General features: G+C 32.7%; 6 protein-coding genes across 10 annotated transcripts; 3 read left to right on the top strand and 3 right to left on the bottom strand.

The window, feature by feature from the left end:
* Positions 1–7,076: 7,076 nt before the first annotated feature.
* LOC114375529 (squamosa promoter-binding protein 1-like) lies at positions 7,077–9,093 on the top strand. The gene is made up of 2 exons (XM_028333320.1): positions 7,077–7,454; positions 8,812–9,093. The coding sequence occupies exons 1-2, from the start codon at positions 7,147–7,149 to the stop codon at positions 8,918–8,920; spliced, it is 417 nt and encodes a 138-aa protein (XP_028189121.1). The 5' UTR covers positions 7,077–7,146; the 3' UTR covers positions 8,921–9,093.
* A 5,781-nt stretch (positions 9,094–14,874) lies between these two features.
* On the bottom strand, positions 14,875–21,848 carry LOC114376273 (glyoxysomal processing protease, glyoxysomal-like). Of its 3 annotated transcripts, none has more exons than XM_028334299.1 (13): positions 21,724–21,848; positions 21,592–21,638; positions 21,309–21,492; positions 20,816–20,926; positions 20,184–20,333; positions 18,951–19,043; positions 18,691–18,794; positions 18,339–18,424; positions 18,162–18,256; positions 17,336–18,077; positions 16,161–16,365; positions 15,644–15,735; positions 14,875–15,404 (listed from the first exon to the last, which is right to left on the bottom strand). In XM_028334299.1, the coding sequence occupies exons 1-13, from the start codon at positions 21,823–21,825 to the stop codon at positions 15,157–15,159; spliced, it is 2,259 nt and encodes a 752-aa protein (XP_028190100.1). In that variant the 5' UTR covers positions 21,826–21,848; the 3' UTR covers positions 14,875–15,156. The 3 variants fall into 3 exon arrangements, with proteins under 3 accessions (XP_028190100.1, XP_028190101.1, XP_028190102.1); XM_028334300.1 differs by having other exon boundaries at positions 21,309–21,483; XM_028334301.1 differs by having other exon boundaries at positions 21,309–21,460.
* Positions 21,849–25,270: 3,422 nt separating this feature from the next.
* LOC114375867 lies at positions 25,271–26,313 on the top strand. Its single transcript, XM_028333733.1, has 2 exons — positions 25,271–25,612; positions 25,684–26,313. Exons 1-2 carry the CDS (start codon positions 25,566–25,568, stop codon positions 26,081–26,083), a joined length of 447 nt encoding a protein of 148 aa, XP_028189534.1. The 5' UTR covers positions 25,271–25,565; the 3' UTR covers positions 26,084–26,313.
* Positions 26,314–28,207: 1,894 nt separating this feature from the next.
* LOC114377097 (dormancy-associated protein 1-like) lies at positions 28,208–29,412 on the bottom strand. Of its 2 annotated transcripts, none has more exons than XM_028335492.1 (3): positions 29,196–29,412; positions 28,884–29,103; positions 28,208–28,565 (listed from the first exon to the last, which is right to left on the bottom strand). In XM_028335492.1, the coding sequence occupies exons 1-3, from the start codon at positions 29,290–29,292 to the stop codon at positions 28,529–28,531; spliced, it is 354 nt and encodes a 117-aa protein (XP_028191293.1). In that variant the 5' UTR covers positions 29,293–29,412; the 3' UTR covers positions 28,208–28,528. The 2 variants fall into 2 exon arrangements, with proteins under 2 accessions (XP_028191293.1, XP_028191294.1); XM_028335493.1 differs by having other exon boundaries at positions 28,215–28,565; positions 28,884–29,122; positions 29,196–29,349.
* A 2,378-nt stretch (positions 29,413–31,790) lies between these two features.
* Positions 31,791–33,250, top strand: LOC114374450. Its single transcript, XM_028332087.1, has one exon. The coding sequence runs from the start codon at positions 32,443–32,445 to the stop codon at positions 33,001–33,003; it is 561 nt and encodes a 186-aa protein (XP_028187888.1). The 5' UTR covers positions 31,791–32,442; the 3' UTR covers positions 33,004–33,250.
* An 8,900-nt stretch (positions 33,251–42,150) lies between these two features.
* LOC114375144 (stress response protein NST1-like) lies at positions 42,151–56,446 on the bottom strand. 2 transcript variants are annotated; one of them, XR_003658719.1, is made up of 7 exons: positions 55,493–56,446; positions 51,746–52,274; positions 51,365–51,570; positions 51,249–51,280; positions 49,908–51,161; positions 49,666–49,791; positions 42,151–42,373 (listed from the first exon to the last, which is right to left on the bottom strand). XR_003658719.1 is itself a non-coding variant. In XM_028332896.1 (6 exons), exons 1-6 carry the CDS (start codon positions 56,196–56,198, stop codon positions 49,762–49,764), a joined length of 2,757 nt encoding a protein of 918 aa, XP_028188697.1. In that variant the 5' UTR covers positions 56,199–56,446; the 3' UTR covers positions 49,478–49,761. The 2 variants fall into 2 exon arrangements, 1 of the variants encoding a protein (XP_028188697.1); XM_028332896.1 differs by lacking the exon at positions 42,151–42,373 and having other exon boundaries at positions 49,478–49,791.
* Positions 56,447–60,948: the final 4,502 nt, after the last annotated feature.

Here is a 60,948-nt window from a genome sequence, read left to right as displayed (position 1 = left end):
TAAATGTACATTAGAAAGTTTAGTGTTATATATAACAACATTATTTATTTTATAACATAATTGATATATTAACTTAGTTGATTAGAGTATCGTGCTAATAACGTGAAAGTCACATATTCATATCTCTTTTATAGAAGGACAAAACGGAAAAATCATACAATTACATAGTATACCACTAATTTTACTGGGTGCATGTAGCAATGTGCAGTGATTGATTTATCCATTCCGAACAAAACGAAAAGATCCATTTATTGTAAATGATGCATTAGTTCATTTATTGTGCTTTACGGATTGTTAGGTATTCCGAACAAAACGAAAAGATCAATTTATACTAACTTTACTTTTAATTTCTTTATAATTTAAGTTGTTATTTGTATTTCTTATCTAGTTAAAAAAATAAGCACTTTAAGTTATTATAATAGGCTCATTAATGTTAATATGTCATACTTAAACATTTATTTAACATAAATTTATGAATATAACACATTAGAAGAAAAAAATTATTTTTTTAACTTTTTATTAACATGTCATTTTAATTTGAATTAAAAGAGACATAACAAGAAAACAATTCAACTCATTATGAAAATAAAAAAATAATATAATTTTTACTATACAATTATAAATATTTTTTTAAAATCTTTTGGACCTCTTTTAGCCATGAATTCTAGACCGTCAAACTTTTGAACTATGTCTAGGGTCGGCTCCGAGTGAAATTTTTTTATTAGAAATGATTAGTTAGATTTTTCGACAAAAACTAATTATTTAATAAATATTTTACACTAATATTATAGTGATAATATAAGTTACGTTAATATTTTGCTTACAAGTTAATAAATGTTAAATTGCTAGATTAATTTGTTTAAAATAAAATAGAAATGATAGTTTGCATAGTTTTAAGAAAATAATAACCAGACTTAGTTCAGGAGTAATCTTATGTCCTTATTGAAGAGAATTAAGAAGATGGCGACAAATTAATAAATGTTGATTTAGTTGGTAAGAGATATATAAGTATCAATGTAAGTATTTAGTGAACTTTGAGACACATTATAATCCTGATTAATTCTGATATCCAACTCACTTAAAATTTTAGTAAAAAAATGGCAACAAAATAAATCAAATGCAACTAAAAAAATAGAAAAATATTAAATGTGATAAAAGGCAAGTAGTAAAGACAATAAACTTTTAACTTATATCAAATTAGGCAGGTGTAAGATTCTATAAACTTTTAGTTTTCACTCTTTTAGATGTCAGATGCTAAAATTTGGAATAAAATCATATGGAATATTAATAAAGTGTCTTTAAGATGATTTAACTTATTTAAAGTGAGAAAGTAAAATTTTATTTATAATTAGTTTAAAAGGTCACAGTGCTCCTTTAGTTGGATTGATTGACTAATATACTATAAATTCTTCATTTTGCATAAAAATATTTATATATATCATAATTAAGTTTACTTAATATTTATGTTTTGAAATAATTAAAAACATCAAACAAAATAAATTAAATACTATTAAACAAAATTCTAAATAATCCATGAGATTGATACCATAGGGTAAAATTTCGTTACATTTACAAGTAAAAAATAATTTATTTATAAGAAAAATTCGTGTTCAATTATTTTCATATATAAAATTTATTTAAGCTCACACAATTACACACTACAAGGCATTTCTCATCCAATGAATTGATGAACATGCATGACTCCGACTTAGGAAGAAAAAAAAAAAAGGAATTCCCTGACAAAACATATTAGCCTTGAGGTTTAAGTGCTCCCTCACATGTGACGATTCCACTGGGTTTTGAATCCACGTTATCTTTGGTGGCGAACATATTCTGTGTCCATTCCATTGATGATACCGCAGAAGCAAAACAAACAATAATGTCGGTCATCAAATGGTTCTTGGTTCACATCTATATTCGTTCATGTGATCGAATTCAAAGTTTTAGAGAATTTGATTCGCCATTACATCGCTATTGGATGCAAATACATGAACTCTGCATTGTTTTGTCAGCAACCGGCTCAATTTATCTGTCATCTATTCTATTGTATTCCGTTTAATTAATAATAATAATAGATTTATCACATGTTTGATAAAGATTAACTAAAAAAACATTTTTTTTAAAAACATGGTGAATGCATCATTATCATTATATTCCACATTCTGGAGGTGAAACACCCATGCTAACGTCTCTATACACACGATTTTGAAGAAAATAAAAAACAACAAGATATTAGTTGATATGAAGGTTATAGTATAATATGAAGTGGTACAATAATGTTTTTGACTTTTTCATTGGTAACTAATAATATCATACACCAATGAAATATATTAATTTACTTTATTAATAAAATTATTTGTTTTTTTAACAAAAGAATTATTATTATTATTGTTATTGTTATTATTTGTTAATATAATATATATTATAGTATTGGTATAAGTCTAAATTTATAACTTAATTTTCATTAAGATTAGGTTATGGTTTTTAAGTCATTTAAGTTAGTTTTTAATTTTTTTTATTAGTTGAAAAATTTATTTAACTGTTTAGTAAATAATTTATTTAAAATAATTTTTAACATTTTTTAGTAATTTCTATATTTTTTGAATGAAACATTACTTAAAGTGACGTTTTCTAAAACATTAATTTTTAATTTTTATATTTTATTATATTTTTATCCTTAAAATATTTATTCTATTTTTTTATTATCCTTTTTAAGTTTATCATTTTACATTTTTTAAGTAATTTCAATAGTTAATTTTATCAATCACGTGTGATTTAACAAACTAGCTTAAAAGTTTTCAGTCAAATTTTAGTTAGAAGTTCGGTTTTCAACTTTATTTTTTAGTTAATTTTATTAAACATAACCTTAGTATATACAAATGAGTAAATCTCTACTTTAGTCTTTGGATTTAACCCATAGGATTATCACATGTGGGAGAATTATTTATTTAGTGAGAAAACAATTTATTTAATGAAAAAATATGTATTTTATTTTTTATGTACAAAATTTATTTGAGTCAATCACTCAGCAATAACTATACATTATGAGTGAGATTAATCTCTAAACCAATGAATTAGAAGAGCCGTGATCTTTGTCTCAGAAAAATAATCCCTAAATTTATTAGCTGCTAACATAATAATTTATGAAATTAAAAAAAAATGTCAAATGAGTTCTGAAATTGAAATTGCTATTATTACAATCCATAAATTTCATTACTATTATTATAATGCATTAGTTTACAATTTATTATCATTGTAGTTAGTAACATAACTAAATGACTTATAGATTTTAATTTCAGATTTTTTTTTTACATTTTTTGGAGGGGGGTTACTCTTATACAAACGAATATGAGATAAATTAATCTAGCAGATTTTTTTCAGTAGTATATGAAATTTTACTTTGTAATGTAGTTTAATCCCAAAATTGATTTACTTTTTAAAAGCGTCTTAGGTTCTCAATTTATAGAATCCACTATCTCACTTTAATCCGTTAACTTGCTATAAATTCATGTATTTAAGGATTATCGCATGTATATACGTAAAATGTGTAGGAAAAATATGTTCTTTTATCTCTTAAAATAACTCAAAATTCAATTTGAATCCCTATAAAAAAATTCAACATATTTTATTCTTCATATTTACTAAAAGTGATGATGCAGTTTTAATCCTTCTTTAAGAACTAAAAACATTGCTATAAAAAAAAGACTAAGAACTTATTTTTCTATTAAAATGCATGACTAAAAAACTATTAAATTTTTATGAGAACTAATAAAAAACATTTAGGATTAAATTATATGTAGAAGAGTGGGCTAAATTTCGTACTCACTCCTCCATAAAAATTAAAAACATTGGAATTTCAACGTGCATTTGAATTGAGATAAACCTAGTTCACTTTTGAAACAGTGAGTAAATATACCGAAATTATGGTCCAGTAGGACACAGAGACTGAAACTACCTTAGAGAGAGAGAGAGAGAGAGAGAGGGGGCTAGCTTTACACGATAATAACTTGATGAAAACTTCTTCCACTGCCTCCTCTATAGTATACCTGTGTGCCTCTCTTCCTTTCTCGACGTAGAGTCTAGCTATAGGTAAAGAATTTTATGACATGGTTGAATTGAATCATCTCATGAATGGTTAACTTGAGTGGGAATTAATAGGTCGAGTTTGAAAATTCAAAGGAGAGTAGCCATTGGCATTGAATATTCTATAAAAAACAAACAAAATAGTTCACTTTCAGAGATGTTTCCCTCGTACCAGTGGGGACCAATACACAATAAACGATAATAATGAATAAAAAGTGGTCCTAGCTAGCGAGAAGATAATGGAAACAATAAGGACGGTAACCCAGGTGAGGTGAGAGTATAGCTGGCCAATTTGTTGCACTGTAGTTGGCTCTGCACCAAAATCATGTAAATTGTAAAGTGGGAACAAACTAAGCAAGAGATCCAAAAACCAAAAGATCCAATCCAACACACACCATGCAATAGTTGCTATTCGTACGTAGTCAGATAGGCCAAAACTTGTTAAATCAATTCGCCGTATCTTCTCCCTTTCCTTTCAATAATTCAGATGCACGCTTCGCTTCACCAACGAATCGTCCCCCACACCCCCTCCTCATCTTGTCCACGATAAGGACTATCATTCATTTTATTAGTGTATGTTACATCCAGAATATTACTATTTCTCTCACATTTCTAATCTTTTTATTTATGCTATTTTTTTAGAAATCACATGTATAGTTGAAGGGAGGTAATATGCTTGAGTCAAATAGAATTATTAGGAATATGATTTTTTTTTTTAATATTTAATGCATCTTTATATTTAGAAACTCAAATTTAAAATTATTAACATGTGTGAGTTGATTCGCATCTTTAATGATTTTTAATTTAGACCATCTATCTATGCACCTTTATTTTTATGATAAAAATACGAAAACTAAATTTAATTAAGTTTCTGTCTCTCTCTCTCTCTTTTTTGTTTTTTAACCGTGAAAAAAGGAATGTAAAAATGGAATAAGAAATTAAGAACGTAAAAATATCATTACTAGATCATCAAATATGTATAGCACTTGAAAGAGAGGGAGAGAGGGGGCCCCACTTTCTTTTCTTCAAAAATTTGAGCACAGACTTCTGTTGTCTTCTAATAATTACCACTGCTTTGTAGCTAGAAGACAGAAAAAAATTTGTCCATGCAGACGACAAGATACTTAAACCATGCACTGATATTGGTGTTCTATTTTCTTATATTTACTATTATTTTCGTGTTGGATTTTATCTCTTGAACGTGATTGGATGATCCGTACCAATAAAAAGGAACGTGAGTGGATTTACCTGGCAGAGCCGCGCCATAAAAGGCACAAAGTTTTCACTTAGGACATGATATTTGAACACCCATTATTTTTTAACTTCTGACTAAATTTTATTTATTTTTTCCTATCATATTGTAGTACTTTAATCTCAATTAGGTATGATATTTAAATACTCATTTCTTTTAAACTATATACCTATAATATTAATATTTTTGTCTCTTACTAAGTGTTATTTATTTGGCATTTTAAGTAGCCATATATTATTTTTCCTTTTCAATTTGTAATAATAATTTTATCAGAAAAATATTATTAAAAAATAGAGTATAAAGGTAGTATAATTCATAAACAAAAGTATTACGAAACAAATAATAATCATTAATTTTGATTTATTCTTTTCTATAATATTTTACATAACTTAAACTTTTTTTAATCTCTCTTTAATTTACTTTAGTCTACTTTTTTCTCTCTTTATTTTCTAACTACAAAAAAATATGAGTAAAAATAAAATTTCTCATTGATTTTTCATGGATTAATTATTTATTGAATTCATGAACTTGATTAAATTAAGAATTCCTTGATCTTCGTTTTTTTTTTCTTCAGTTTTTTTTCCCGTTCTTGAACGTTGACTGTAATTAATTGCAAGGTGCCAAATAAGGATATTAAAGAACCCAGGCGCGGATGGCTGAGAGCCACTAAAATGGAAACGAGTTCTTATCAAATTAAAAGGAATCAATATAGTCTATGTAGATTCTCTTACTAAGCTATCGCCTATCAGCAAGTATTATCTAGATAAAATTCTTGTGAAACAAAAATCCAAGCGTAGCAGAGGGAGAATAAATGGTTTTGTAGTCTTTGCTAGGTCTCCTTGCACTTTAGTTGGCTAGCTAGTTGCAACCTTCCACTTTAAGAAATTTTTTTTTTTCACACTGTCCTTATAGTGGTGACATGCATGCTTTTGTTTGTATCAGAATTAAAATGGAGAGGAAAAAAAATAAGATGCCAGGAAAGAAGTAAAAATGATAGAAAGATAGTAAAAAAGAATTAAAGAAAATTATTTTTACTTGTTTGGATGAGTGAAAACAAAATAAAAACAAATAAAAAAAATATTTTTATTCTAAAAAATGTTTAATTAAATTTATTTATTATTTTTCAAAAAGTTTTATTTTAAAAAATGTTTAATTCTTCATAAATTGTAACAAAAAATAAAAAAAGGAGATCATGTTCATCCTATTTCATGCTAATTTGAGGAAAAAGTGTTTCCAGGTTAGCTCTGTAGAAATAATTAGATCTTCTTATTTTCCCTTCAAGGGTGACAAATTATTATTTCTATTTTTTCTTCTTTTTTTTCATTTCCTTTCACTCTATTTTTTTACCTAACCAAACAAGTAGTAAAAGAGAATACAGAGAAGTGAAGGGGAAAAAAGAAGAAGAGAAATTATGGATATTTTTTCATTTATTTTAAAACTAATAGCTTATTTCTTTTAATTTTATGATTTTTTTATAAAAGAAATAATTATTTCTTTACATTTAAACTAAAGCAATATGTTAAAAATATGATATGTAAGTACGAGTGGTGTAATTAAAATAGATGAGTCATAAACACATGTGTAAAATTATTAAATGAAAAAAGTATGATGAGAAAATGTTCAATGTTATTTCACTATTACCCTCTCAAGGTGGCAACCAATAAATGAAGACCCTATGTGGTCCACACTCATTCTCTCATTCTATTTACCTTTCTAGTTTTTCTATTTATATGTGGACAACTCCTTGACTTCTATGTAACTTTTTCTAGCTAGCTAGATCATCAATCTCTCTTTCAGTTTTCCTTGAACCTATGGACGGAAGTTGGAGTGAGGGAAAAAGGAGCATGAGTTACAAGGAGGAGGATGAGTACGAAGAAGAGGAAGAGGAGGAGGTGAGTGAGTATGGAGATGATGGTAAGAAAAAGAGGGTGGTGAGTAATAAGAGAGGGTCCAAAGCTGGAGGCTCAGTGCCACCTTCATGTCAAGTTGATGGTTGCAACGCTGATCTAAGTGAAGCTAAGCCCTACCATAGGCGTCACAAGGTTTGTGAGTACCATGCCAAGGCTCCTGCTGTAGTCATTGGAGATCAGCACCAACGGTTTTGCCAACAATGTAGTAGGTAGGTTGAGAACCTTAATCTATTTGAAGTATTTAAACGACTCCTTTTTCTTTGTGTGTGTGTGTGTGTGAATCCATCTTTATAGTGTGTGTGTGAAGAGGTTTGTTTAGAATTGTGTCTTATATACCTTTTGCCCTTTGCAATCAACCCTAGCCAGAGACAACTATTAGGGTATACCTTGTTGAAATGTCAACTATCAACTATATGAAATGTGTCTAATTAAGCTTGTTTGGTGTTTAAAATTTTGTTAATTTTATTCACTTTGAAATGTGTCTAATCTTATCTTGTGCTCTCTCTCTTTTTTTTAGTAAAGCTTGTTCTGTGCTTAAAATTTCGTGAATTTTATTATTCACTTTCATTTCAGTTCTACCTAGCACAGATTGGTAAACTAATACCTGTGACAACGTGTTCCTAAAATTTTTTTACTGCTTCCCAAATGGAAAAAAATAAAAATAATCTTAACTACAGTATTATTGATACACTACCATGATTATGCATTAAGGTGCACTTTATATTTATATATACAACTCATGAGCATATTTAAAAACTATTTATGGAATGTGCTCAAATTTGATCCTATTACCCCCAACATTCTATACAAAGGTACGATATATTCTAGATGACTAACTATTTTGTGTTAAAACAGGGATATTGGTCTGCATTGAAGGATAACATAGAATCATTCTAAATGGCATTTTAATACACCAAATATATATAGCATTTTCACTTTAGTGACCATTTATAAATTTTGGAATCATGCTTTTAACCCATGAAGTTGACAAAACAAAAGGTGTTCACGTTTTAATCCATGAAGTTGGAGAATCTTCCATGGAGATGGAAAATCATCATCAGGATGATTTCGTATCATCTGATTGTCAACAATTTTGATTTAGGCATATGATTTTGGTTAATTAATACACACTCATCAATAAATGGCACATTCTTCCATTTAAAAAGACAATTTGAACAATAGCAATTATGAACCAACTATTTTGAAATTTCAAGCTAACTACTTGAATTCACAAAGGGTTTTAGAATCAAATTTTTAATTCTTTTAGGTAGCCTCTTCACTATTTTTTACAGAAAAAGAAAAGACTCTCGTCAAAATTCTACAAAAATTAAAATACTTAAGCCAATTTTAATTTTTGAAATAAGTTTAATTCATTTACTCTTTTATTTTCTTTTTCTAGAAGTACATATTTTAAAAGAAAACATATCCTAATAGAACCTAAATGAAATGAGTTGCACCTGTGAACTTGTACTTGTACAAACTAATTAATGTTCTTTGTGAACAGGAACAAAATTCTCTGTCTACAAATTTCCAATGACTTCACTCTTGAATAATTTCAATTTCCAGGTTTCATGAGCTATCAGAATTCGATGACTCAAAAAGGAGTTGCAGAAGACGTTTGGCTGGACATAATGAGAGGCGTCGCAAAAATGCATCTGAGTATCACGGACTTTGATGAGATGGACAACAATAAATATTTGTGCAAGATAATATAACAATAACAACAACAAAAAGAAAGCCTTTTGTCTTAGGTGAGCAAGGCAAGACAAGCAGCAACAAATAATTTAAATAATGTCTCCCATAATATATGTTATTGGCCTATATATGAGAAAAAGCTCTATCTTCAAATTTTTTTCACATATATATATATATATATATATATATATATATATATGCTAAAATTGCTGTGGGGTAATTAATTATATCCAAGAGAATATTATAAAAAAAATTGCTTCCCATTAATATATATATTTGCGTGCTTGTTCATTCTTTTTAGCATAAATTTCTCTGTTATATTGTACTTTAAAGAGTAACGATCAGTGTCCTAAAACTAGAACAAAAAATATTGCCCAAAAGATGAATGTAAGATTTCAGCCCTACCTTGTTTAAGGAAAATTCAGTTCTTTGTCACTCTTGAACAAACAAATATCTGTGGGTGGCATTCTAATTCTAAGTTAATATTGCTACATGTTATTTAAAAAAAAATATTGAACCAAAATTATTTACAGTCTTCAGTTTGCTCGTAAAAAAGATCATTTATAGTCAAAGATTATTTTGCTATTGTTCTTCCCTTCTTCGACATTTATTGCAATATTTTGAAACACAAACATACATGGCACACCATTTAGGCAATTATTTACATAAGAAGTTTGAAAATTGTTTACATATATGGTTCCTTTTGGTTTGGGGTTGCTTACCAAAGCATAAAAATGTATTTTGGCTTGATCCTAGTTTAGCATGTGGATTTTATATAGAAGCTTAAGTCATTAGTTACAATCTTAATTCTTAGCATATCTTATTTCTTTTTTTTTTGGTGGATCATTTCTTCTTTCTAAGATTAAGAAATAAGATATGTAAAAATAAAGATATGGTTAAGATATACTTTATATTTTTGACAAATAACTGGGCAAAAATAAGATATAATAGAAAATAGAAAGGCAAAACGCATAATCCTTTTATATTTAGCACTAAGAATATGTCGTCCGTTTTAGACCCATCCCGGTATATCGGGTCAATCCAAGAAAGATTAGAGGGTACATAAATGAAGCATGTGTCTACTATTTTATCATCTTAATTACATTCTCAACTTTCAACTTAGAGATCACATTCCAGTTGAGTAATTTTTTGTGTGTAGAAATTAAACATAATATTAAAAAATTTACAACACTCACACATAAAATTCAATTAATTAAATTAGATCCCATTAATTTTCCATTGAGACATCTAAATTATTATTTTTTTAAATTGACAACATATATATATATATATAACCTCCAATGGAAAAGCCCAAAAACATAAAATGATATTATTATTTTTATTAAACCTATTTTTTTGTTAAGTTTGAGTATTTATCATAATTTTAAAATCAACATCTTTACATAATATTAGCATCACATTTTTTAAGTTTAAAAAAATCTTATACTTGGATATTTAATCAGCCAAAAAATACATGCACTTGGAGTACCAATGACAAGTAAAACTCAACCAAAACATTGAAGTTCTACACTGAGCTTCAGTTAGAAAATTATTAAAATACTTAACGTATTTAATTAATAACTTATTTATAATTAATCATAAATTTGAATGAAAATGTTCAAAATTATTTATTAATAATAACTAAGTTATTAATTTATCTATAATTAATTCAATTTATGCCTCACTTGTTTATCTACAATTGTATCCACCATTTGGAGGAGGAAAAAAGAAACTCCTTTAGTTTTTTTAAGCTATATATTAGCAAAAAGGTTAATTAAGTTGTAGTAAGAAGTAAGAACAATGTTAACCAAACACATATCTAAACAGTTGAAACAGATCAACGTGTGCTCAACTGGACTCAATCATCACTTTCTCTTATAGTATTTAATTATTTTATCTTCTTTAAGCAATTTGTTCTAGCATTATACATGCATATGAATCTATAGGCATGTACATTACCTTAGTTTTCTGTACAAAATATTGTATATTGCGTTTGACATAATATACAAATTGTTTTTGACGTCTCTATGTTTACCTAAAAATAAAAATTCAGACAAGCACAGTGTTTATCTTTCCACTCATCTAAGTAAAGGAAATTTGAGTTTTTTTTTTATAAAGAGGATATTTGAGTTTTATATATAATAAAACATAGCATAATCATATAAAAATGAAAGCAAATATTAAAGAGAATACAAATAAAAAGAAAATTCAACATTTTTTGTGAAAATCTTAAAAAATTAACAAACTTATATATCGTGTCTCAAGTAAATTAAGAAGAATGACTTCGATTGGGTAGGGAAATAAAAAATAGTATATATGTTGGAGTGAAAGGGAAAAAAAATTAGTTAAAACTAATCTTAACTGAAGGGGGAGGGAGGAAGATGAAGTAAATGGCATCCAACTACACCTAATCTCACCAGAATTATACTCGAGTTACGTATGCAACGGAGTATACTCAATGAATACATGTATCCTCCTTAAAAAAAAAAACAAAAATGAGTACATTTATCCAGTTCATACCCAATATGAGTATGACATGACTAATCAATGCTTGAGAAGAGATGATAGTAAATTCTTTCTTATTTCCTTCCTTTGAAGCACTTCATAGATTAATTACAAAATACGAGTTTTTGAATTTCTAATTATCTTATCAATTATTCTGTCAAACAAAATTATGTTATCAATTATTCATTATCACATCCAAGTATCCAACTATTTGGAGAAGTTGATTGTAAAGTGGCAGTATGAGAGAAACAAGCGAATTGGAAACCATAACTATATTATTATTCCTAAAAAATGTAAATTATGATCCATAACTTTTGTAACTAAGCCTAAAACTTAGCACTTGCTTATTCTGAAAATGACTTAACTTTGTCATGAAGCTTGTTAAGTAATACTTACAAATTCCTACAATTCCTTTCACAACTCCTTAGAATCTACATTTAAAAGTTTAAATTCAGTGTACATAACTAGATTCTTAACTACTCAATCAATCATGAATATATGACAAAACTTTTAACACCACACTTTAAGTGTCTTGGTAGTTGGTATAACTGGAAATGGAGAAAAAGTTCAGCAAACAAATGCAAACACTTGCCTAGAACTAGTGCTTAGTAAGTAAATGGTTGAAATTAGATGCCCCTGATGTTAATTTTCTGTCCTCTCTAGTCTCTATCAGAGCATTAAGCAGTTGAAATTTTAAAAAAATGAAACAAAATCTCCATCTTCACTCTGCTTTCAAATTTCCTCAACAGTCGTTGTGTAGCACAGTAGCAGAGCAGAATTCAAAGAATAATTATCAAATAATAATGAAAAAAATGAGTGGATAAAAATTGAATTGTGCATGTGCTCATATTACTCATGTGAATAATCTGTCCTTGAGTGAATCATTTGTATTGAACATCCAAGTAACTTGTCCGAATCGGACCTTATTAAATGTATTTATTTATAGGTTTAAATACTAGGCCTTACAGTTTAATATTTTTTTTATTATTATAAAATTATTTTTTATTTTTTCTTGATAAATTATGTTTTTTTTATTTTTTATCATTAAAATGCTTTAGATAATACTTCTAAAAAATATTATTTAAAACGTTATAAAAACGAAAAACAAAATAAATATAATTTACAAAGATCAAAAATTAAAAAATAATTTTACAAGAACCAAAAAGTGAAAAACAGGAAAATACTAAATTACAAATACTAAAAAAGATACTTAAGCCTTATTTATATTTTCATAAAATTGATTCAAACAAAATTAATTTGCGTTTGAAAAATATATTATAAAATGATTTTAAAAGAATTATGAATTAATTATATTTTTAATAAAATTAGTTTAATCCTATTAAAAAATTAAAACTCGTAAAATAGAAATAGGATTTACAAAATTTAATAAGCCTTACATAAAGTTAACACAATAATAAAACATGTTATACAATATGTTATAAACATTTCTTGTAACATTGACACAAATAATAGTAATTTGTATCCTCTAATCAAGTGGTTCAGAATTTGAATCTCGATTGATCCTTGAATATAAAATAAATCGTGTTAGAAGAAGAATATCTATCTTGAGTAATTCATAATTTTTGATAAAAATTAATCACTACTGTTTTTTTACTAAATGCAAACTTATTGAGTCCCAACAAGAAATGAGACTTAATTTTATAAAACTGTTTTGATTAAAATTGAGTTTAAAATAAAATAATTTATATTTTAAACCTTTATCTTAAAAATAATTTTATCATAAAATTTAAGTATAAAATTTGTAACAGAAGATAAAAACTGTTTATTCTTTAACCAAACACACTTCTAACCAATAGTTAATCAGTTCAAATATATTACATGCATGATTCTCCCGTGCAAGGTCTCAAATTTAAGTTATGCATGAAATAAATAACAAAAAAATTCCTACGAGATAGTTTCAACAAAAATTCCTCTTATATATAGAAAATACATATTGTTGTCTTAAAAAATGCTTTAAAAAAAAAACAAAAATTGTTACACCTTAAACACGTTTGGGTACATAATTGCCTCTCCCAATCATGTTGTTAGTGGTGAATTTTGATTTTACAAAAACAAGTATTGCGTAATCAGAGTGATTTCTTAACAAAACTGCATACATAACCAAGATACAAATCAGAACTAAGGAGCACAGTTGAAATTTTAGATTTAGAAAAAAAATCATTAGTTAAGATGAATCATCAAATATATAACGATTTAAAACCAATTGTTTTCCCTTGTAATAGCAACCATTGAATCCCATATGCTCCAGAATCATACGATATAAAACTAAAAATGTCTTCCTGGCCTTACTAGAATAATTAATTTATAGGAATGTCAATGCCTAATAATATGATAAACATGAATTGTGTAACTCAATTGGAATATGTGAATGTTATAAACGTGTTGATACGATGTTTAATTTTTACGAATAAAAAAAATAAAATAACCACGAATCAGCCGCCTAACAACCTCTGGCATGCATTTTTATTTCCTCAACAATTTTTAAGGGAAACGACTGATGCGACATACCATTATCATCTACATTTTTTTTTGCTGGTATCCATTGTCATTTTACATACATAGAGCATGACAAGAACAGTAAAAGCACTTTAAAAAGTAAGATGGTTGATATCAAATTAAATTTGGAAAGTTGAAGTAACTCTTGACAAAATTGCTCTGATCAACAACTCTTTTGTATATATCAAATTTCAATAATCCAATTGCTAAATTAAAAATTGTTTTAGAGTGTGTTTGGATGGAGGAATTTAAAATTATAAGAAATTTTAAATTCTAAGAATTTCAAATACTTCAATTGAAATTCTTTTATTTTCAAAATTGTGTTTGGATAAAAAAAAAGTTAAAATTATGAGGGTGAAAAAAAATGAATGAAAAAAAAGAAAAGATATGATTGGTGTGCTAATTATACGTGTTCCTCTATGTTTTCAGGTCTAATCAATGTTTCACGGTATTTTTTGAAGAAGACGCTAAGAAGAGAATTTCAATTTCTCACCTTTTAGAAGGAAATTAAAATTTCAGATTTTTAGTTGTTTAAAATTCTGTTTTAAAATTCCGAAATTTTAAATTATTCACAAAAAAACATCCAAACAATAAATTCTAGATTACAGAAATTCAAATTCTCCGATAAATTACTTTCGTTAAAAATTCTGTATCCAAACATACTCTTAAGTAAATCAGATATACAAAAGTTTATAAATTTTAAAACTATTTGATATTTTACTAAATATAATCAACTTAACAAATAATATTTTTTTAAATAAAAGTAAATGTCGAATATTAAATTACCTAAATATAAAGTTTAGTTTATCTAAAATTTGATGTGCACCATCGTTGAGATAATATCAAAATATTTTAATGGTTGGATTATTGAATATATATATATATATATATATACACAAAAGTTGAACAAAGTAACTCTATCAAGAGTTTCTCCTATAATTACTTAATCTCAACCAAAGTACAAAACAAAAGTAACTGTCTTATGTAAAATCAGTTTTAAACTTTAATTAAGTACTAGTATAATCGTTTAGAGATTCTAGAAAATTTATTTCCTTGATTTTCTTTGGCTAACAATCTAGGGCAGAAGATTTCAGTCCAAAGATTTTAATCAACGGAAGTGTAGTCATTGACAAGTTGTATGTTGGCAAAGCTTTGCCATGGTCATTTAGGTAAACTTTGTCACTTCATCAGAGATCATAACTTACTAGCAATAACTTCCTTAGAAATCACTCCACTCTTTCCAGCATTGAAAATGTCCTTTCTTTCAGCAATAAACTTAGCAAACCGAGAACCCTTCTCTTTACTTTTATTGTCTGTAACCGACTGAGGTGGATCATGCATAGGATGGGGATTAGGATATGATGGCCGCATCAATGCCCATACAGATGAAAGGTATTCGTTCGGTTCGTCTAGAATCCGTAGAAGTGATAAATCCTCCATGGCTGCAGCGGAAAAAGCCACATCATCAGATGTCAACATACCATGGGTACAAAGTAGAAAAATAATTTGTATATTTGCCTCCTATTATAACCAGTTTTCCTAGATTTCTGATTTCTAATGTTACTAATTATTGTCATTTAGTGTTGTGTTCCTTTTGGTACTTGTTAGACAAGGAGAGGTGAGATGGGAACACCATGGATAATATTCATTTTGGGACTAAACAATTGGTTAAAAAGCAAACCTTTTGAGAAGTTGACGATGGGTGCCAAAGCAGCAGATGGAATGCTAAAATTAAGTTGAGGTATTATTGCTCCTCCACTATGCCTTGCATTGCTGTGTCAAAAACATCTAATTAATGATGGAAATTTAATCTACAACCATTCAGGAACAATCAATAAAGAAAATTAAAATCACAAAAGCTTATATTACACAGATAAACAATTGGACCAGACAGAGCAGGCTGAGCTCCTATGAGTAAATTAGGATCAAGAAAAGACAGCATCATGCTGCACAGACAGAAAGTCTCAAAGCTAAAGAATTTCATCCAAAAAGATCATTATTGTCTTCAAAACATGAATTCAGTAAAAAAGGCAAGGCAAATTTTGAATTGAAGATTATAGGCTGTCTCGGAACAATATCTGCTGGCAATCTAACACACAAGGAAATCAAATCAAACAATAGACCACCTACTTATATTCTTATTTCAAAACAGGAATAGGATAAGGTGGTAACATTATATTTCAAGTTGGTGGCATTACCTTGTAACCAGGCCAATCATGTGACCATCTGAATTGATAATAGCACCACCACTAGCACCAGGATGAATAGCAGCTGTTGTTTCAAGCATTGCTGGGAAGTGCTCATGGTTGTGGAGATGTTCTGGCTGAACGGACAGATAAGATTGAGGAGTCTTTGCCTCAACCACTTTTGCTACCACACCAGAGCAAACAGATGGGAAGAATCCTAAAGAAAATAGATAACTTCCAAGGTTAGACAAAGAAATAGAAAGAAAACCCACAGCAATTAAATTGGTTCTTTATAAAATCGGATACAACTCATCAGACTGATCACCCCAACAACAAATTATCATATATAGAAACATATGTCATAGCCAAAAGAATTCAAGAACATCATGGAATGTATCCCATTTCATAGAAATATCATTTGCATTGATGCATAAGATCCTTGATGGTTTTAAAAACAAGCTTGTTTCACTTTGTTTTGAAAGGTAAGAATAATACATACAACAATAGAATAAAAAAAGCAAAAGCCTAAAGATTAAAATACTCAAGTATTTTTGTCTAGTTTTGATTGTGGGGTTGATCATAATGTTTAGGGCACTATGACTTCAGTTAACTATATACTTTTAATCCTTGTCTAGGGTTGTACTTAAACTTATATTTTAAACTATCATCTAAGCATTATTGAGGGGTTTATAATATAATAGTAGGAACTAGGAAATCTCAATCCTTATGATTTCATCACCCAATATTCTTTAGACAAGTTTGTCAAGGACGAGCAATCCAAACAATTCCAAAAATGGTTTTTTGAAGCATTCTTCGGCTGATATGCTAAATGATGTATAAGAGGGAACCGGCAGCATTAGAAGAGCATAGAATTTTATGCTGACAAATCCTAAACACATCCAGAAAAAGTATTCGTGCAACCAGATAAGCCATTCACATAAGCAATCGTTCATTTTTGGCACAACTCTGTTGCTGAGGAAGACTCTTTGTTGTAGTTCCCAATAAATATAGTTGGAACTGCTGAAGCAGGAATTCCAAACACAAAATCAAATAAACATGAGGAATAATAAAAATTTTATTGGAAGTTCAGCATGGCAGATATGTGATTATGAGCAACATTACCCTTCACTTTATAGCAGGACATCTAACCAGAAAGAAACTGATCAACTGGATCAGCAAGGACATACCGTGCTTTGGGCCAAATAATCCATGGCCAATGACAAATGCCTGTGATCCTGTGGATGGCCTAGAAAAATTCATTGTTATAGGCAAAAGATCATCTGGAACAGATTCAAGCTGCAGTAAGGCAACATCCCATGGTCCTTTACAAACATACACTACTTTTGCATCACACCAAACCCAAGATTTGATATGATCAAGACGTACACGTATGTTTCTATGGTTGTCATAAGTTGGACTCGACTTATATCCCCCCTGCTCATTCGCAGCGAAAGGATAAAGAATTGGCATCTTCAACGGTGAAGTTTGACTAACTTGATTGCTCTCAACTCTGTTAACAACATATGCAGTTCCCTCCAACATGGAAGAAATCTTTTCTGAATTAGTTCCATATCCTCCTCCATTTACATGTTCTTTCCCGAATCTCCATGGTTCCAACAGATGAGCATTTGTAAGTATGAGACCTTGACTATTTAGTAAAACACCAGATGCCCATACTCCATCACCAATAGTAACAAGACAGACAGAAGTCATTGCCTTCTCAATTGGTAATGGTGACGAGCTACCAAAATATAAATGCTCGTGTTTATTCCTAGAGCAAACATCTAATTTGTCAGTGTCAGAAAAAGGTACACTTCCTGCAGCATAAAGGTTGCCCTCCTGATTACATAAACCTTTCTGTGTGTTCTGAGGCCTCTTGTGCAGCAAGCCACTAGAAGCAGTCACAATGGCATCCCATGGAATCACCAGCTGTAACCAAATACTAGCGTTTTGCATGATGTGTTAAATTGGAGGATTAGATAATGTTGACCAAGGAGAATGCAATCATGGTACCTGGATTTCCGCTCCATACGCCTTCTGTCTGAATGGTCTGATCAGGACACCAATAAGACATGCATGCTCACTGAAAACTGGACTGCCTTCCATTCCTGGTAGATAGAGTGTCAAAATAGAGCCAGAACCACTTCCATAAATGACCAATGGATTATGCAACAGAGAAATGGCTCACACCAGGAAGACAGCGTATGTCAGCCATCAGCAACGATCCATCAGATGAATGAGGAGGATAGCAGTTTGCAATGCATCCTACAGAGATGCTGATTCAAGCAAGCAACCATATCAAAGAACTGAATGACATAAAATTTGTCAAACATTGCAATCCAATTCACTGCACTGACTGCAGTTATAGAGACAAAATAACTGCTTGTACAACTCAACACATAGGTGATCCCAACAGCTCATGGAAATAGTTTGACATAAAGTGACAAAGAACAAGTGAGAAGAGTTTGACAATTTTTGAAGTAACTGCCAGATTTTGTTATTGTATTTTTTTTCTTTTATCCAAACAATATAATAATAATACCTGTTAAAAAAGTGCATAGGTGACAGGACTCCAAAAGGAGATCCAACTGCCAGAAGAAAATCACCTCTTTTATTCATGGCAGATACTTTACTATCCAGCAAGTCCTAATAAAACCACCAACCAGTTATTTTCACTAGTCTTGATGGGCCAACAAAGAATACCAATAGAAAAATCATTTCGCATGTAATTATCATGTTACAATAACGGTTTGTAAAAGGAATCCAAGTAGAGAAAATAAGATAAATAAAAACAAAAAATACCCTGAAAGATAAAGAAACACTAAGAATTGCCATTCGAGTAAGTGATTTGTACACAAGACTTGCACTGCCAGATCCTCCCGCAGCCAATCTTTCCTGAAATTTCATTAAGATTTATCATTCTTCATCTGAAAATATTAAGTTTCCTTTTACACATCATGATCATGGAGATGTTATTCCAAAGGCAGTTTACACCATCAAGAAGAATGATACTTTAATAAGTAGAAGAACACAAGAGTATAGAAACCAATTTTAAGATGAGGTGCAAATCCATTAACAAATGAACAATATGATATTTTGCAGTTGAACCAATAAATTTGATTACAAAAATATACAAACATAATAACAATTAAGGTTTTTCGAGAAACAACTTTCCCAAAAGCGTGAATCATTAGGTAAAGACCCATGAATAGTAGCTTTATAAATAGCATGCCCCCTGACCCCTCACAGAAACTCCCTTTGCACTTGAAGCATGAACAACGCATAGGCCCACTTTGCCTTGTGCTCTCAATTCAACTTTTAGTTAGAAGAATGAAGCTAACAAGGATCACTCTCTACTAGACTACTAGGTCTTAAAAGGTATGATACCATGTTGAGAAAAACAGATAGAGAGAAAAGAGGAGCTTAAGCTAAAAATGTGAATTTCAAGTTTCAACTAGATGTATCCCATAACACAATATTTAATTAATAAATATCATAAATACAAGGTACAATTTTCCTTCTATTTACATAATACAATGAACCAAGACATTTACATAATAATATACATTTTTGACAAAGGTGAATCCTAAATATCAGTGAATCTAATACAGAGATTATGAGTATTAACATTCAACCAAAAACATAATATGAATAACAAAAAATATTTATCAAGGCATAACTTTCTAAACTTTAAAAAACTTTTTCCATTATGTAATATCAGGTACATGGATGTTCCATCATAAATTATGTATATACATAAATTATTGACCTCTAAATTCTTCTTAGTGTTTTTCCTTATAGTTTTTCTGTCTCCCTCTTTCTCTAGCAATTGGGCTTCAATTCAACTGATTAACTCTGTTTACTGAGGCTTTTACAGGTCTTCTCCACACATCCAAATCACAAAAGGCAAGTTTCTGCCATCATACTTCCTATTTCATTACTCAACAGGGATATCTCTTCACGTACAAGTACAAATTTATAAACTAAACTAATTCATAGCAACAGGAGAAAGCACATTCATGAAGAACAACTAACCCGAGGATGAGTTTGAAAAAAATCTTTGGAAGGTTGAGAATCATTATTGTAAGATGCCAAAGACCAACCAACCTCCCATTCATGCTCTGGCAAGCCCAAAGACGCTTCAATAAGTGACTGGAGACAATTCGATGAAGCAGGAATATCAACCTGCATGATGCAGAAATATTATTAGCATTGAACCAACACATAATGGTTGAATAAAGTATATAAAGAAAGGGAAAAACAATCCTGGCATGTTAAGAAACCAATGTTACAAATTATAAATAAACCATCATACAGAAGTCAAACCACATGAACCCTAATATTAATTTTTTGTCCAAAAACAGATGATGCTATGAACCAAAAGTTCACCATCAACTTTTAAAGAAAATGAACAGATGTGTCAAAAACCTATGAAATCAAGAGAAAAATCAATATACAATCCAGATATAATGTCAGGAATTAAGATGACATCAGACTAACCTAGTCATATACATTAACGAGTCTCAACCTCTAAACTCATGTCATTCACAATGATAAGTATATTATAAAACTGAACCAGTCAATTAAAATTATAGTGTCAGGTGCACCACATCATTAACTGTTTAAATGACAGCATAATAAGGATCTAAAAGGTTCAAAATGCCTACTAATGACAAAAGCTGTGCCAAAAGCCAACAAGGAGTTCCCCGATTGGATTTTTCATTGGTTTCCTCGGTCATAACATCAATCTGAACACCGGCAATCAAGTCTGGCCTACCCTGAAAAGCACATGTTACACAATTTAAAATGCACACGCAGAAAACAAGTTTACTAAATATAAAACAAAGAAAGCTAGCCACTATCCAACTTTACCAATTACGAAGTGCATGCTTAGATAAATTTTTACATAAACACCTCTAAGAGAAGAAAATAAGAAACAAAAATGAAATAAGTTTCTCCATAAGCTAAAACTAGCTTATGCATAAGTTAAAAACCGTTTTTAAGAAAAGCTAATATGAGAGAACTTCTACAAATAAGCTTATGCATAAGCTAATTTTAGCTTATATAAAAGTTCATTTCATTTTTTCTTCTTATTTTCTTCTTCTAGAAGTGCTAATAGAGAAGTTTATCCAAACAGGTCCTAAATCTAGCAGCACCAACCTGAGGAATATTGTCTCTCTGTTGAGGTGACAGAAAAGGCTCAACAACTGAAGCAACCGTTACAACCAATACCCTATCCTCACAGTTATCACCATTAAGACGCGTAGCTACTTGAGAATCACAAAGAGTATCAGGTACAAGTACCCCCGAAGCTGAAAGGGTTGTTTCACCAGAACTACACATACTCAGAAGGAGAAAACCAAAACCCACCGCCATAAGTGCATAAAAAAACCAAACTTTGAGAAACGAAAAACAAAATAAGATTAAGGGTGGGGTTAGAAACCGGTATTGATGAAAAGCGTGATTTCTCATCTTCAACCCTTTTGGGTCCTGAAAAGTTAATTGCAAGCTGAGTGAGCGATGATAAATGATAATAGAGTATGAGGCGTTTGAGAAGAGAGAAAGAGAAACTCACAGGGCCACGAACTCTGACCATAACTGCGAAATTCCGAGCAAAATTAACGGCATCCGACAGAACCATTTTTCCTGGTTGGGACCTGGGAGGAATTTGGGACATCCAGTGACTATGATCAAGTTGAAGTTATAAGTTATTATTTTTTACGCTAAATTATAATTTTATTGTTTCTAGATTTTTAAATTTATGATTTGGGTCTTTGGACTTTTAATTATAATATTTGATTTTTTTAATTTTATAAATTCATCAGGATAAATTATTAATTAATAATTGTAATTATTAGATATATTAAATTAATTATAAATTAAATAAAAATTATTAATTATTATAAAATTTTAATAAAAGACTATTAACTTTATGCAACAGTGAGATTGAAAGGGGTGATTAAGGAAAGGAGGAACAACACCATATTTTGAAGAATTAAAATTATTAATAATTTTTATTATTTTTTAATAATTAATTATTTTAATTAATTTATAATTAATTTAATAACTTAATTAATTAAAATTAGTTGTTCATAATCTATTACGAAAACTAAAATTACCGATTTATAAAACTAAAGAGATTAAATTTTACAATTAAAATCCAAGAAGACTGAAATGATAAATTTAAAGGAAGCATGAATGCTCTTAGAGACCAATAACTTTTGCTTTTCTTGTATCAGAGTAAAAAGTTAATTTGATTGTATAAGCCTATTTGGTAGTTAATTTAAGAGCTAATTATATTTTCCATTATTTGTTAACAGCTATCCACATACTATTTTTACTCCGTCATGTGTTGTATTATAGTAATTTGAGTGAATAAGAATAATCTTTCACTATTTTTTTTCTCTAATTCTTTGAAATTTTTTCACAATAATAAATTTTTGATGTCATTCTTAAAAGATTATCATAGGAATACAACTCATTTGTAATGATGATCTAACGAACATAGGATCCAATCTTTGTGACTGATATTGAGACACTTCAATTGGTTTAAGAAGCGCAACTTGAGAAGAATTGTCACTTGTCTTTCAATTATGGTGAATGTTGTTAATGGACCACATTATAATAATTCACAAAACACCTTGCAATCACAATCTACTACCTAAAATCATGGTGGAATTCAATTCCCTAGTCCTTGAGGATGAAATTGTTGAGGTCACAATCACGGTTGCATTCGCAATCACAATCTTACTTCCTCGGTTTCCTTCTTTCAATAGTGGGTCTGTCTTGAACTTTTTGATCTGTCACGTGACTCACATAGACTTTGAGACCTTTTATGTATTTAATTAGATCATGTCTTGTATATAGGCTTTCAAGCTAGGCTAGGCCTTTGTGCAAGTTAGGCTTTGGCCTTAATAAATTATTTTTAACAGATAACAAGTCAGGCTTAGGCTTAATGATAGTGATGCGAGCCAGGCTTAGGTCCACCAAAGCCTAGCCTGACCTGACCTATTTTTACCCCTAACTACAACCTAGAGCTTCCACCACCAAATTCTATTTGCATATATTTTGTGATGCAGATTGGGAAAGTGATTTAGTTGATCACAAATCAACTTTTGATTTTGTGTTTTCTTTGGATTGACTTTGGCCTATGCCATTGTAGAGATCATATGAATTTAATCTTTGTTGATGGAACTTGGTATTTCATAGGACACTTTGTTGCTTTACTATGTCGACCTTTGTCAATGCAAAGATCAAATGGACTTAATAATCTTTGTTCAGGAACTTGAATTTTCATGACACTTTATTGCTTTACTATGTCAACCTTGGTGCTATTGTTCTATCTCATATGACACTTTATTGTTTTTTTGAAACAATATAAAAAATGATTTTTTACATCAATTGGTTCACTTCTTGCATCAGTTGTTTAACATTACATTGATTATTTAACAACTGATATAAGAAGCCTAACATGACATAACATAAACTTTCAATTAATTTACACCTAATTTAATTAATCTTGTTAAATATGTGAATTATTTATATTATCATTTTAAAATTATATTTTTCTTATCTCTCTATTCACTCAATTGTTTCTTATTAATGTTTAGAGAAAAAAAATAATTAAGGAATAATATGTAAAATAAAAATAATTAATGCATCTAAAAATTAGAAAATGATCTTATAAAGAGAGATAAAAAAATTTATAAAAAAAATCTTAGAAACCAAAAAAGTAATTTTTTACCCCGATGATTTTTCCTTTCTTAAAACAAAAACATTTTTCCTCAAAGTAAATTATAAAATATCCAAAACAGTCTCCACTCAAATTTGATGGACAACTAAAGAAAATCATATCAAAGTAATTTTTTTGTTTAATTACTCATTTGGTCCCTATAATTTTATCATTTGTACCTTTTAGTCCTTATAGTTTTAAAGTAATTTTTTTAGTATTTGTAATTTACATTTTAATTCTCTTTTAGTTCCTGTAGTTTGAAAGTAATATTTTTAGTCCTTATAATTTTCATTTTAATTCTCTTTTATCTCTATAATTTGAAAGTGATCTTTTTAATCTTTTTACTTTATATTTTAATTTTCTTTTAGTCCTTACCATTAAAATATAAGTAATATTATCAATTACAATTAACTACAAAAATATTGATAAATAATCTGTAATTAATTTATCGCAAGATAATTTATAATAAAAAATAGTTGATAATTTATAACTTATTTGTAACTAATTATTTTTATAAAAAAATTTGTGGTAAGGACTAAAAAGTAATTAAAATAAAAATTATAGGGACTAAAATATCATTTTCAAACTATAGAAACTAAAAGACAATTAAAATACAAACTATAAGAACTAAAAAAACTATTTTTAAACTATAAGGACTAAAAAAATCACTTTCAAACTATAACGATTAAAAAATACGAATCTAAAATAATAAGAATTAAATAAATAATTTAATCTTTTTTTACCTGCTCATTAAAAGTATCATATACATGCATTATATAAACAATATGTTTTTTTTTTCTCTTTTTAGTTTTTTTTTATCTTTGATTCATCACTAGAGATTAAACCCAACTGTATAAGAGTTTGTCTTCTCTGTATTAAAATCAAATATAATTTTATATAATAATTATTTATCTACTTGTATAAATAAATAATTATATATACTGACATATTCTAATTTAGACATTAATTTTATATATTATTTGATGTAAAATCCATAAGAATTGAATATAATACCAAAAAATTTATAATACTCACACACTTTATTTAACTAATTAAATTACCTTTCCTTGATAAAACAAATTACACTATTAACTAATTTAAAATAATTTTTAAGTAATTACTACAAAAATTAACAAATTTTGATTGTAGAATATCCTATAATTAAATGATAATGTAAAAAAATGTATTTATTTTAATTAAATTCTTAAATTTAATCTCATTTTAAAATTTATTTTTATCATAAATTTTGGTATGACAAGACGTGAAGATGCACAATTTTTTTTTAAATGAAGGGAAGATGCACAATACTTATATAAACCATTAAATAATTTATAGCATTAAACACTGTACAAGTTTGTTGTAAAGAAGCCGAGCTCATTATGATGGCCATATCTATCAGTTGTGTGCTATTAAGGCTCATCGATTTTTTTTCTTCACTAGCAATACTCCATTGAGTGCCACACCGCTCCTATTCATTAATCCATTGACATTTCATTTTCAATGCATTAATTCATCTAACAAATTCTCTCTATGCGCAATAAAACTCAAAGCCACATTGAGGCTCAGCTCATGCACTCTCTTCTCTTTTTATCTAGAATCACATATATAATTGATAAAGGGCATGCCCTTATTTCTCCTTAAGAATGAGACCAAAATGAAGAAAGACATCAGAAGTTGCTGCTACAATGAAGGGTCAACCTCCACTCACAACAAGCAAAATAATACTTGCAAGGTAAGCTCACTAGCACTGCAGGATCTCATGCTGCAATTTGAGTTAGAAGCTAAGCTTAGTGATGATTTCAGTGGAATAATGATGAACGACTCGAACATTTTGAGGTCTACAAGGAAAGCATTGAATCAGTATCCGAGGTTGTCACTTGATGGTGGTAGAGATGCTATGAACCGGTCAAGTTTTGGCAACATACAAGGAAGAAGATCAGTTTGCTGTGATAGAAGACTAAAGGGAGGGTTAATAGAAGAGAATAATGATTTAGGATCCAAGTTAAGGTTTGGTGAGGGTATGTCTTTGCCACATACTTTGGCAGGGGAGAGTGTGGTGTGGTGTAAACCAGGGGTTGTGGCCAGGTTAATGGGCCTAGAGGCTATACCATTGCCAGTGAGTAGCATAAGATCTGATAACAAGGAGAAGATCCTTTCTGTTTTTAGGATGCAAAACCCAAGGAGGAGATTTAGAGAGGCATGAATTTTGTGACATTTCTAGCAATGTTGAGTTATACTTAAATTAGAAGAAGCAATGCTGATATATTGTAGCTAGTTGAGGAAAAGTTTAATTGCACTGGGGGATAGTGTGTTCTAGCATTCTACTATTTTATTTGATACTGTTTCAATGATGCTTCACAAAATCACAAGTCATAGGACTAATGGTGACAAAATTTGATACCATTTTAATGATTTTCTGTTTTCAATTTATTCCTTTCACTTTTATTTGCTACTTTTGCAGTAGATAGTAGATACAGAGTCGAATCTTGATTTAAATTGATATGATTGTTATGGTATTTTGTTCCCTGGTTCGTAATTGTTTGGCAGGATTGTACATATTAACACGAAAGCAAACAATTCTTAGAGGATGGACGCGTTGAAGAATAATATAAGACTATTGAAATTCCTTTTTTTTTTTTTATAATGAAACAATTGAAATTTCTTAAAATCATGTTTTTAAATCAAATAATTGCATATAAATTTTTTAACGTACCAACATTAAGTTAGTACAAGTAAAATTGGTCTCAAATTTCTTAAATCAAAATAAAAATCCGTTGTAGATGAATTACTAATAAAATTGATAAACACTTTACGTCATAACATAGTTATCTTAAAAAATGTTTGCCTTAAATTAGAGATTTCCTTAAATATTTCATCAACATGTTGAATAATTAAGTTTGTAAATTCAAAAATAAAAACTCAATACCTGAAAAAATTAAAAATTCAAATTCAAACGCATCAGTCAAATTCAACCTGAATATCCTCTAACTTGAACTAATGCATTTCACCGCACAATGATATTAATATTGCTAAATCAATCTTGGAAAACAAGTTAGCCTTTCTCTTAAAGAACTTAAACAGTGTTTTCTTTTTTGAGTAGTAGAACAAGAAAGCATTTTCAACTGAATAGGACGTTAATAATATCTTGAGGGTGTCCATAGAAATTCATCTAGAAAGTTCTGTATAGGCTCAATCAGCAAGCAATTCACTCAATTAAAAATATGGCATCAAGAGAACGGTTTGAATCTCCTCGAATGACATTTCTGTCCATAAAATTTCATTAGTTATAAACAAGAAATACATTTTAATTAGTAGAAAAAGATTATATCAGATTTTGATGGTGGAAGTTTTTAATAAAAGATCAAGTAAAAAAAAATATCATACTTAAGACTTAAGAGGATTTATTATCGAATTTAAATCCATACCGTGGAAAATATGACCCAAATAGTGTAATCTATAGATAAATAACGCGTCAAGATTTTCTAAAATGATCATTATTTCAATATTTGTAAAAAATAAAAATAAAAATTCAACCACCAGTGTTTCTATTAGACGTTTGTCTCCAAAGTCTAGGATAAGCTTGCTTGGTAGGCCCTTCCCTTTGGTTTGGATAAGAAAAAGGAAGACAAAGAGGAGAACAAAATACAGAAAATAACTTTTTTTATTTAATTAAAAATGAAAGATGCATTTTTAAAAAACAAAATTTATTTTTTCTATTTAATTTAAATTTGGAATTTTCTCTCTTAAGAAAGGATAAGCTTCTGCCAAAGGCTGGTCCAAAATACAAATCAATACGCAAAAGCTGACAATGAAAGGATATCGAATTTATTTTATTTTTCCTAAAAGTTAAATATCAAAACAGAAAAGTCAAGGTTTGGCGAAATTATCAACGGGCTGATCTTAAATTTTTGATACTATTCAAACTACGGATAAGTTAACTCTATCTCCATTACATCATTTATTTACTTATAAAACGAGAAGGTTAGTGAATCCAAAAAACATCAATTATTAGTATTAAATACTACAAGTACTTATATATGGATGATTAGGACAGCCACCAATTTTGTCCGATGTAAACATTACAAAGTGAATTATTACGAGAAGACAGAGCGAATCTGTAAAGATCGATGACACTTATCTCACTGATTAAAATATTCTATGGTGTTTAGCCAAAACAAATCCCACGGCAAAATCTAAAATTTAATCATTTTTTTTTTTTTTTGTACAGAAAAATATCGTAACTTTCAACATATCATCATAACTTTGAACATATGTAATTATATTTTAGTTGAGTTGAAGTTGCATAAATACAGATGGCACTGACTAGTTACAGATTTAGAAAATATAATATTTATTTATTTTAATATATATTAATCATTTAACAGAGGGAGAAAAAGATTAACCAATTGCCAAAGTTGAAGGCAGATCTGGCTTAACAAAACATAGCATACTGATGCTAATTACGGTAATTATTTAGCATTTTACATTCACTTGCTCAAAATCAAACACGCTAGTAATATATATTTGAGTCAGCAACAGAGCAATTAATTTCCGACGCATAATGGTAGTAGTAGATTCAAACGTGGCAGGTGCTTAACGAAAAACGACAATATTTACATGCAACCCACGGTTTTCTTAGCTTATCCTTTCAGCGGTGCCTGCTTCTGGTCTCCCCACTGTACAGCCTGCAATCACATACAACTCGCTTCATTATACCGCAATATACATACATATCAACCGTCGATTTCTCACAAGATCTAACGGCTCACATCACCCCAATCCTATTATACATATTTTTTACAACTTAGCAGACAAAAATCACCCCTTGTAATTTCTTTTAATAAAAACAAAAAATATGAATCAACTTGTTATTATGTATGCATGCAAAGTTGTTGATGAGTTATGGCCAAAAGAACGTAGCAACGCCAACAAATCAAAGGTTGCCAAAAATGAATTCATAATTTGTAAAGTTTTTTTATTAAAAGAAGAAACAATAATATTACCAGTCGTAGACAGTGGGAGTGTTGGGAAGTGGTTTGTCAAACATCTGAGCACCGATGGTCTTTGTGGCGGAGTTGCTCCCAGGATGGAAGACGCTCCTCCAAACGTTGTCAGCTTTACGCGCGGATCCCGGTGTCGTTGGAGTCGTGGGAGTCATCGGGGTTGTCGGTGTCGACGGCATCGACAACGTCTTCTGCAGCTTGCTACTGTCTCCTTCATCAACTATATCAACAATCAAACACTAATCAATTAATTACAAATAGTTTTCCCTAGCTCTCTCTTATTATAGTGTTATATATAAAAAGGATACGTACTAGTTTTGAGGGTGGTGAGTTTTCTGAGCTTGCCAAGGCCACGCTCAGGTTGAGGGCCAGCAACAACGTCATCCCAGAGCTTCTCTAGCAGAACCATCTTGGAAGCAAGTCTTTAATCGATGGATGAAAAGAAAAAGTGAGTAATGAGGTTGTGCAGGTTCTATTTATAGAAGGGTGATCGTTAGTAAAAGTGGGATGGAGTGTTTTGCTGCTTCCAAGTGTAACTTTATTTTTGTTACGGTGTGGTGATGGGGAGTGGATATAGCAACAAAATGAGGTGGAAAGAGTGAGTTGGATAAGGATGAAGACCTGGTAAATGTGGGGCCCGCGATATAATATCTTTACCTTTGGTTAGTAGGTGGGTAGTGTGGGTTCCTTCACAAGTGTACAGATGAAGAAATTATAATTAGTATGTTTCCTTTGTCCTATTCTTCATGCATTGTAATGGGATAAGGACTTCAATTCATCGCGGACCCCATGCCTTGTTGCTTGCTATGTTTTCTTTTATGCAATGGTCTCTCCATGAATCCTTCGAAGGAACCATCTAGATTTGGAGACAATGATAGTAATTCATAATTGTATGCATAATTATTTGATCATTTTTAAAAAATTAACTAAAAATAATTATTTGAATTTCTTTGCAAAATTTTGTAAATGCTTGACTATATATATTTATATAGTTAGATGTTACAGATGGCTATAAATAACATTTTTAAAATAAAAAAGTTTATAAATAAATTTATTTATTCTTTTTACCTATATAAGTAATATACATCAAGTTTAGTTTTGAGATTTTAGAATTTTTCGTCTCTTTCAATATTTTTCTCCACTCTTCTCCTCCACCTCTTGTTCAGTCATTTTCATCTTTGTTTAGTTTTCACTTGATGTAGTAAAAGTGGGTCGAACCAATTTAAACTCACTCCATAAAATACATGATTTCAACTTTAAATTTTGATCAACAATTAAATATGGGTCTATTTAGTGAGCTTGGACAACAAAAAATCATGCTAAATGGGATTGGGCTTCATTTTGGTTTGGGCTTGGGTTGAACCAATGACTCACATTAAGCTTGTGATCGGGACGAATTGAACGTCATTGGTGAAATGTGGAGCCAAATCTGATCATGATTCGATTAGGGCTTAGTCTGAGGAAAAACAAATACAATTTCGGCTTTCATCAACTTGATCCTCAAATTTATAAGCCTGGATTGAATCATCGTTTTTTTTTTTTGCATGACCTATTATGACTTGCAATTTGAGCTCGCAAAAGACTCCCTCAAACTAGCTTATAAAATGTTAGATTTCAACTTTAATTTTTAACACGAATAACATTCGGACCTTTTTAGCACAATTTGGGCTTAGCTAAAAAAAAAAGTGCAAATGAAACTTTCACGAATTGGACCTTTCACGCTCAGTCTTCTTCAATCTTTAAGCATCTTCTCTTCTCTGACATCAGTGGTTATGGTAATCTTGCACTTCAAAATGGATTTGAAATGAAATTTCTTTATTTTTTAATCATATTATTAATGTAAAATATTTATCAATTTTATTGATAACTTTAAAATGACAGTGATAAATGTGATCTCAACCACAACTTAGGTAGGGTTGATGAAATAGAGAAATGTTTCACATGTGATGTGAGATAGAAAAGTATCACTCAATAAATTTCCTTCATAAAAAATATCGCACTAAAAAATTTTCATGGTTACACGTTTTATACGCTTAAATAAAGCCTCTAATCCGATTAAATTGAGTTGGTTTACACACTTCAAAATGACAACCAGACAAATGAATCCAAACAAATATTTCTTTCGTCTGTTTTTTTTTTTTGAGCAATACATCGATACCAACCCTTTTTTTTAGCCAGTTCCAACACCAATGGAATTTTTTCCTTCATTTTTTTGGGTATTATTTTCATTTTATTTAAAAATATTTCAACATCAACTCAACCATACTATATACTACAGGATTGGTTTAGAAATTTCAAAACTCAGACCAACTCACCCCAAGAATGGATTTAATGTACTGAAGAGCACAGTAATCTTGGCATCAACCATCACTCATACATTACAAAATTTAATCTATAACCTTAATCTATTGGGCCACATAAAGTCATATACTATATTTTAGTCGGATAGTGTAGAAACAAATTGAAGGTTGATTCACCTTTGGACTTTCAAGTCCACATATTATAAATTGTAAATAAGCAGAAAAATCACGTACATCATTATGAGAAAATCCAAAAATATTCATTATAATTTTCCTTTTCCCATTAGTTCTTAATATTATCATACTTCAATACTAGCGATTTAATATTCCTCATTGTACCTTTTACCAGTCAACCTCTAAAAAAATGCATAGTTATTTCTATTCGGTGATTAAAATCCCAAGGCATAATTGTTAAACTTGGATTCCTTCTCAAACCAAGGAAGGGTCGCAGTTACACTCGTACCTCTTCAAGAAAGCAAGTATATACTTATTACAAAATTAAAATTAACATGACACTTCAATGACTACTTGGGCTAGTATCCAACAGCCGTCGCACGTCGGTAATGTAGCTACATGTTGATGTAAAAACCAGAATAGAAAACGACAAGGAAACGTATTAACTGTGATGATTTCACTGCAAAGAAATAATAACAAATCATCTGTCCACTCTTAATCTACCAACACTTGCCATCCTCGTAGGATCAGCCACTTGAGCAAGCTATATAGACGGTGTGTCACATAAGCTTTGAGATTTGACAATGACCTTCAGAAAGAAAATATATTTACACTCTACCTTCGTAATATCCACCCATACGCAGACTCCTCAATGAATATACTGGCCAAACGGAAGATGTGACAAATACTCTGACTAAAGATGACAAACTCCATACCCAAACTCAGTTCAATAGGCTACTCAAACTTGGAGGCCGAAAAGTTAATAACATGTTGGCAGCAAAGAGAGTTGATAAATGATAATGTACTAGTCATGTCCCCTATGTAACTTGATCTTTGTTCACCAATTATTATTTATCATTTTTTCTTGATCCAACATGTTAATTTCTCAAGAAATGCCTCCAAAATTAAATATGCATATTGGTTTGCCTCCACCACAAAGCGGACAACAAAAAGAAAAATATAAAACCAGAACAACTTCGACTCGGCAGAACACATTCCAACTGAATTGAAGTGGTCCCAGTGTCTAGCGAGTTTCTGCATATATATAAGTTTTCAACCCACATAACCATTTTGGTTTTAAATCAATGGACGGAAACAAGCTCACCTCACATGTGGCGGATGATAGCATTTCGTATTCATTGGACTCGCTCTCTTTTAGTGGCCTTGTTTGTATTCAAGACCACCAACCAAAGCTCCCTTCTCCTAACCGGGCTAAACACTACCAGGTAAGCAAGCATGACCCAGAATTTGAATTTACTAGCACTAAAGCAAACTTGAATTCTGCTGTCAATCCAATCAAGATCACTCCTGCTGACCAACTAATTTCCAATGGTCGGCTTCAACCACAAGCACTGGCCATCCAAACAAATCAGTCTCTGCTCACAAATCTACCCAGTTCCTCAAGCTCATTACTAGCAACCCGTAGCAGCAGTAAGATGCCAAGTGGTAGAACAGACAGCAAAATGAAATATCACGAACAACTTAACAAAGCAAGCAAACATACAAACAAGAAAAGCACGGTGACAAGGACAGGGTTTGGCCAGAAAATGAAGTCTTTTCTATCACCATGCCGTGAATGCCAAACCATTAAGCAAGGTGCTGTTAAAGCACAAACTGTTCCAGGAGAAAATCTCAAAATTTACTGACATAAGGTTTATTTTCTGTGATTCTCTCACGCAAGACCAGAAAATGTAATCAGGAATCTAGATTTATGCAGTTAAATAGTTGCTTAAAAGAATACAAATGGCATGCTTCATTTCAATGTCAGTTACTACTGCAGTAATGGCACCAAATGATCAACATTACAAACCTGTACACTAAGGATAATTTCTATCATTGTTGTTTTATTTGGTTGGTTAAGGCTATAAAAGATACTATGTGCTTGTTTGATCATTTGTTATACAGCTTGCCATTGACTTTCTATTTTGCCAGCTCAAGATCTTAATATGTTCAAATACAAATTTAAGATGCATATGTTACCTAGAGGTCCAAGTATCTAACATGTTGGGCATTACTAAGAAAAGCTCCAGCACTTGTGCATTTCGAGCCTCTAAAGAAAGAATATCTCTTCACCTTTTTGTCTTTCCTGGTCTGGATGAAGATTTCTTGAAAATATGTTGACCCCAACCCAAGGCATCTAATATCCACCTTCCCACTTCCTAGTTAAGGTGCGTGGATGTACCTTGGATATTAACCACTGATGATAGTGATATGTAAATTATCAAGCATAAATGGTGCATAATCAACAGCTACTAAAGCCTGGTGCATTGATGCACATTTCTTGAAGGTTGCATTTCATGTTGACTAATAAAACTCAGAAATCAGAATGGTAACTGATTGCCACTTGGAGTGGATAATATGAATATGTGCCAAGAAAGCGATTGTTTGTTTTATGTAAAATGTAAAAAATGAATACAGGAAACAGAAGCTTAAAGACTCAGAAGTAAATGTGGCACAAGATAAACAGTATTACAGTAATGAACAACAGAAACTTTATCGGTGATTTGGTAAAAGTGCCCAACAACAATGTAGATATCGACGTGTGCACACAGCTATAAATTCTACTTGATAAAGTTCAAATTTAACTTTTACCAGTATCTCATATAACAGTTATAATTTTATCATACATTGAATCCTATAAACTATGGAGTGTGTCTGGGTTTAACTATATTTAGAGATTATAATTTGTTTCCATAAAAAACAATTTATAATCATGTTTTCTCTTGTTTGGTATTATTGGTGAAAAATCTTATTATAATCTATTACAAAGGAAAAAAAAAATCAAATAATCAAGATTGTAGAGATTATGATTAAAAACTAACACATTATTTTCTAACTAAGTTTTGTTTTCCCATTTTATCCTCAACAATTGATCAATCACACACAAAATCAACTACTACAAATAACTTAATACGCTTTTTTATAAAGTTACTATATAAACTAATTTTGGACAATTCATACGACATAGATTTACCTTTAAATCACTCTTCACATAACATATCCAAAATAAAACTTATTTCACATAATCAATTATATCTATTTATAATCAACTATTGAACTAATCTCTAAAAGTAATACGATAAAAACACACAATGACACAAAAATGCAGAAAGTGAATGGATAAGGGGCTGTTTGGTTTGTTGAAAATCAGAATTAATATTCTGATTTTATTAATATTCTGAATATCACAATCTTGCCACTGCTACTGCAGATATTTTGTGGATCCAGAATTTTCTTTAAGAACTTGCAGTGCCTCATCTCACCCTTGCTATCTACTGTGATAATTTCAATGGTGTCAACCTTGCTCATAATCTCATTCTTCATGCACAAAGCAAGCACATGGAACTTGATTTGTCTTTTGTCAAGGAAAAGTTCTAGCTAAGCAATTGGTTGTGCGACACATTCTTAGCCTCAATCAGTGGCAGATCTTCTGACCAAGCCTCTCTCTCCTACTTGTTTTCTTCTCTTGAGGACCAAGCTCAATGTGTCTAAGCCACCTGCAGTTTCGAGGGGGGAGGGTAAGAGAATACTCTTCTTGAGTATCTCTCTATTGTTCTATTGTTTTCCTCTTTATGTACTTTATTGTATTGCCTTCCTTTGTATCTATCCTTGACAGTTAAACTATCACTGTAAAACAGTTATAACTATCTATTCTTGAGTAAACTCACTGACGCAAACAATCCTATGAATTTTTTTGGGGTGGACAATCAACGTGCTAACTCACACAGGATATTGCTAGTTGTTTGGATTGCAAGTTTCAACAGCTGAAGACCTTTATTCCTCTCTGTAGTCTGCTCTAAATGTTGTTGTTGCCGTCACCTGACACATTGCCATCATCGTCACGAAACCTTGTCAACAGACACATCCTGTATCTTGCAAAGGTGCTTGGCTGAACTATCGAGGCACTTGCAGTGTTTAGATTTCATAAATCTTAGCTTGTAGTGCTCTTTGACTAACATGTGTTCAGAAATTGGTTATATTATTTGTCGCTTGGTGTTGTTTGGTACGTGTTGGCCTGTTTAGGTGTTTTTTGTTTGTGCCTATTATTTTTTCTCCTTAGTTATTTGTGACCTATTATAAGTTATTAGTTATTGTTCTTATCTATTCATAAAAAATAGTTATTGTTCTTATCTGTGCTATTTTTTTATGTATGTGCCTGTATATTAATTTTTCATTTTAAGAAAGATCTTATGATCTTCCCCTTTCAATCCTCGAATGATTCTCGAGTTTGACAACATTAGTTATAATTGACTCTCAGTCCAGGTAGTATAAATAGGGTTGTAAGTCGGTGAGTGTTATATCTTATACACTTATAAACTTCAATACAATTTTTGTTTACTTAAACTCTGTAAATATAATATCCTAACATGTTGAGGAAGAGTGTTGTAGAAAGTACATGTATGACATGTTTAATTAGTTTTCAACACATGTAACAACTAGAAATAGAGAGAATGAGAGAGAGAGAAACTAAAATTTGTGGAACTGTGAGATCTAATTTCATTCCCAAACAGTTTCAGTTACCTGTAGCTTTTATAGAGATCTATGCGACTTGCAGAGCAAGTTTCTAAGAATTGCAGAGAAAGTTTCTAAGAGTTAGCTGCCAGCTGTCACTTGACAACTGGACTACTAACTTCCATACTCTAATCTCACTTAACCGAGTACAATACTCACATACCCCCCCCCCCCCCTCCACAAACTTAAGGTGGGTGAGCTTGAGAGAGCTCAAACACCTTTAGTTTGTTCCTAATAAACTGAAATCTGGTAGGAGAGAGGGGATTTGTGAGAAGGTCCGCCCACTGGTCCAGAGCTGGTATGTGAACCACAGAGAGTTTGTTGCTCAGAACTTTTTCTCTTACAAAGAAGAGATCAATCTCCATATGTTTGGTTCTTGCATGAAGAACGGGATTATGTGCTAGTGCCACAGCACTTTGTTTATCAAAGAGAATGAGAGGCTTGGAAGTAGGAACACCAAGTTCTTGAAGTAAGCTCTGAAGCCACATGATGTCAACTGAAATTTGAGTTAAGCTTCTGTACTCTGCTTCTGTGCTAGAGCAGGCTACCACTTACTGTTTTCTGGACCACCAGGAGATCAGATTTGGGTCCAAGAAAATAGCTGCACCAGATGTGGATCTTCGGTCATCGGGGTCAGCAGCCCAGTCAGCATCATAGTAAGCATGCAGACTTAAGGGCTGATGAAGAGAGGCTAGTAGAAATCTGAGACCAAAGTGTAGAGTACCCTTCAAATATCGGAGGATTCTTTTTACTGCAGTCCAGTGGGACTCCAAGGGTCTGGACATGAACTGACAGACTTTGTTCACAGCAAAGCTGATTTCGGGTCTGGTGATAGTGGCATATTGAAGAGCCCCAACTACTGACCTGTACAGAGTGGGATCTTGGAGGAGATCATTTCCAGCTCTGGAGAGCTTCAAGGTAGTCACCATTGGAAAAGAGATTGATTTGGCTTCAGCCATGTCAGTCTTGTGCAGAAGGTCTCTAATGTATTTACTCTGAGTGAGTAAAAGAGAACCAGAAGAAGTGTGATGAACTTCTACCAAGAAAGTAATTGACCAAGCTGTTTCAGAGCAAAGGTGGAATTTAGATGACCAACCAGAGTCTGTATAAGAGAATTGGAGCTTCCAGTAATGATGATATCATCAACATAGACCAAAAGGTAAACAACATTTTTGTCCTTTTTGTAGATGAAGAGAGAAGGGTCACATTGGCTGGTGTGAAACCCAAACTGCAGTAAGGTACTTTGGAGTCTTTCAAACCACTGTCTAGGGGATTGTTTGAGCCCATAGAGAGCCTTGTCCAGTCTGCAGACAAGTGATTTATCTTGTGAAGAGAACCCAGGAGGCTGTTGCATGTATATGGTTTCATGAAGAAGACCATTGAGGAAGGCATTGTTGACATCCAATTGATGTAAGCCCCAGTGATGACTGAGTGCCGATGTGAGAATGAGTCTAATAGTGGTAGGTTTGACCACCAGAGAAAAAGTTTTATTGAAATCAAACCCCTGCACTTGATGAAAGTCTTTTGTCACCAATCTGGCCATGTACCTATTAAAGGAGCCAGCAGGATTCTCCTTGACTCAAAATATCCATTTGCAGCCTATGGCTTGACGACCAGGAAGGAGAGGAACAAGAGTCCAAGTCTTGTTATTAAGTAAAGCATTATACTCAGCTTGCATAGCAGTCTGCCAATTAGGATCTTGTAGTGCCTGTTTGACAGATTCGGACTCAGTGTGTGAGGAATAATGAGAGATTTAGTCTGGTTTGAACAAGACCAGACTTAGCCCTGGTCTGCATAGGGTGAGAATTTTGAGGAATAGGATATTGAAGGGCTGACTCAGAGGAATTTGAATTAGATGCAGTGGCAGTGGAAGAGGGAGCTTCTGGGTTAGAAGTAGTACCAACTGGTTGAGTAGCAACTGACTGAGAGTCGGGTTTGAGGAGGTGGATTGGGTGTAAAGGTTTGAGGAGGGGAAGAGGGATTAGACGTATTGTTTTGTGAAGAAGTGGATGAACTCTGTATAGTGGTTGGAGTGGGGATAAAGGGTGTTGGACCAACAAGGGGAATGTTTGCAGAAAAGGAAGATGAGGATGGTAGGGATGAAGGAGAACTGGGTTTAGAAAACAGATCAGCATTTGGAAATCTTGTCTCATTAAACACAACATCTTTGGAAATGAAAACTTTTCCACTAGGAGATAAGCACTTATAGCCTTTATGACTTGTAGAGCACCCTAGAAAAAGACACTCATGAGATCTAAAGTCCAATTTATGAGAGTTGTAGGGTCTTAGAAAAGGAAAACAAGCACACCCGAAAGCTTTAAGATGCTGATATGTAGGAGGTTGACTAGTTAGAACAGTATAAGGGACAGAAAACTTCAAATAAGTAGTGGTAGTCTATTTATAAGGTGAACAGAAGTGACAAAAGCATGGTCCCAGAATTCAAGCGGCATAGAAGCATGACTAAGAAGAGTGAGACTTGGCAATGTGTGTGAGGACAAGCAACTCTGTGAATTATCCCCAACTCTGAGAAATTTGTCGACAGGTCTAAACTCTCCCCCCGCCCCGCCCTGCCCCCCCCCCCCCCCCCTCCCAATCTGTTTGTAATGCCTTAAGAGGATTATTATATTGCAACTCAACCATGTTTTTAAACTGTTTAAAGACAGTGAAAGTATCAGCTTTGGTTTTAGAGAATATATCCAAGTGAACCTTGAATAAGCATCAACAAAGGACAACTAATAGCGAAAACCACCAAATGAAGGCATAGGGGAAGTATTAAGAATTGTACATTAAATAGTGTGCTCATACAATTTTATTTCTACATCTGTGCATTAAATAGCCAATCTGCAATAAATGCTATCCTACAGCTGAGATAACTAATCAAAGAGATAATTACAGTTGTATACAATGTTGTTAATGGCGGAAAGCCAAAAATCCGCCATAAAAATATGGCGGATAGCGTAGCGGAAAATGCCGGATGTCATGGCGGACAAAAAAAAAATATACATATATATAAACTCATTGAAATTGAAAAAAACAATGGTTCAAATAGCAAAAAAAAATAAAAATGGGACTGTCAAAAGTAAATAGAGGGTGTCAAACAGCAAAAACAAAACTAAAAAAAAATTAAAGCTTGTGCGCACCACTCTGAGTTGGATCGCGATGTTCACTACCTTCGTGTGGGTCGTCGCTGCCGTTCGTGCCGGTGCTCGTCGCCGTCGTGGGTCGTCGCTGCTGGCTGCGTTTTGCGTGCGGGGGGTCGTGGCTGGATGCAGGGGTTGCGCTTTTAGTTGGAGGAGGGTTGCGTTCTGATTCAACTTTGCATGGGAGGGGAGGGCTGTGCTTTTGATTAAGTTACCGGGTAGGGTTGGTTCAGGTCAGCCCAACTCCTACCACGGGAAAAAAACAAGAAAAACGCTATTTCTGCCATGCCGCCATAGCGCCGCCATTCGAAAGCCGCCACGCCACCGCTATTCGGTGGCATTTTTTCAAAAAATCGTCACGCTTTTCCGCCATTGCGCCCTCATGGCCGCCATTTGACAACACTGGTTGTATAATCATGCAAGATCTGTTGTTTTGAATGACCAACAAATTTGTGCCAATAATAACATATTCTGCAATTTGTGCCAATTAATAAATAATATTCTGCTAATCAATTCCATTGACATCCCCCCTTAAATTGATGTTGGTAAGTCTAAAAGCATCAATTTGTTGACTAGGAAATTAAGGTGCTAACGTGTCAAGGATTTTGTGAGAATGTCAGTGAGTTGAACAGATGTAGAAACACGAGGCAAGGTGATAATTCGATGGTCATACGCCTCCCAAATTGAGTGGCAATCAACCTCTATGTGCTTCATTCTTTCATGGTAAATAGGATTTTTGGCAATTTGAATGGCACTTGTATTGTCAGCATGCAGTGCAGTTGGTTTTGCTTGTGAAAAACCAAGCTCTAAAAGGAGACCGCGTAGCCAAATAATCTCAAAGCATGCAATAGACATGGTGTGGTATTCTGCTTTAGTTGATGATTTGGAGACTGAGTCTTGTTTCTTGCATTTCCAAGAGATTGGAGCTTCCCCTAAGAACTTACACCAGCCACTAGTGGGTTTCCGTGTGTCTGGACATCCAGCCCAATCAAAATCATTGTAAGCTTGAAGTTGTGTCGATGCACCAGTGGGGAAGAAAAGACCACGGCTGGAAGTACCAAATAGATACTTAATAATATGGTGTATTGCCGAAAGATGCAAATGCCGAGGAAATTGCATGAATTTGCTAACTGTGTGGACAGCAAACGAGATGTCTGGTCTGGTGATGGTTAGGTAAATAAGACTTTCAACCAGCTTACGATAGAAAGTTGGTCATGTAGAAGGTCACCATCTCGTCACAATTTCAGATTAATTTCCATTGGAGTGTCAATAGGAGCAAAATTAGTGAGACCAGTTAATTGAATTACATGTTGAATATATCTGTGCTAATTGACAAAAATTCCTTTATGTTGAAAGTGTACTTCTAATCCCAAGAAATAAGTGAGTTGGCCAAGGTCTTTCATGTGAAAAGTTGAATGCAACAATCTCTTGATTGTATTGATAGCCTCTTAATCTGATCCATTGACCATAATATCGTCCACAAAAACAAGAAGTATGACAATTCTAAGCTCCTTTGTATGAAAAGTGACGGATCATACTTGTTTTGTATGAAGGAAAAACTAAGCAATGTTGTGTGAAACTTTTCAAACCATATTCTCAGTGTCTGTTTCAATCCATATAAAGAACACTTCAATTTGGAAACAGCATTAGGCAAAGGTGAAGGCATACTGGTAGGAAATCTGATGTAAACTTCCGCCTTGAGGTCCCCATAGAGGAATGCGTTCTTAACATCCATCTAGTGTACTTGCCAAGATTCAGATGCAGCAATAGCAAGAATAGTGCGCCCAATAGTCATTTTGATCACAGGTGCAAAAGGTCTCCTCATAATTAAGGCCAAATTCTTGTTTATTTCCAAGAACAACCAGCCTGGCCTTGTATCGATTGATTGATCCATCCGAATAAAGTTTTATATTGAATACAAATTTGCTGCCAAGGGGTTTGGTAGAAGAAGGACAGGTTACAACATCCCATGTCTGGTTTTCTTCTAGTGCTAGAAGTTTTGTTTCAATAACTTTTTTCCAACATTTATGCTCCATGGCCTGTCTATAAGACGAAGGAATAGGAAAAGATGCTATAGTTGCTGTCAATGATAAAGGGGGAGAAAAACCATACTTTTCTGGTGGTTTACTAACGCAAGTACTGCGACACAAAGGAGCTGGTGCTAGATGAAGCACTGGATCAGCAGCCAGAGATTGATTGGGAAGGGGCCTTGGAGGTATGGATGGTGGATTTGATGGAATAGTCTGACGTCTTTGATACACCAATAAAGGTTGTGGTGCTGGTTTTCCTACAAAATTGTTAGGAAACAATGGCAAAACAAATGTTGATGTAGAAGAGGGAGTGTTTTGGTTAGTTGGAAAAAAATATGTATCTTCTTGAAAGATGACATTTCTAGAAACTCAAAGCCTATGTAGATTAGGATCATAACACACAAATCCTTTATGGTGGGCAAAATAACTAAGAAAAACACATTTAGCAGATTGAGCTATGAGTTTGGTGCGTTCTTGTAGGGGAAGGTGGACATAACAAATATAACCAAAAGTGGGTAGATTGGAATAAGTGGGTTTTGTGACCAAATAACCTGAAGAAAGAAGAATCATTGTTTAATGATTGAAAAGGAAGGCGGTTAATAAGGTGGACAGCATTGGAGAAAGCCTCACACCAAAATCGAGGTGCCACAAAAGATTCCAACAAAAGGGTACGGACAACATCAAGAAGATGATAATTTTTCCTTTCAGCTACCCCATTCTGTTGGGGTGTGGAAGGACATGACCTTTGAGATAAAACGTTATTTGTTTGCGAGAATTCCTGAAACAAATGATGTATATCCCCCCCCCCCCTTGTCGGAATGCAAAATTTTAATCTTGGAAGAAAATTGGGTCCGAACATAGACATGAAAATTTTTTAAAACAGAGAATGCTTCATCTTTAGAGCACAAAAAATAGGCCCAAGTGAAATGGGTATAGTCATTAATAAAAGTGATGAAGTATTTGTAATTAGCATGGGATATAACCGGTGTAATCCCCCATAGATCACTATAAATCATATCAAAAGGCTGATTTACCTTTGATTTATGAATTGAAAATGGTAAAATTTTACTTTTCCCAAATTTGCAAGAGTTGCAATCAAATTGAACAGCACTAAGAGATGGGAAAATTCTGTTACCAAGAACACTAGATTTCAGTAAGTCATGAAGTACATAAGAGTTTGGGTGACCAAGGCACTTATGCCATATTTGAAAATTAACAATAGCTAAGTTACAAGAAACAAAAGGCAAAAAAGAACATTGAGATTGAGAGAAATAAAGAGGAAAAAGACATCCGACTTTAGGCCCCTTCGCGGTCATCTTCCTTGATTGTTGATCCTGCACACAAGACAACCAGATTTTGAGAATGCAACTTTGCAATCATTATCAACTAGTTGACCAACAAAAATAAGATTGCAAGTGAGACCAGGGGAAACAAAACAATTGGTTAAAGAGGAGGAAATGTCACTAATAGTTGTGATTGGTAGTCTGTTTCCATCAACAGTATGAATTTGAAGGTTACCAGAATATCTTGTGACATTTTTAAGGGACTCAGCACTGTTAGTCATGTGATTGGATGTACCAGAGTCAAAATACCACAGAGTACAAGAAGAAAAAGGTTTACCTGAAAGTCCTAAAGCAGAAAATGCAAAAATTATTATTTGTTGAACCATTTCAAGGGTCATTGGTTGCACAAAGGCAGGAGCATTTTGATTCGCAAAACCACCAACAGTAGAAGGACCAACCGCAGCAGTAAAGGCTGCTTCAGTTTTTCTTGGTGGTCTTATGTGGCATTCTTTAATGATATGGCCATCTTTTTTGCAGTAATTGAAAAACTTTTTAGGATAGTGTGAAGCAAAATGTCCAAGTTATTTGCAACAAAAACATTGTACAACACTTAGGTCTCGACATTTAGGTTTTCCTTGTACAGCATATGCAACTGGAAAAAAGCCAGATTTTTATTGTTCCATGGATGCTTGAGTTAAGAGACATTGTTTTTTCACGAAGAAGCTCATTGAGAGATGTATCCAAGGATGGGACAGGAGCTCTATTCATGAGATTGGACCGAATACCCTCAAAATCAAATCTCAATTTCATAAGAAATTGATCTCTTTTGTAGTCTCATGAACTTGTTGCACCACAATTTGACAAATCTTCAGACATTGTCCTATTGAAATATGACAATTTCATGTTCCAGCTGGAACCTTCTAGCAGTATTATTTTGGCTATAAATCTTCTTGAGATAGGCCTACATCTTGGCTGCAATGTTGAATGGTCAAAGATTGAGAACAATAGGAGGATCAGCAAAGCCTATGATCCATGTCATGACTTGGGCATCCTTAACTTCCCACACAACATATTCATTCATCTGGTTTTTTCTTTGTTAAGAGCAGAACTGGTGCCATCAACATGACCCCAAAGGTTCTTACCTTTGACAAATATCTGAAACAGGAATGCCCAGACAGAATGGTTCTTGCCATTAAGGCAAATGAATAAGATATCATACTTGTCACTAGACATAAGGCTAAGGAAAAAAAAAAGTTAATCACGCAAGAAATCACAAAAGGAACAAGGAGCAAGAACCGGATAGTCTTGCAAAACAAAGAGGCTAGGAATTTTGGACAGAACTATGACAGGATCGCAACCTAGACTGATACCATATTAGAATAAGAAAGTTGCAGATGAAAAACTGTGTTATCTCCTATGGAGAATTCTGCATTAAATAGTGCTTATACAATTTGACTTCTACATCTGTGCATTAAATAGGCAATCTGCCATAAATGTTATCCTACAGCTGGGATAATTAATTAAGGAGATAATTACAGCTGTATAATCATGTAAGATCTGCTGTTTTGAATGGCCAACAAATATGTGCTAATGATAACAAATATTCTGCAATCCGTCTAAATTAATAACTAATATTCTGCTAATCAATTCCATTGATAGGAAGGTCCCCATAAATCACTGTAAACAAGTTCTAAAGGTTTAGAGTAAGTAGTAGTGGACAAAGAAGGAGCATGCAACCTGTGACATTTGCCAGCAGAACAAAAGAAAGTAGTCTCTTTATTTGATATGGGTATATTACAATGATTCAATACAAGTTTGAGAGTATGATCATTGGAGTGTCCGCTCCCAAGCGGACATGCCACATAAACCTAGAACTAGGACAAAGAACAGTAGATACAGATGTTGTTTGTGAATCAGAATTAGAGACTAAACAATTTGCTGGAAAAGACAACTTGGACTAAGGCTGCAAGTGGATGCTTGGAAACTGGTACAAGCCATCAGAACCCATTGGGCCTCAAAGTAGAATTTCTTCAGTTGCCTGAGATTTCACAAGACAATAGTCAGCATGAAACTCAAAGAAAACTAATTTATCCTTAGCAAAGCCACTGATCAGATTTTTGGTGATTGAGGGAACATGAAGCAAACTATGCAATGACAAAGTGACATTAGGTTTAATAGGTGACTGAAAATAACAGGATCCAGAGGAAGAAATGTGCAGACCTTGTCCATCACCAATGAAAATTTGGTCTGGACATTCAAAGGAGCTGGGTTGGCAAATGTTATTCTGATCTGCAGTGACATTATAGGATGCTCCCGAGTCTGGGAACCAAGTGCTGTTAGTTGTAGGACATGCACCAAGTATTCCTCAATTGGTGATCATAGCACTGGGAAGATTTTGTGCTTGTTGTTGAGGCTAAGATTGTTGAAATTGCTAAGGGAATTGCACTTGCTTTGGCATCATTCCCCATGAGTTGGAAGAAATGGGGAAACTGTTAGGTTGATAAGCTCCATAGTTCTGCTGTGCAGCAATGAATGAATTCCAAGGATTCAAAGAAATCTGAAATCCTTGAAAATTAGCAGGTATTTGAGGTTGATAATTCTGATCGTAATGACTATAGCAATCCGAGGCTAGATGTCCGTACTTGAAACAGACTTCACACTGCACATTAGCAAACCAACCACCTCGACCCCGGCCACCGCCGCGACCATGTCCAGAGCCACGAAAACCAAAATTCGAGTTGTAGTTTGAATTTGCATTTTCAGAAGCAACATTTGCTTGAGCAGAGGAGGAGGATTGTTGTAGCGATTTTGAGGAAGGGACTTCAGTCAGATTTAGCGAAGCGGTTTCAGAGGTGAGCTTCTTCTACAACTTTTCCAAATGCATCTCGTGCGCTAGAAGGAGAGCTTCAACTTCCTCGGTTTGCATCGACTGAAATTTGCTTTCAAAGATTGAAATCACTAAGTTGTAGTCAAAAGGTAAACCTTTGAGGATAACATCAACATGTTGTGCCGGTGTGATCGGATCTCTGACAGAAGCTAGCGCATTAGCCAAAGCTTTGATGCGCAAAAGAAATTCCGAAACGGATTTGTTATAAAGAGTAGTAGATCGCAACTCTATGAATTTGACGAGCTTTTACTCGAGTTAGCTTCTGAAAGTGATCATGAATTTTCTCCCACACTTGAAAGGAGTTAACAGACCCTAGAACACGCAACAAAATCAAGCTAGAAAGAGCTGATGGAAGCTATGTGAGGAGTATTTGATCTTGTATCTCCCATGCAGTGTACGCAGGATTCACAGCGCCTGAATCCTGATCAGCTTCACTTGCATATCGAAGAGGAATATTCGGACACACTAGATATCAATGTAGTTGATGTGCTTTGATCACTGGTTCTACTTGTTGCCTCCACTGCAAGAAGTTTGAATCAGTGAGCTTCTTAGATATTGAGTGCGAGAAAGCAGAAAATGAAGAAGTAGTGGAAGGAGGAGGAGAAGATTCGGCCATTGTAGGACCTTCAAGCTCTAGATACCAAACTAGAAGGAGAGAGAGAGAGAGAAAGAAACTAAAATTTGTGGAACTGTGAGATCTAATTTCACTCCCAGACAGTTTCAGTTACACTGTAGCTTTTATAGAGATCTGAGACTTGCAGAGCAAGCTTCTAACAGTTAGCTGCCAGCTGTCACTTGACAGCTTGACTACTAACTTCCACACTCTAATCTCACTTAACCGAGTACAATATTCACATAGTACCATATGTAACATGTCATTAGGACATTATTAGCATTTATTATTGTATTCCATTCATCTAAGTAAAAATATGATAGTGTGTTAGTCTAAATTAGACACACGTTTTCATAAAATCTAATAAAATAATTAGGTACTTTTTGCAAAAATTGAGACATTGCCAATGATCAAGAGAAACATAGAAGACAGAAGGGATGAGAAAACCCTTGATACATGACACAAACCAAATAAAAAAATGCTGACCTAAGTCTTAAATATAAAAAAAAATGACATTTTACATAGGCATAGGTGTAAATGATGGAACAAAGTACTATTGATGATTAAGCAAAATGAGATGATTACCTTAGTGAAAAAAGTTCAGAATTTCTCCTGATTAGCATAATCCATGGTTGAAGAGTAACACAGATATGTCATCCATAAAGATAAGAAGCTGAAATTCGCAACTAAAAACTATGATAAACAAAATAATAGAACTATACATCACATTACCGAGGGACTTGAACTTGCAGTTATTTTGCAAAGTTTTCTCTATAGTCAATAATAAACATAACAAGAAACCTTGATAAGCAGATAAATATGAATGCTAAGATTGACAGTTAGGACATTAAAAGACCTTTCCAACAAATTGCAACTTCTAAAGCTCTAGTCTCTTTATATGTTAGGAATTAGTTAAACTATATTAGAATAGATGAGTAGAATTACTCCCTGTTCTGTTATAACTACTAAACTACAGTTAGCTATGTTAGTAATGATAGATAACCTCAACTAACCTATCTTAGGTTAGTTGACAGTTACTACTGTCAGTTGTAATAGTTGTTTAGCTCTAGTATAAATACTAGAGATGTAACTGATTTCAGTTGAGTTGGTTAATATCAAAAACTCCATTTCTGAAGTTTGAGATTTTCTCTCCTTTTTTTTTCTGAAATCCTTTTAAACTATATCAAGGTTTTAAATAGCATGCTATAAGGCTGCTATAGCTATGTGGTGGAGTGGCACCTTGCCACTATAGGGGCCATTGTAGCATAGCAGTTTAGTGTAGTGCACATCACAAACAAAATAAAAGTTGTAGCACTATGTGTTGATTGAAAACAAAAACTTTGAACACTAACAGGCTTGTTTGGTTGCTATTTTTGGGATTTCAATTTCCAAAAAAGTATTTTGCTTATAATCAATCGAAGAGTTGTAGTTTCTCACATGATCACATTCTCTCTATATCCAACCCTTGTTATGTGTATGACATCTCACGACCTTGTTTCTCTCTTGAGAATTCTCTTCTTCCCAACAATAGTGTATGGCCACTGGTGCCTCTAACAACTGCATCTAGACTCTCTTCTTTATTCTCTTTAACAAACCTCTGCCTCACTCTTCTCAATTCAGTAACCATTGCCTCTTCTTCTTCAGACATGGAAACATCCTCTCAAAAGGAAGGATTTACAACTGCATCATCATTGTCTTATAGTGGATTGGTTAAGCCCAAATTATCTTGACATGGCACAATAGTGGAATAGTTTCAAAGATAACAAGGCAATAACATGTAATTTTTGTGAGAAAACAACTATCAAGGGAATTACTAGGGCCAAAAGACACTAAATGGGAATGAGGAATAACGTTGGAGCTTGTAAGAAAAGTAGAAAACTCCACCTAAAGTAAGCATTGTTGAGGGAAGCCTATCAGAAGAAACAAGAAGAAAAATATGCAAACATGAATGAGTTGCAAGACCAAGTTGAGATAGAAGAGAAACCATCAAACTGGGGAAAGTCAAGAAGCAAATAAGCATAAAATCACGCTAGTGACAACGAAGCTAAACTAAGAACTATCTAATGTTGTAAATTCAAAAAAGTTCAAATTAATGGTTGAGGCGATTGGGAATTAGGGCCCTCGTCTAAAGGTTCCAAGCTACTATGAGTGTAGAGTTCCATCCTATAAGGATTTGGAATACACATAGGGATTGTTGAAAGAGTCATGAAGAACATGTATTGTATGAATGTTCAATTACGTAGGATGCAAGGATGGATAAAAGGAATAGAACCTTGATAAAAAAATTTGGTGAATTGTCCAGGGGATCAATGTTTGTGAAGAATGTTGATGCTTCTGTGTGCATGAAGACCAAGAAGAAATTATTAGAGCTCTTGAATAGTCTTGTTAAGGAGATTGGAGAACAAAATGTTGCACAACTGATTATGGACAACAAAAGTAATTATTTGTTGGCTGGTAAAAATTATTTTTTATTAGTTTCATAATTTTAATTAATTGTTAGTTTGTTACTCATTTAAGTTTATTGATTCCAGTCTTAGTGAAATTTTCAGAAGCCAAGAGAAAACTTTTGTATTGAACTCTATGTGCTGCCCATTGCATAAACTCGATACAAGAGGGCATTAGGATGAAGGCTACAGCTAAAAAAGCAATAGTAAATAACGGCTGAAGTGGCCACGATAGGGTGGAGTGGGGCTAAACAACAACAAGGTGTGGTGCAGACAATGTTCATCTCGATTTCATGACGCAGACAGAGCGACCGCAATAGCCGCAGGCGGGGCATCCACAATCCTGCTCTTGAGGCGTTTTGCTCCCACGACAATTAAGCCCTTCTAGAATCCCCAAAGTAACTTCATTTTGTAATCGTTGGTGAGGGTATTTTGGGGTTTTTCCAGGTAACAACCTAACATTAGCAGGAATTTGTCATGAATAATTCATGTTTGGTATAACGAGTTTTACATTATTGGCTGTTGAGGATCTAACCGTCCTCCTTAACCCAAGCTTGGGACTGGCTATGAAAAAATATAGGCGGAATACATATACATACATACATACATACATACATACATACATATATATATATATATATATCAATAAAGTAGTAACAAATGGTTAGTAGGAGAAAAAGGAAGAGATAGATGCCAAAGATGATTTGGTTTTTCATAATGACAACTTGACTTGGGGAGCTATTGCCAATTTAGCTGCTGTGGAGTGTGGATGAGACTTTTAACATACACTAGGCAGCGAGCAAAAGACTGAGGAGAGGTGTTGCTGCTACACCTTCAGCAGAATTAGAAGTTGATGAAGTTCAAGAGGAGGAAGACAATCTACAGCTGTAATAATAGTGAAAATGATAAAGACTTGGGTTTAGAAGATGATGTTTGATTATTCCTATCTAGGAAACTTGTGTTTAACTTATTTATTTACATCTTTTGTTTAAGAAACCTGTGACTTTTTATTATTAATTATGTATGTCATGAATTTTCAATAATTTTTATCATTTTGAGAATTAATGTATATAGTATACATTATATAAACTAAATAAATATTTCAAAACAGTGGCTATCCTGCTCCTGCTATAGCATTTTTGGAGCCGACCGATACACACCGCTATCCAGGATTTAAAGCACTGAACTATATAGTACAGGACATCAATATATATACAAAAAACAAAAATGTTATTAAACAACTAAATCTAATTATGTAAATTAAGGGAACTAAGGTATCCTCACAAACAAAGCAATTCATGCAAGTTTTCTCTAGAATGGAATAAGCAAGAGAAGGCATGGATATAACAATAAGCAAATATTTGAAAGAAAATTCAAAACCAAAACATTCCAAATCAACCTTCTGTATGAAAAAGAGAGCCTCAGACAGAACTTTTCATGAACTAGGATCAGCCAACTGATCAGAAACTGTACAAAAAGGTGTTTGGCTTGCATATCAAGATTTTCCATATTTATTGACATATCCCTGCAAATCAAAGATAATTCTGTCAAATGAAAGACATATCACAATCAAACAACAATATCCTTGCACTTTCATTGAAAAATCACTAACACTTATATAAAAGGGGATAAAACACTTACATTAACCAGCTTTGCAATTTTCACCTGACTTGAAGAAACATATTGCTTAGCAGTATCTATGGTCGGAATCTGATGGGGTTCCAAGGTGTTAACAACCTTGTCAACTGATTTTTTGACTATCATTATATGTGTGTCCTTGCTAAGACGACCCTCGTGCCAAGCTGGTTTTAACAACTCTTTAACATGATCAATAAGAACCGCGCGGAAAAATTTCAGTGCCTTCGATTCCTTCTGCATGCTGCCATCCATCTGAAAGTCGACATCCATTTCATGATTTTTCTTATCCCTGTCTACTCTCTTCTTTTTACGCCCTGATCCTTCACCATGACATCTAGCATCACACTCAGTCAAATCTCTCTCTTTTTTTTTATTATCTGCAACCTCAAAGGTATGTTGCCCCATGCCCATTTTACCTTGATAGTGTACATAAGTTCCTGATGTTATCTCTGTTTCAGGTGGAAGACAATCTTTTTCACGAGGAAGACAATTTTTATTTGGCTCATTTTCACAAAATTTATTATGAGATGATACAGAACTTTTGTCATCATTAAGATTGGCCATGTGTTTCCCAACTACAGCAGAATCACCATATGTCCGAACCTGTGATGATGCCTGTATATTTGATCCATGAATTAAAAGGGAAGCCTTCAAAGACCCATCTCCTATATTAGGTATTTCAATGCTATCACGAAGAGGGTCATAAAGATCTCCAGGAGATGATACATTCATAGAAGTAATAAAAAAAGATGGTCGAAAGGGCACAGAAGGTTCCCAATCATAAGAACAGATTTTTGATTTATATCCAGCAGGATATGATGGAACCCTAGACAAATTAACAAGAGAAAAATCTTCCCGCCCTGAACCAGAACCAGAACCAGAGAAAGTGGACTTAGATGTGAGATATTCTTTGTCAGTGTTCAAAAATTTTTTAGAATCCACATTACTAAAAGACAGTGAACGTCCTGATTGGGCTAGAATCTGCTGGGAGAGTGGCATACTTGAAGCTGGAAATTGAGAAACCAGGCTCGAATTTGGTGAATGGCTCAAAAGTGTGGAAGTATATCCTTTGTACATATGTTGGTTCCTAAGAGTAGCCATTCCATCTGCACGAGTTGAAGTCAAAGAAAGATTTGAGCTAAAATAGTTGTCTGATGCACTAAATGGAAATCTATTCTCTGGAACCAAGTTGTCCCTCAGCGGAAACTTCTGTTTTTCTTGAGATGGATGCCAACTAGGAGTTGTTTCTTGCTGATTCTGCATGCTCATATTGAAAGGAAATTCAGAAGAATGCATTGCAGATATGTTTTCAAGTTAAGCAGTAAATGAAACTAGAGTACTAACCATCCTTGATCTCTCAACATTTTCCCTAACACCTGTTACAGGGCAATATCTTTATTAGAAATATGGTTACAGAGCAGATTCCTGAACAGCTTGAACAAACAAGTTACATGACATACCTTCTTCCACTTTCAACTGTCTCTTCTGATGAGTAGTAACTAAGTCTGCTTCAGCCTCCTGGTCAATATTGGCCCCAGTATCTTTTATATGAAGAAAGCTACAAGAACTACCTCTGATACACCATCCTTTAGCAAAAAAATCACATATAATTCTGGGGCGTTTGTTTCCATCTTTAATCTCAGCACCAGGAGACAGACTTCTAGTCCTGCTATCAGGAGGAGTTAATCAGTAAAACTTAATGGTTAGAAACTATGTGCAAACTAATTTAAACAAATTGGTAAAGGACAGAAAACTACTTCTGGAAGAGACAGCATGTTTGTATAAATTAAACTTTACTCTATTACAATGTAGAAGAACAAAACAAACTAAAATGAACAGACCTTGATGTCATTTGTTTCACATTATCCCTTGACTCTATCTCCGACTGCATGATTTTGATTCTAGAATTCTGACCACCATTAGAATCTTCAACAAGGCAATCTCTTGGTAGGGGGCCAATAACCATATCTTGTACAGTATCACTAGATGACTTGGTGGCCCTGGCCCTGGAATCAATATTATTATCACCACATAAATTAGCTTTGCTATTGCAACCTGGCTCACTGTATCCTCCAAATGTTTCATTCTGCAGAAGCGATCCAGCATTTTCAACTTCAACATCGAATACTTGACTTCTGTAATCTTCAACAGAAGTCAGATTTTCTCTTGATTTTGGATGGCTCGAAAATTCATATTTCAGGGGAAGCTCGTCCTTTTCCAATGTAGGTATCTCACTTTTTTTTAGCATGGCATCATTCTCTTCCAAGCAATGCATACTAGATGGTGGCATCACTTCAGGGTTTTCAGCCACAGAAGAAACTGGTCCCAAGATTTTGTCTTGCCCCTCAAACTCCATATGTTGGCTCGAATCTACAATAGAAGATAAAAATTAAATCAAGAATATGAAAGATGCATACAGAAAAAAAAAAAAGGAAACCAAATAGACAAAAGGTCCTGACGAGTGTCCCAACTATCCTCTTGTTGATATAGGACTTCAAATAATTTGACCTTATATAATTATTTGTTCCTAAATACAAACTATTATTTTTTCTATATCCATAATTATTAAAGGATGAAAATACGTAACAAGTTAACTTGTTTCTAAATACACAAGTACACACATATCTGGAGGTGATTAGACACTGAAAGAAAAGAGGAAAGTAAAGCTAAGGTAGGTCAAGATGTTCTCTAAAATATGAAAACAAGAAGCAACTCAAGAAAGAAGTGTGGCCAGCCAATCTGCTTGTACATTTAGAATACCAAAAGCTAAGGTAACTCTTTTGAAACAGCCATGGACAGAACACCAAAAAGAAGCCAAAAACAAACAAAATCGTATCATAAAGTAAATTAGTAACAAAGAGACATCCTCAAAGATGTGAACATTCTGCTTCAAGGTTCACCAAAGGACTGCATGATTATTTAATTCTCTGATCGGTCAAAATTTTCATTTGTTACTGTTGAAAAGAAGAATTAATATTTTGATTCTATTAATAATAATAGAGGTTTATTGGCACATTATCTTTGATTTAGAGGAGACATAATACCCTCAATTTATTTGTAATTCTTAGATTTTTAAAACGTGAGTTTAGGCCTAACTCAACTCCAAAAGCTAGCTCAAGGGGTGAGGGTTACTCCTCACTTATATATTCTATCTTGGCTTTATCTTTAGCCGGTGTGGGACTTGGATTTTTTCCAATACATCCCCTCACATCCAGCACTTTTTAGGCTGGTGCGTGGATAACATGGTGGGTGGCCTTTTAAATCAATCTTGGATATGCTCTAATATCATCTTAGATTTTTAGAATATGAGTTTAGGCCTAACTTAACCTCAAAAGCTAGCTCAAGGGGTGAGGGTTGTCCCTCACTTAAATATTCTATCTTGGCTTTATCTTTAACCAATGTGGGACTTCAATTTTTTCCAATAGTAATTAATGTATTTAACCTATACAAACACGCATCCATTGTGTACTCTAACACGGTTTTCAGTTCATTATACCTCTGTTTTCTCCTATTTTTAACATGGTATCTGAGCTTGGTAGAGGTATAAAGAAAGTCGTACCTCACCAAAGACCCACTGTCCCCGGTGCACCCTTCTACTCACCACACCTTTTCCAACGATCTTTTTCATTTTTTTCCAATTTCTGACAACTTTTCCGGCCATCGCTAGCATCGCAACTCCAATGACCTTTCCAACTGGCAAAACCATTGTTCAACTTGCTGGTTGCCAATCTGTCCATCCCCGGCAACCGCTTGCTCAGCCAACCCTTCATGCACACCCCACGTACCTGATCTCTGTTGCGCCAGACAAGCACCAAACAGCATCTTTTCCGGTGTGTCTGGCACTATTTCTGGCTGCAACTCTGGTGCCTAGGTCGCCCACCCAATGCAATCCAACCCTCCAAGTTTCATCCTGATTTGAGCTCGTTTACCAGTACTTTATTTGTAAACCGATGGTTTAGGTACTGTTTGGTTTGCAATTTTGGGCAGTGTGCAGTACACTTTTTACGTATTTTGCATTTTTGGTTCATGTCTCTCTAGACAATGGCTTCCACTAGCCTTGTGATACATGGCCCTTTTCAAGTAAGGGAGAACTCCATAGAAATTAGAAGGAGGAAAGGAAATAGAAACTAAATTCTGAATTCATTCTTCTCTTTCCTTTTACAGCACCATTACATTCAATTTATAGTTGCAACATGATACTAACCTGCACTATGCACTACCATAACACGCTCCACAATTTCCTAACAAACTCAGCAACAAACTTCTAGAATCTCCTAATTGATTCATATTTTCTATACTTTCTGATATAATAAAATCAACACTATTAATGAAAGACATGCATGTTCCTATTGGGCCTAACAACAAGAGAATATGGACTTAAGTGAATTGGGCCATAACAACTTGCTATGTCCTAGATGCCCATGTCTATGTCCTAGATGCATTGGCCCTAGTCTTTGTCCCAGATGCGACTATGTCTCAGGTGCTCTAGTGTCTAGTCCCAACGACTTTGTCCAGCTGCATTGGTCTCACCTTCTATTTAAATAATTTGGGTCTCCAACATTATTAGTTTGAAGCTTCCAAATGTGGTTTCAAGAAGAACAGACCCTGCTATGCTTGCCAGAATTTTCTCTGCTGATGATCATTCCAGCTATCTGGCAAAGATATTTTTTCTAGTAATGTTCTCCAACTTTGGAAACATCCTATTGTTTTTTGGTGGAACTCAATTTTTATGTTTTTATTTATTTGTTGGAAATAGATTATTTTCTTGTAACAAGCTAAAGCTTGGTAAGCTTCAGCTTGAAGGGGAGTGTCGAAATTCAAAATTAATATTTTGATTATATTAATAATAGCGGTTTATAGGCACATTATATTTGATTTAAAGGAAACATAACATCCTCTATTTATGTGTAATTAATGTATTTAACCTATATAAACATGGTTACTTTGATTATACCTTTGAGGAAACATAGCATCCTCTGACACACAGTTTTCAGTTCATTATACCTTTGATTTCTCTTAATTTTAACAGTTACTTTGCATATCAATATATTCATACCAAACGGCTTCTCTGAAAGGTAAAACACAACTCTTCCACTATATCCGTACACCTAGAGTTTCCATTTTCTCATGCATTCACGATTGGTAGCATTCAACAATTGTGGAGCAGCAATGGTGCCACCACAAAGTTTGAATGGCAGTGTTTTTATTAACAGCAGTCATTGTGGATAGCAGCCTTTCACGGTGCTAGAGTGAGGCATTTTGAAAAACCCAATTTTGACCATCGAAACAGAATCATTTTGAGATGTTCTTTTGGGGAAAAGTTGAAATTTCCCTCCTCCTTTTCAGCACTTTTAATACACAGGTAGTTTTTCTTTGTTTTCAGAAAAAAGTTGAAACAACAATGCCATTTGATATGTTAATACACAAAAGTCAAAAACCACATAAACTCAATGACAATCAACATGTGAGGCAGCACCAGAGAGAGCAATGAGCAACACAGCATCGAAAAGGAAAAGGAAAACAAAAACATGGCATATAGTGGATAAAATTAAGAATGAAAATCACTATTAATTTATGAGAAGAAAAACCTTGGCGATCCTTATCGGCATCGAGTGGAGAACCTGGCACCGCCAATTTGTCCTCCTCCTTCTCCTCCATTGCTTCTTGTTGTTGTTTTTTTTGTTGTTCCTTCACTGCTTCTTCTGCTTCTTGTTGCTGTTGTCGCTCTTCCTTCTTCTCCTCCACTGTCTCTTGCTGTTGTTGTTGTTGTTCCTCATCTTCTTTCTCCTCCTTCTCTTCGACTTCGACTTCTTCTTCCTCCTCCTCCTCCTCCTCGACTTCGACTTCTTCTTCCTCCTCCTCCTCTTCGACTTCTTCTTCCTCCCCCTCCTCCTCCTCTTCGACTTCTTCTTCCTCCCCCTCCTCTTCCACTTCGACTTCTTCTTCCTCTTCCTCCTCCATTTCTTCTGCTCGTTGTTCGCTCTCCTCTTCTTCTTCCTCCACCTCTATCTCTTCTAATTCTTCCTCTTCCTCTTCCTCTTCTACTTCTTCCTCGACCACTTCCTCTTCCTCTTCCTCTTCCTCTTCTACTTCTTCCTCGACCACTTCCTCTTCCTCTTCCTCTTCTTCATCAACCTCGTCTTCTTCTACTTCTTCTCCTTCTACCTCTTCCTCCTCCACTTCTTCCTCCTCCTCTTCCTCCTCCTCTATTTCTTCTTCTTCTTCTTCTTCTTCTTCGTCAAGCGATGGATCGATTTCGTCATCGTTGGCGACGGGAGAATCGGGGAGCGACATTGGATTGAATTGGATTTGGAAGCGCAGAGAATGAGAGAAAGAGGTTAAAACTCTGCGCAGGGAATCCCTAAATCGAATTGGAAATCAAGCAGTGGCAAGGGGCGGAGACACACAACGCAACACAGAAACCAAACCCAAACTCGTCGTTACTGATGATACTGATATATAGCAACACAACACAAGAATGAATCAGAAAGCTCCGCGCTGACGTGTCCGTCAGAATCCTGCTTCCAGAGGTAGAGCCCACCCACCACGTCTTCTCTCCTACGTGTCGCTCGATAACCCTAGTCTCTTTCTTTTTCTAGTCCAAACCCAACAATTTTACTCAATTTTTTTAGGGTGTAATTTGAAAAAAATGTACGAGTATAATTTATTATTTTTTAATAAGTCCATTTCCCTTCTGGGTATGCATTTGGATGCGGCGCATGTACCTTCCGACAAGTTTTGGGCCTTATACCGCAAACATTACAACAAGAATAACTTGGGTGTTGCTAGGTGCACTCCCAATATTTTTCCTTAATATCCAAAATGTTCTCGTCTCATTATTTTTTTTTAAGTTATTTTTTCTTATTAAGTGATGATCTATAAGTAATTTTTCACATACAGATCAACTTGATCCGTATGAATTATACAGATGAAGTTGATCCATAAATATAAAGTTCATTTATATAAAACATACCAATCAAGTTGATTCATATAATTTATATGAATGAAGTTCATCTATATAAAGCATACGGATCAAGTTCATCTGTATGCTTTATACGGATGAACTTCATCCGTATAAATCATATGGATGAAATTCATCCATATTGGTTTTTTGCTTTTTTTTAATTCCTTAAAGTTTTATTTTTTTAATTATTAATATGTTAAATTATCATTTGTGCATTAAAAAAATTTACTATTACAAAATTTAATATATATATTAAATCTTGTAATAGTAAATATTTTTTATTTATAAAAAAATATACGGATTAACTAATTCGTATGATTTATATCAAAATTAATTGTCAAAAAAATTATTATTTAAATTTACATGCGCATTAAATATACATTATAAATTTTAGTGTTATGTACAATAACATTATTTATTTTATAATGTAATTAACTCATTAACTCAGTTGGTTAGAGCGTTATGCTAATAACTTGAAAATTACAGGTTTGATTCTTGCTTGGGCCATTAATTTTTAATTAATTCATCACAAATATTTTTCAAAACAAATTTTAAAAAAAAAACTTTTGAATTGGGCTACATTCGTATGACACTACATCAGTATAGATGTACTCATATAGATGAAGTTCATCCGTATCCGTATGATGAAAGGACAAAATTGGAAAAATGTAAAATTGTTAGGTGTATTGGCAATTTCGTTGGGTGCGTGTAGCAACACGGAATAATTTTGACTTGTAATTTATTTATGTACACGTGCATTTAGAGATAATTTATCATATGGCTAATTTTGTTTATTTTATTTGGTTTTAATTACTCAAACTAAGAGTGAGTTTCTTGAATATTTTTTTTCAAATCGAAGTCAGTCGTTATGATCAAATTGTAAGATAATTATCATATAGATTGAGAATTCCAATCTAAGAGTCTGCTTGCATATCATACACATTACGTATCACATTCAATATCGTCTAATACTGATTACCATGATTGATAAAGTTAGTCGATTGGCATTCAACGAGTTTGTAATGAAAATATAAACACACTCTAATGGCGTGTTTGTTTTTTTAAAACATAAAACTCAATTCACATCTGCATTAATAATGCTTTGAATACACTGTGGTATGTAATCAAAAACCTAGTGACTAGCCTGAAACCTCGCCCCCTTAGCTAAACACCAATTTTTTATATATGTCCTATTTCATTTACGATATTATTGTGTTTTTATATTTAGTATCAATACAATTTATTATTTTGAGATTTAATATTTAGAAAATAAAAAAAAAATCGTGATTAGGAAGGTTATAGTAACAAGAGCCATTGTAAAATTTGTTTATACATTGAAAAAATTTATTTTTTTATTAATAGACTATGAAGAAAAAAAGAATAATTAAAAAATCAAATAATTATTCATTAAAGTCTCAATTATTTAATGATCAGTATTAAACTACACTGTATAGTTGAAAAACAAAAGATGAAAATTTGTTTATTTACATCAAGCTTACTAGGAGCTCATTCAAGACTTACTCAAACTTACTCAAGAGAAAAATAAAGCTTTGATTTTGACTCATCGAGATAAAGATAGGGAAAAAAAAATTGTGGTTTATGGATTAGTCAAATAAATGCAGTAATTCAAGGAAATCCTAAAGTATATTATATTTATAGTAATTTAGTATATAGTCCATACATGAGACAATTTCTTCTTAATCATAAAATAGTTGCACAAATAGTTATATTAAAAGATAATTGTCTTTTTATAATTGGCAATGATATCATAAAAACCAAAAAATCCTCTTAGACTTTAATCTAGGAAGGTATATAATAGAAATTTGTTTGTTTTGATAGTTTTATCAAATGAATTTTTACCATATAATAAAGCTATCAGAATAAACAACCACGCTAAATTAAAAAATCTTCTTTATTACTTATTATCTTTTTTCTTACAACGTAAAAATCTAATTTAAATTGTTGTAATTTTTTAACAAAACATCAATCAATGTTAATTCAGATCTCAATTCAAAGTTGGATTTCAAATTATTTATTTCTATATTTTTTGTTAAAGTAGTAGTTCTAGCAATTGAGACACTTTTTTCAAATTATTTTTCATTATTAAGAAAAGATAACGAAGATAAAATACGAGCTTGTTTTATAACAATTGCTATTAATCGTTGTTGTTTTAAGGTTAATCTATTTACATGTCGAGATAATATTTTTCTTGTTCACTAATAAATCGACTAATTAAACCCATGTTTTTAGAATCAATTCAGTCCCCCAATTGGATCGGGGACAATCGCTTACGAAAAGATCGCTTGAATTTAATAAAGAGTCGCTTAGATTTTTCTATGGTCTATTTATTCCTATTCAAAAAATCACATTTATTATAAGAAATACAAAAAAGGATTTGCTTTTCTATTCTTACTTTCTTTTTTTAATATATGTTGTTATACACTAATATATGTATATAATTCAACAGTAAAGTATAGAATATAGATAGATTTATCTATATAAATATGAAAAAGGTGAGGAGCGAAATTTGTTTATCTGTTAACAAAACATATCTCAAAGTTTGCATAAAACTTGAGTTTATGTTTGCAAGCATACAAAATAACTCCTAAGTCATATTGAACTATAAACCCCCCTGTCCCCCCCGCTGACGACCCCTTTACAATCAAGCTCCATAATAATGTTTTGATAATCAAGCTTGATAATCCAATTAATGGCTTCTAAGCATGCTAGAGCTTTCGCCTCAAAGGGGAAAAATATCATAATAGAAAGAGACTAGGGTTATCAGAGTGACACGTTAAAAAAAAAGATGTGGTGAGTGCGATCTACCTCTAGAAACAAAATTTTGACGGACAATGTTGATTCATTCGTGTTGTGTTGTGTTGACAAAACAATCGAAAACATTTATATTACAAGAACTAAAACCAAATATCTTCAAATCATAAAAAAAAACGACATTAACATAACATTTAATGGTACCTGAAGGGGTTTCAGCCAACTTAGAATGAGAATTCATTGTTGAGGTTGGATCAGATTTTTTTTCCAAACCTTGAGGATGACGCCTCCTGTTATTGAGCACAAAATTCCAATTAAGATGACATTTCCTATTATTTTAGGTGGCAAAAACAACCCATGACATATAAATAATTTTTAAATCACTCATTTTTAGTGTTGTAGTTTTATTTTATTAGTTGTTTTGAAAAATAATCTGAATTGTGCATATAATTACTATTGTGATTTTAAGTAGAGTGGTGAATGACATTCAATGTTTTATGTTATGAATGAGACATGTTAGTTGTCTATCTTTTTTTCCCCAATTTTTTAAATGAACGTGCACAATAAATATTAACAATTTTTAGAAAGTTTGTTTCACGGGTAGATTTTTTAGTCCTGAAACTATTAGAGGGGAAAAAATAATCTCGCATTTACTACAAAGTAATAAAACAATTAACCCTAAGTATATTTTTTTACTCGAGTAAGCCACAATCTCGCATTCAGCCAATATTTAATCTTAGTGAAAGGGAATACTTATTTCAATGGGACAAAAATCTCATTTATAAGTAAAAATGTGCATCTTCCTACCCTCTATCACACTTTTCTGTTAATGATTAATTCATTTATGTTTTATAATTTTTGTCATTCTCAATTTTTTTTTTCATGTACCAATTTTTATTTACCGCCAATTACATGAATTTTACCCACAATTTTTTTTCCATGGTCAATTGTTCCTTGCATTTTTTATGAGGCGCAAATATGTATAACTATATTTTGGGTTATGCACTGGTGAATAGTGAGAGGGGTTTTGTCAATGAACCGTGAAATAGATAACATTTTAAGGATAATTTGTTTGTTATTTTGAAATATATAATAAAGTTGTTTGTTTTATGGAAAAAAAATCTTTAATGTAATAAGAATATTTTAATAATTATAATATATATTTTTGAGAAAAAAATAATTTAATCAAACAAATATTTTAATTATTTTTGGAAATATAAAAAACATTTTTAAATAATTTTATAGTTAATCAAACACATTTTTAATTAAACAAAGAGGATAACATTTTCATGTTTTATTCCCAAGAAT

This window comes from Glycine soja, chromosome 11 (genome assembly GCF_004193775.1).
Source record: "Glycine soja cultivar W05 chromosome 11, ASM419377v2, whole genome shotgun sequence".
In the NCBI taxonomy this organism is placed as follows: Eukaryota; Viridiplantae; Streptophyta; class Magnoliopsida; order Fabales; family Fabaceae; genus Glycine; species Glycine soja.
Note: the sequence above shows the minus strand (reverse complement) of the source record. Positions and strands in the feature narration are given on the sequence as shown.

Excerpts from the sequence above, each read along its gene's own strand:
- LOC114375529 (XM_028333320.1), top strand. The coding sequence starts at position 7,147 with ATGGACGGAAGTTGGAGTGAGGGAAAAAGGAGCATGAGTTACAAGGAG. Across the intron at positions 7,455-8,811 it reads TTTTGCCAACAATGTAGTAG|GTTTCATGAGCTATCAGAAT; the intron begins GTAGGTTGAGAA and ends TTCAATTTCCAG.
- LOC114376273 (XM_028334299.1), bottom strand. The coding sequence starts at position 21,825 with ATGTCCCAAATTCCTCCCAGGTCCCAACCAGGAAAAATGGTTCTGTCG. Across the intron at positions 21,639-21,723 it reads TGGTCAGAGTTCGTGGCCCT|GACCCAAAAGGGTTGAAGAT; the intron begins GTGAGTTTCTCT and ends TTAACTTTTCAG. Across the intron at positions 18,078-18,161 it reads CGTATGGAGCGGAAATCCAG|CTGGTGATTCCATGGGATGC; the intron begins GTACCATGATTG and ends ATTTGGTTACAG.
- LOC114375867 (XM_028333733.1), top strand. The coding sequence starts at position 25,566 with ATGAAGGGTCAACCTCCACTCACAACAAGCAAAATAATACTTGCAAG. Across the intron at positions 25,613-25,683 it reads AGCAAAATAATACTTGCAAG|TGGAATAATGATGAACGACT; the intron begins GTAAGCTCACTA and ends TGATGATTTCAG.
- LOC114377097 (XM_028335492.1), bottom strand. The coding sequence starts at position 29,292 with ATGGTTCTGCTAGAGAAGCTCTGGGATGACGTTGTTGCTGGCCCTCAA. Across the intron at positions 29,104-29,195 it reads ACTCACCACCCTCAAAACTA|TTGATGAAGGAGACAGTAGC; the intron begins GTACGTATCCTT and ends TTGTTGATATAG. Across the intron at positions 28,566-28,883 it reads ACTCCCACTGTCTACGACTG|GCTGTACAGTGGGGAGACCA; the intron begins GTAATATTATTG and ends ATGTGATTGCAG.
- LOC114374450 (XM_028332087.1), top strand. The coding sequence starts at position 32,443 with ATGGACGGAAACAAGCTCACCTCACATGTGGCGGATGATAGCATTTCG.
- LOC114375144 (XM_028332896.1), bottom strand. The coding sequence starts at position 56,198 with ATGTCGCTCCCCGATTCTCCCGTCGCCAACGATGACGAAATCGATCCA. Across the intron at positions 52,275-55,492 it reads TGCCGATAAGGATCGCCAAG|ATTCGAGCCAACATATGGAG; the intron begins GTTTTTCTTCTC and ends CTTCTATTGTAG. Across the intron at positions 51,281-51,364 it reads ACAGTTGAAAGTGGAAGAAG|GTGTTAGGGAAAATGTTGAG; the intron begins GTATGTCATGTA and ends GCCCTGTAACAG.